At 39.9% G+C, this 64,278-nt stretch overlaps 3 protein-coding genes and 1 non-coding gene across 14 annotated transcripts; 3 read left to right on the top strand and 1 right to left on the bottom strand.

The window, feature by feature from the left end:
• Positions 1 to 2,681: 2,681 nt before the first annotated feature.
• On the top strand, positions 2,682 to 17,043 carry arfip2b (ADP-ribosylation factor interacting protein 2b). 5 transcript variants are annotated; one of them, XM_078265626.1, is made up of 10 exons: positions 2,682 to 2,970; positions 5,205 to 5,315; positions 7,796 to 7,828; positions 9,428 to 9,536; positions 10,922 to 10,978; positions 12,671 to 12,786; positions 12,952 to 13,173; positions 14,099 to 14,256; positions 15,308 to 15,482; positions 15,630 to 17,043. In XM_078265626.1, the coding sequence occupies exons 2-10, from the start codon at positions 5,217 to 5,219 to the stop codon at positions 15,783 to 15,785; spliced, it is 1,125 nt and encodes a 374-aa protein (XP_078121752.1). In that variant the 5' UTR covers positions 2,682 to 2,970; positions 5,205 to 5,216; the 3' UTR covers positions 15,786 to 17,043. The 5 variants fall into 5 exon arrangements, with proteins under 5 accessions (XP_078121752.1, XP_078121751.1, XP_078121754.1 ...); XM_078265625.1 differs by having other exon boundaries at positions 7,796 to 7,852; XM_078265628.1 differs by lacking the exon at positions 7,796 to 7,828.
• A 2,103-nt stretch (positions 17,044 to 19,146) lies between these two features.
• fhdc3 (FH2 domain containing 3) lies at positions 19,147 to 27,463 on the top strand. 2 transcript variants are annotated; one of them, XM_078266556.1, is made up of 12 exons: positions 19,147 to 19,268; positions 20,238 to 20,725; positions 21,071 to 21,132; positions 22,892 to 22,994; positions 23,405 to 23,490; positions 23,858 to 23,958; positions 24,051 to 24,121; positions 24,266 to 24,373; positions 24,533 to 24,600; positions 25,567 to 25,684; positions 25,826 to 25,990; positions 26,194 to 27,463. In XM_078266556.1, the coding sequence occupies exons 2-12, from the start codon at positions 20,300 to 20,302 to the stop codon at positions 27,256 to 27,258; spliced, it is 2,373 nt and encodes a 790-aa protein (XP_078122682.1). In that variant the 5' UTR covers positions 19,147 to 19,268; positions 20,238 to 20,299; the 3' UTR covers positions 27,259 to 27,463. The 2 variants fall into 2 exon arrangements, with proteins under 2 accessions (XP_078122682.1, XP_078122681.1); XM_078266555.1 differs by having other exon boundaries at positions 19,148 to 19,268; positions 24,530 to 24,600.
• A 2,030-nt stretch (positions 27,464 to 29,493) lies between these two features.
• Positions 29,494 to 29,565, bottom strand: trnaw-cca (transfer RNA tryptophan (anticodon CCA)). The gene has a single exon. It is a non-coding gene; the product is annotated as a tRNA-Trp (tRNA).
• A 4,676-nt stretch (positions 29,566 to 34,241) lies between these two features.
• trim3b (tripartite motif containing 3b) lies at positions 34,242 to 61,589 on the top strand. Of its 6 annotated transcripts, none has more exons than XM_078266025.1 (16): positions 34,242 to 34,467; positions 47,174 to 47,349; positions 49,381 to 49,510; positions 55,016 to 55,126; positions 55,293 to 55,444; positions 56,329 to 56,509; positions 56,754 to 56,855; positions 57,011 to 57,109; positions 57,521 to 57,673; positions 58,052 to 58,430; positions 58,768 to 58,871; positions 58,988 to 59,155; positions 59,312 to 59,480; positions 60,747 to 60,817; positions 60,911 to 61,051; positions 61,319 to 61,589. In XM_078266025.1, the coding sequence occupies exons 2-16, from the start codon at positions 47,204 to 47,206 to the stop codon at positions 61,469 to 61,471; spliced, it is 2,259 nt and encodes a 752-aa protein (XP_078122151.1). In that variant the 5' UTR covers positions 34,242 to 34,467; positions 47,174 to 47,203; the 3' UTR covers positions 61,472 to 61,589. The 6 variants fall into 6 exon arrangements, with proteins under 6 accessions (XP_078122151.1, XP_078122152.1, XP_078122148.1 ...); XM_078266026.1 differs by lacking the exon at positions 34,242 to 34,467 and adding an exon at positions 37,763 to 37,851; XM_078266022.1 differs by lacking the exon at positions 34,242 to 34,467 and adding an exon at positions 38,097 to 38,331.
• Positions 61,590 to 64,278: the final 2,689 nt, after the last annotated feature.

The following is a 64,278-nucleotide window of genomic DNA, read 5'->3' as shown; positions in this document are numbered from 1 at the left end:
AAGAATCATTCTGTCACCATCCTGTTTGAGGGATCAATTTCAAGTTTTTCTCTTAACACACAGGTCTGCAATTGCATGAGCATTTTGTGATTTTGGGGGGTAAAGATACAATATTTTCATCATGTGTCCCTGAGACCGAGTGCAAAAGAGGATAGGTGCCTTTTGTTTAGCCATCTCTTTTACCAAGGAATTCACTTTGCCATATTTGTCTCTCAAGTATTCATCTCCTCTCTCATGTGTACAACACATGGAACTAATGTAATTGTAGCATATAGAGGACAAGAGTCAATACATCCACTCAATCTAATCTCAAGATTCACTCACAAACTATAAAAGTGATACATTATCTTAATTAGAATAAATGAATGGTAACTGGCCAAACTGGGGTGAGAGTGTGACAGCTGTGGGCTATAATCTGGGTAGACAGCACTGCACACACACACACACACACACACACACACACACACACACACACACATATGCAGTAGCAGCAGCTGTGGCTAATTATGTTTCATGTGATTATATTGTTCACATGTCTGCAAGCTGTAAAACGTTTTTCTTGTTTTCAAGTTATTCGGGATAGAGAAGAAGAAGGAATTGCACAAAAACTCTAAGCCATGTTCATTGGAACAGGTAGTGACCCAAACTGGCACCAAAAAACACACCGAGAGCTGGAAATTTTGCACTGTGTTCAAGCATACTTCCATTACTAAAACATTCCCATATGGCATTTCACGCTCCTTCCAAAACATACCATGAGAGTTTCTTTTGGCTCCACGCTTCTTTCAGCATCCAATCTTTTTATTAATGAAACGTTCACTCTTTCCCTCGCTTTCACTTCCCACCTCCTTCCTCACACTCTGATTGACTGCAGAATCTGTTTGAATCCCCTCAGCCCTTCAGTGTTTATAGGATCTGATCCAGCACTGTTAACATTGTTCATAGAGGTTCATTCATATTTACAGACTTAAGGGTAAGAAGTTTATGGCCTTAAGTGTTACTGTATGCTTATGCATTCATTGTGGCATTGTTCTCTGGCATGAGATTTTTATTGTGACTAGGTCAAAGGTATGTGTGCTATATGTGTTGTCTCTTACCGCCCTGTTTTCAAACATGACAGATGTGCTTTAATTGTTTGTTTTTAATATATGAGACTCCCAGTGAAGCTGTATTGATAATGAGTGGATTATCCTTGTTAAATAAAGTAATCTTCACAAATGAAACAACTTACTTAAATACAAATTATTTTACAAATAACATAACAATTTGATTATATGTACATGTGGCAACAATGAGAGCAGTAATAAAGATCACACAGGATCTTTATGAAAATGGGTACACTGAAGAAAAAGCCACAAGAAAGTAGCAGCACTCTTGTTTTTTCTCCTCTGGAGTGAAGCAATGTTTTTTCTCCTCTGGAGATCACATAGTAACACTTTCCCACAGAGGGCAGTATTGCACCTACGTTGTGTTTGGTTTTCACACAAACTGATGAGGTTTGGAAGTAACCAGTAGGATTAGGAAGAGTACCACATGAGTGATGGAGATGACAAGTAAGCAACCTAAAAACTCACTGGAGACATGTATCAAGGAGAAGGGGAAAATAACAACAGAGAACAGATATTATAATGCAATACAATTAGAAGTACCCCTTGTTTCATTGAAGCCTCACTAATGTGTAAAATTACGATTACAGTGTTTTGTCAAACTCATACTGATTCATGCTGTGCAAGGCATTTCTTTTGCATACCTGTACTACATTGGCTGTCCCAAGTTACTATCACTGGCTGACTGTTTGGGGTGGGATGGGGCGTTTGTTTGTTCCCATACAATGGGTATTCTTTTTTTTTTCACACAACTAATTGTCCTTTATATGCAAAGATGAAACAGCTTAGCTCTTTCCTGTCAAAACAAAACATGCATTCATACCACACATAACAATTCTAAAATATGTATTTCAGACAAGCTGTAAGGTACAGTAGCTACAGGTCATTGTGCCCCAATTATAATATTTCATTTAATTGCAGGTTTTCTTTAAATACTGGAGTTTGCATGTAACCGTTGGATTCACAGCTGGTCTTAAGTCCTAGCGTTTCTTGGGGCACAATTAAAAGAACACGTACAACTTACACGTCCATGAGTTAATGTATAGCCATCAGCAGCTTGCTGAAACATGCACACATCACCTGCAGGATAATCGCAAAGATGGGTTATATGCGTGTGGAGGAAACATTAAGAACACTCACTCCGTTCTAATTTCCAGGTACAATTCCGAAGTCTGATGCGGAAAGGTGCTCAAAATTTGCCCTCAATACATTGTCAAAAGCATCAAACGATCATTAATATAAGCAGTGCAGTGCCCTCAACGTGAAACTACTCAAATTGTCATGCACACTTATCATTCATCACATTAAAGATGTGTGGAAATTAACCACTAGTTTAATGATGATAATATTTTGTACTTTCAGTTGAAACGTTTTATATTTAAGGCACATGGGCTTTATTATAAATATATGTAATATAAATACATTACTACGTGTATAAACACACTAAAAAATAACGTAGTGATGTTACAAGCTGCGTGGCTTGAAGGTTAGCACCAGATAACACTATGTTAGGTTTTGCGATTTTTTTAACGAGTGATCCATCTTCTCATAAATAGAGGTTCTTTGGATCGAAGCGCGTCTGTAAGATGCATTCCACGGTGTCGTCAGTTCCGTAAAGTGTTCCTCCTTGCTTCAATAAAAAAAGAAGATAGAGGATTATTTACTAAGAGTCAGAAGTTCATTCCTAAATTCGAGCATTGCATTGTTTCCCACGGGGCAGTTTTCTCCTTTGACTGTCAAAAGACACATCAGTCTCCACTCTCTAAGCCGCGCATGAACTGGGATGCACTGACGTTAGCCTGTTATTAGCTTACTCGCTAGCTTCCCCGAACAGCTCTGTTTTTACGACGGGACCAAGCACACCGTAAGTCAAACCGTTTAAAAAAGGAAGATATTACATTTTATCTAGGTTTGGGGTTTTACATTTCTACCACTGTTAACCAGCCAGCTTTGCACAGTGAACTCACTGTGTTGTTTTTAATAACCAACCTCCTCCTAACAGCTGCATGTGTGAACTAGAAGCAGGCCGTTTTCTAGAAAGCATATTCCTTTACAGCCGGAAAAAAACTGCTACAGTATGGTGCACGTTCTCAACAAATAGCGATTATTATGTTTTACTGCCTTAATAAACCTCCACTGTGTTAGGCAGGATGAACCCACCAGGGAGGCCTGCATCTAGCGTTACCTGCTGGAAACACAACTGTAACGTTACACCTGTGCTGGTGCACCTGTCATGGCTCTCAGGATTTTTTAATTGTGCAATTGATTTCAATTCAAACGTTCCAGTCTCTCACTTTAAAAGTAAACTATTACTCACGTTATCTTACCTTTAGTAATAATGATAATAAAGAGCAACATTTCTCTGTTGTAACGCATGTTCAAGTTATTTTGGAAGCTGCCCGTTCCTAATAATAGAATGTTAATGATTCATATTTAAGTCAATGTCCCAGCTCACCCTTTTGTCACTTCATATTGATTCAGCCTTGCCTACGTGACTTGACTGAGAAACAAAGCAAAGCGTAGTGGATTGAGGCACGTAATGAAGACTTAGCACTGAAGCTATTTCAGCTGTAGATGTTATGCAAAGCAGTCTATGTAGTCTATGAAGACCTTTAGTCTCTGATAAAAAGTTTAACGAGGGTCTCGTACTACAAGTGGAGAATCCAGCATATGCCACTACAGGTTAAATCAGTTTGTATTAATATGATCAATTAATATGGAAAACATTTCAAGCCAGTTTTTATGTGTTTTTTTTTTTGTTTTTTTTTATCCCAAAGCTCTGACACAGGTGCAGTGAGATGTCTAGGAGGAGTGCTTTTTTGTGTTGAGAATGTTGGGCAAGAGAAGCACAACTTCTAATGTCTTAAGTTAACAGAGATGTGTCATTCCTCAGGAAATGGATTTGGCATGACCCACAAAAGCCCACTTACTGTAGGCGAGGCCAAAGCAAATGTAAACACACACTACCGTACCTCCCTTCAAACAACATCTGTGATGTTGGTGATAGCCGCAATTGATCTAACTGCCATAAACCTGCCATATGCGTAGCCTAGTTATGTTCTTGCCAGCCACATGGTGACAAATCTCACAAGGACACCAAGCTTTGTTTTTACTTTTACTACTAAACGTTTTGCCTTAATTTACTTACATAATACACATTTACCATACACTTATTAACAGTATGCTGCTTAGTGCAAGCAAGCATGCAGTAGTACACTTAGCTGGACTTTAGTAGCAGATGATTGTTCTCCATCTGAAATTATTAGATAAGAAAATCAACATACATTACTTACAACTACAGTTTCCAGGCCTTTTCTATGGGCTCAAAGAACAAAAAGCCACAAAACACATGAGCTGCATAGAGCTACTGCACATGTTGGAGTTTATCGTGTGACGTTTACCTTTTTAACCGACACCCTGTGAAAACTACGTTAAGCATCTTCCACATCTGTAGGCCTTCAAATTTGCCTTATTTTGCACCATCATCTGTGCCCACGTCCCACACATACCTCTCCTTAGTGTTTGTGGGAGTGAATTCATTAAGCAGTGAATTCATTACAGCCGTCCGAGCCAAAAATAGGAACTATATTACTGCTTGTCCAGCATTTTATTTTTTTTAAATGTTATGCATATGTGATTGCACATCTTGAATGTGTGAGTATTCCTAGCACTGCAGGGCAAATCAGTTTGACCGATTACAATGACTTGACAATGTTGATGTAAACATTTTGCAATATCCTCTCTAGTCTGGGTTTTTAGGGAGTGGGTTCTGCTAACCTACGGTCCTGTAATGAGCTGTAGAGTAGAGTGGCCACTTCAACAAGACAGCTCATTGTAGTGGCGTGCACTTGGGGCTTTCATGTGGTTTAATGCCGAGTGGTAGCCTGGCTCTTTGAAAACCACCTCCTCGCTTATTTGTGGCATTTATATTCCCATCTGCCTAATGATTTTGCAGTTTTGACTATGCTCTTTGGTCTCTCCTCTTCAAAGCAGCATTTAGGCCTTGCTGTTTTTCCATCTCTGCCTTTTCACTTTATTTACATACAGTAGTTTGTTGTATTAACACTTTACCTCTCTTTCTCCCATTTTTTCACACAGTTCTAGTGCATTATGACAGACAGCATTATGAGTAAAGCTGCCACAATGGAGATTCCAATCAACAGTAATGGTGACACAGGGACACTAGCAGAAGATGACAGCCTTGAACAGGTGGGTCACAACTACTGTATCAGTTCACTGTCTGATGTCATTACGTGGTATTACGGTTTGTTTATTACAGTGTGAAGGATAAATGCGTACCTTCAGCTATTTGAGGTTGACATTGTGGTTGTGGGTATTGTTCTCAGCTATTTTGAGATGAGCTTAGTGAGCTGGCTCTTTTCATACTATTCACATTACCACAGTACACTATTACCCTGTGGTAATATGTACAGATGTGTACACATGTGCAGAAGCTGTATTCCAGTCTCTTGTTGTGAACTTAAATATTGTTCTCTGCCTGGGTTTAACTATTATTATAGTATGTGTGGCCTGTCATACACAATCAGAAGTCCTTGTGTCGCTTAGGTTGCTTAGCTACAACTGTGGAAAGAGAGCCTACTGGGAAATCAGGTGTTGGAGTCCAGCTGTCTCCTTGGGAACCAGTTGTTTCCATTAACGGCTCATGTGACCTCATGTTTCAGGGTTGCAGACAAATCTCTACAACACCAGGCGTTGAACTCTCAGATGTAGTTGTTGCTCTCCAGGTGGGGACCGTTCATTTACAGAACGAATAAGCACTTGTGGGCCTCATTTGAAAGGAAAACACCACATGCTCCAGCTCAGGGGTAGAGCCCCAACATTTTGTTTCCATCCCTTTCAGGAGTGTATTAGTCAGAGTCGGTTAGATTGGAATAACTGTGGAGTTGCAGAGTAAGTTAGGTGAAACAGGTTGTTCATTCTCCTGCGTCCCAAGGCACACCTTGTTGGACAAACAGACTGAAGATCCTGGAGGATCCTGTTGTTTGCTCACCAAACTATGTGTGGCTCCACTTAAGTTGTAAAAGAAAATCCGACAGCACATTCTCACCAAGACTGAATGGTGAAGCAAGCATTCAACCATTTGGTGTAACTACCCCAGTTTACCGTGTTCATGTATGAGAGGTGTTTAGCTGCACTGTTTAGTGCTGGAAATTAACCAGTTGTCATAGCAACAGTTGATCTAAAACTGGCAGTACTTTGTCCTTGGGTAAAAGCCCTCTGAAATCAGATTGAATCAGTAAAGCTGCAGCAGTCTGTATCGCTCATGCACATAGAGATGGAGATTGGCAGGTTAAGGAGAAGTCTGGGTTTAGATGTCGTAGCATTGCACTTCTGTAAGATCAGGGGCGGTGACTGGCAGCTTGACAGAGATAGGACTGACTGCCAGCAACATTCTGGCAAAAGCATCGGATGCATCACAGTGGCTCACTGGTGTCTACTCAGAAATTCAAAAGCATTTTAAGATGCTTCTGCCGTTGTACACAATTCCTAATAGGTGATTATTTGTGCTATTCATTTGGAGATATCCCAGTTGTATTGTTAGAATTGCAAAGCTGTGAAGTAATTTTAGGAAACAGCAGTTTGTTGCATTTTAAAACAGAGCCTCTGCTATCCAGCCTATATCTATCATGCCATTGCATTCTGTTTGTGGTAAAACATAAAAAAGCAAGCCATCTTCATACAAGCCTACAAACCTCACTGTTAAAATATGACAACAAGATTATTTTTATGATGACTTAAAGGTGTTGTAGCTTTCTTCATCTCAAGAACAGGCACTATGTCAACAAAGTGTCCAGGGAGTGATTAATGTGTGCGCCAGTTTTCTTCCACATTCAACAGACGCCACGACACGAGTCAGATCTCTAAAAGAAGAGATACACGGATTGAATGAAGGAGAAAATGTAGTTAAACAGGCTTTCTCTTTGTTTTTACCTTGTCATTGATCCAGTGACTGTGTGTTTAAAATATCAACACTGTGCGAGGTTAAATGGTGAAAACTGTCATTGTAGGCTACAGAAATGTCACTGTTGCTATGATGAAGGCCATTTGGCTAAAAGGTTACACTTTACTTCTGACACGAAACAAATTCATTGCTAAAATAGAGAGAGACACATTTTTTTTCTGGCAATCAAAGTGTGCTACCAGGAGTTTGGCCACTCACATGTTTGTGTCAATGTATGTGTGTGTACACAGTTCTTTCTTGATTCCCCCCCCCAATATAAATGTCAGCTTTTAATGTGTGTAAATGTAAATAATTATCTTAATTTCTGCGGTGTTGTACTCAAATCCGTATTTCTTTGTCCAAGCAGTGATGGAATAATATTATAGCAAAGCTATAGTGGTAACACATTATAGAGTGATGAGCATTAAACATATTCACCCAGTGGACAAGATGACCCACTTGTAAATTTAACATAATAAAATCTAAATGATGAATCCTGAGCTGCTGTGATATCAGTCATCACTGCTCTCCATCCTACATCCCTGCTGTCTGTGGACATTATGATGCTTTGTCTGGGATTTCTTTTAAATCATTCTATCTTGTTTCATGATTTCAGTCATGGATTTTTTCTTTTTGTCTCCTTTCTTTTTCTTTTTGTTTCTTTTTTGTTGTTGTTGTTGTTGTTGTTGTTGTGTTTGTCGATTCCCCCTCCTCCATCTCTGGGCAGGCTGCAAAACTGCAGTGGAGCTTAGATGAGAAGGTAGGGAGCTCCAGAGGCACCAGGGTGAGCAGGCCATTTGTGCATTTGTGTGTGTGTCTGTCTGCATTTAATGTTGGTGTGTGTAGTACTGCTCAGTGGTTTGACTTTCTGCAGCATTAAATTGCATCACACCACTTTGTTGGTTCATTTCACAAAATGTCAGATATGTCATTGTTATGTACTGTGCAGCTTGAATTGTGCTGCCTGTTAACTTGGCTCCTACTAACTCTAGATAGAAGGACTTGATGCCTCAAATTGAGTAGTATTAACAAAATAGCTGACAGCTAACACTTATGTCTCTACATTACAATCCGTTTCCATTTGATTATTAGAAATCATATGTGTGTGTGTGAAGCTAATATACAGTAGCCTAGATTATGTGTGCACTTGACTGATGTGTGGGTGTGATTTCTTAATTTTAGTGGGTGTTGGTTGACAAATCAAACATGGCGTCATAATAATCGTCGTCATGTCATTACGACTGCTGTAATATTGATGTGAGTTGGCTGTGCTTGTTCTGTTTGATGTTGTAGTCACAATGAGGATTGTAGTTGTGTTCTGGCAAGAGTAAGCTGACCATGACCACAAACATATACGGCCCTGAAGTAGAGCCTAGATACATTTTGCCTGTTTAACCTCCAACAGCAGAAAGCACAGCAGTTGTATTTGTACTTCCTGTTGGTAGTATCAAACATACTCTTCGTGTTTGCTTACAAAATGGAAACGGCCACCTCCCTTCCAGAACTTACTATCCTTATCACAATCTGACTTTAGGTTTCAGGAAGTGACCTATATATTATGCTCCTGTTCACATTTTAGGATGGACGATATGGGTCCTGGCCCTATAGCTCAGTGCAGTAACAAAAGATATAAGAGGCTTGCTTACGGCACAGGCAGGAGGTAAATTTCAACCTGTTTATTGTAGGAACCAATGCTCACATACGACGGTTGGCCAAACTGAGAAATCCATTCAGGCCAGATTTTCCTTTTCCATAAATTCCTCCCAAATGTTTTTTTCTTTACTAGATACTTGAGCAGGAAGGCAAACAAAAGAGAACAGTGAGTTGAATTAAGGAAAACCCACAAGATGGATCGTGACACAGTTACCCTCATGATCCAGAGCTTCACTGAAACCTGTGATTATTTTGGAAGGAGAAAATCGTTTGCTTGAGCCTTTCCTGCTGCATAGATCATTGGAGTCCCTGCTTGGGTTAGACTTGAAGGATATCACAGCTGTCGTATCGTAGTCCTCTTGCTTGATCCCTTCTCGACAGGAGATTCAGTTCAAGCAGTTAGGTTGATCATTGACTGGGCACTTTAGCGATGTGGTTTTTTTTTAGTCTTTGTAGTTTTTCCTGTTGGTAGACAGGGAGTGGTTGAAGTTAGCCACTGCCTGAAGATTGTGTGTGTACTGACTAACCTTCCTAACATAGTAGTATTTGTCCCCCTCTAGTGAATAAGCCTTTAACCTACATTATCTACACTGTCTGAATTTAACACTCAAGTCATAATCTCCTGTCTACATATCCCCACCCAAAACCCTCTATCCTTCCCTTGTTCTGGTTCTTTTTTGTTATTTCCCCCACTTAAACTTTGTAGGACCTACAGCAGGTGATGGTATCGGGGCCCAATCTCAACGAGACTAGCATTGTATCTGGGGGTTATGGAGGAACAGCAGAGGGTATCATCCCCACCAGCTCAATCAAAGGTAGAGTCCTACTTTTTTACTACGTTTTTTTCTTTGTCTCTCCCAATCATTTCTTACATCTTTCCAGTCTCTTCTCAGCTATACTTTCGTTGTCCCATTTGGACTTCTTCTGTTGACTCTGTGCTGTGCCTCTGACTCACTTATTCAGTGAGTCTAATGACAATGAAGTGTTTGGTTTCTGGGGCCTCCTCTTTTCATCCTTCCCATGAAATCATAAAGCAGTTAATTGGTGGTCAATTTGCGCTGATTTATCCCAAGCTTCCCTAGCCTCCACTGTATCTGAAAATGTGCCTCTGTGGTCTGTATTACTCAGTATGTTATGGGTTTATGTGCAGATATGGGAAGAAGGACTATTTCAAAAACCACATGGGAGCACCAACATGTTCTGTCTAATAGCAGTCTGACTCACAGAATGTAGATGTGCGTATAAGCCTGCCATTGGCCGCTTATTTCAGACAGAAATCTCTTCCCCTTCTGCAATCTGCGTGTTACCGTTTTCACCGGGCACCGTCGCTGCATCTTGGGTTTAGCGCCGCCCAAGACGAATGTGATTGGTTTAAAGAAATACAAACAACCCATAGTGTTTTTTTTCCCCTTAGTGCAGAATTATGCTGGGTTCACCCAGACCTTTCTCCAGGGCTGACACAGCGCTGTGGAGATAGGTCTGGCTATGCGAGACTTGTCTAATTGTAATGTATTTAATGGAATTAGTCACCAAACAGAATGTTTGGAAAAAGATAATAAAAAAGTGTAACTATAGCTACTACAGTAATCACCAGACTTAATGGAAATTCTTTGCTAATTAGAAAGAAAAAAAGAAGTAAAAGATACCTAAAACAGCTCTCCCCCCACCAACGCAGCCCCTTGCTTTGTTTTAGCAGTCTGAATGCAGGGTAATGCCTCAGAAATAGGCCACAATTCATGACTATCTCAAGTTTTTAGATATACTGTAACTGTACTATAACACTCCTGAAAGACAAGTTCATCATCAAATACTATATGTCAGTGTTTCTAAATGTTAAGCAATGGTTTAAATTCAAGAATGCCAAGAATTAGGTAGGTACCTTACGTCAAACCCTGGGACTTCCATTAATTATTGTCCTGTTTCTTCTAGCTCATAAGCAGCAAGATTTTGCTGTTAAACATACAAAAATAACTTTTACTAATAAATTATGATAACTAGATCCAATATACTGTGTCTTTGGAGTTTTTTCACATGTTGTGTGATACTGAAGTTCCACTAAGGGATTAATGCAATGTTCTAGTTCAAAACATTGACTTCAGCAGTGTAGCTGTATACACCATATTAAAGGGAAATGACACTCTCTTTACTACTTATTTGATACTAATATTTTTGTATATTTGTCCCACTCTCTCTCTCTCAGGCCCTGCTGTGCGCTACAATGCAGAGTTTAACAAAAGGATCCCAGTTACAGGATTAGGTGGCTCCTTAGATCAAATTATTATTAATAATGGAGAGCTTATTTCCAAAATGTGATAGAATAATTTGGGGGAGTGGGGATGTTTATAGGATCTACAACATAGATCAGTAAAAACTGTTAATTATTGATAAGCCAGAATGTTTTGTGTTGGCTGTAAAACACATAACTTGATTTTAATGGATATTTCTTATATGATTGCTATCTCATTTTGGAAAGACGCTTTTCATACGGAGTGTGAGTTTTTACATAGCTGGGAACCAGCTTCTCTGTCCCTTTTTATCTTCATCAAATGTTCTCTTTTTCAGTGGAGAGAAGGGCATTACAGTTCTTACTGCTTGCTCCTCTTCTTTTTGGACATATCGTGGCTTTTTTCTAACATGGCATTTCTTTTACATATTCTTCTTTTTGGTTGGTTTCTCTTGCTTTTTTAAGCTAATCTATTAAGGGGTCTGCGCTTTTTTTTGTTTGTCAGAATAACTCACAAATCTGATCTCTGAACTTCTCTGTAGCAAAATGGAAACCATCTTCATGTCTATCCCGGTGTATATTTGTATTAAGACTTTGAATATCGATGGCAAAAGTAAGATGTTATTGAGAGAACCTTCGTAAACTTTCAGTTTTTAGAGGCCCTCATTTTTCTCATGTTAATCTTTTCCATTCATTGTACTGCTGCAGTTGAAAATGCCCCCGTCTTTTCTCCATCACTCTTTTGTCTGCATTGTCATGCACTAAATGTTGTCTTTTCATCTTGTCTGTCTTTGTCCTCCACCTCCTTTTCACCATTCCCTCATACATGTTCCTCATCCTCCTCTTCTCCCTTTTGTCATCTTACTTTCTCCGTCTTTTCTGCATCTACCAGCTCCTCCCCACAATCTCCCTCCTACGTTATCATTCCATTCCTGGCACGCTTGTTCAACCTCAAAAATAAGTTCATGTTTAAACCCTAAATATCCAACAATCATTTTAAATCCTGATCCTGAAAAACCATTCCCATTATTTGAATAAAAATAATAATAAATCCCACTCTCACACCCTACCTTAATTCATACTCGCCCTGAACCATTCCTTCATCCATACCCGACCACCCACCCATTGTCACAGATCTGCGTATGAAGTCCAGGCAAAGTAGCGTTCCCCCAAGCAGGTCTGTCTTCTGCCACATAACAAGCCAATCAAATGAATACCAAGGTACTGGGGAGGGATAGAGGTGAAGTTAAATGCTACAGTCTCTACATTGAATAATCAGATTGCCATTTTAGTAGTGACCCAAAATATCCCTGCAGTACAGTATTTTTACCTTTTTTATTACAGCTCTAAAAAAAACTAATTTGGTGTCTACAATATTAACGTTTTCCTTAGTCCAATATTTCCTCCCAGTATACTTCTCTGCATTTTCTTGCTATTTACTCACTCATTAACTCTAGCTCTCTCCTACGCATGTTTTACAGTTGATTTTAAGGGATAGTGGTGGTGGACATGAGTTGGAAGATAGCAGACCAATTTCAGAAACCATGCTCAGTTTTGTCTTTATTGAAAGCAGCACAGTTTTAATGTACTTTAAGTAGTTTAGGATTCTTGGTCTAATCTTTGCTGGGCTTAATCTTGTTCTCTGCCTGAAAGGTTTAGTTTTCTTGTTGCTTGTTTGTTTTTTATCATGTTCCTGTGTTTCTACATTTGCATCTCATCCATCAGGTTCAAACATGCACCACAGCAGCAGCAGCTCGTCAATGACGGCAGAGGAAGTGACCCGCGGTGTGGCTGTGGAAAAACTAGAAACCATGAAGAAGTGGGGTTTCAACACTTACAAGGTATCTGAGGTCCTGGTGAGCTTCATGGTAAAGAGCTACTTGGTGATTTAGATTTTTGTGTGTGCCAGAGGATCCTCTGGAATTAGGAACCCCTCCGCCCATACATATCACAGAAGGGAGTTGCATTAAGGTTACTAATGTCTCTGTGTGTCTTCATTGTTTCAGTGTACAAAGCAAATGATCTCAGAGCGTTTTGGTCGGGGTTCCCGGACTGTGGACCTGGAGCTGGAGGCCCAGATTGAGGTGCTGAGAGACACTAAAAAGAAATATGAGAGTGTGCTGCGATTGGCCAGAGCGCTGACCAACCACTTCTACAACATGGTGCAGACGCAGCATGCGCTGGGTGACACCTTTGCTGACCTCAGTCAGAAATCTCCAGAGCTACGGGTAAGGCCTCAAAATCTGTTCATATAGCTTTTATGTCTTAAAGGAACATGCCGACTTATTGAGACTTTAGCTTATTCACCGTATTCCCCAGAGTTAGATAAGTCCATACATACCCTTCTCATCTCCGTGCGTGTCGTAACCCTGTCTGACGCACCCCCCGCTAGCCTGGTTTAGCACAGATCCTGGAGGTAACTGGCTCCAACTAGCCTACTGCTCCCAATAAGTGACAAAATAACGCCAACATTTTCCTATTTACATGTTGTGATTTGTATAGTCACAGTGTGTACAAATAACAAGGTCACATGAGACACCGCTATCTTCTAACCGTATATAAACTGGGAACTATTCTCCACAGAAGGCGAAGCACTGCTACTTCTGCTACTTGGGCGGAGTGATTAGCGCAACACCTGAAAAGCACCGTTGTTACTCTCTGCTCCTCACCACGGGGCTTCTCAGGTGCTCACTCCGCCCATGTAGCAGAAGTAGCAGCGCTTCACCTTCTGAGAATAGTTCCCAGTTTATATATGGTTAGAAGATGGCTGTGTCTCATGTGACCTTGTTATTTGTACACGCTGTGACTATACAAATCACAACACGTAATTAGGAAAATGTTGGCGTTATTTTGTCACTTATTGGGAGCAGTAGGCTAGTTGGAGCCAGTTACCTCCAGGATCTGTGCTAAACCAGGCTAGCGGGGGGTGCGTCAGACAGGGTTACGACACGCACGGAGATGAGAAGGGTATGTGTGGACTTATCTAACTCTGGGGGATACGGTGAATAAGCTAGAGTCTCAATAAGTCGGCCTGTTCCTTTAACTGTTCTATATAGATCTGCATCTTTTGAAGTTAAATATTATATAAACATCAAACATTAAAGCATAAACACCATTCATGTTTTATTGTGGGCATCAATGCCTTGTTTACAGGATGAGTTTGGCTACAATGCAGAGACTCAGAAGTTGCTGTGTAAGAACGGGGAGACTCTACTTGGTGCCATTAACTTCTTTGTGTCCAGCATCAACACACTGGTCAAGAAGACCATGGAGGACACCCTAATGACAATCAAGATGTATGAAAATGCCAGGTAAGGAAATGCAGCACATTAATTATTCTTTCGATCTAAGAGACTGGATGGAAACCCTTTTTTTTAAAGGAGGATTAGCAAAGGGATATAGACAACTTATACTATGTTTACACGTGGCCGGCTATTCATAAACGGACATTTCAACCTTTCTGTTTTCAAAAATAACATTGTGCACAGCTGTCAGTTTTCAGAAAAGTGTTTGTTTACACAAACATTATATGCCGTCAATGCCGTCAAGAGCATGCCAAACCTGTAGGTGGCAGTGTAACGAGAAGCTCAAGCCCACGTTAGCCAATCAGAATCCCGAAAATAGCAACAACAGCTTCCTCACTTCCTCGGCTGCCTAAACCTTCGTTTGTCTCAGTTTACATGCAAACGTGCAAACAAAGTTTTCCAAGATGTCCACTCTGGCCGGAGTTTTTAGAAAGAATGGTTTTCAGAGGCAAATTCTCCGTTTGCGTGTAAACGAAGGGCACAAACGGAGGGAAATGTCTCAGTTTTTCAAAATAACCATGTACGTGTAAACGGGGTATTAAATGCATAAATATTGATTTTGTCATGATATACCCGATAATACCATGAAATGAAATGCCTGTATTGTAACAAAATATTGCAACAAATCTTAATACATTAATTTGAGACTAAACCATAATTTATGAGAATAACTTGCATACATATAGAATTTCTTAAACAAATATTGTAAGAAACAGACAGATTGTGTTAAGGCAGTGTTGCCAATTGAACCCCACACTGACCCGGTAAATTCCTATATTCATTGAATGAAATGCAAGGCAGGGACATTGTTCTATCTCTATAAGCTAAGATGATGTTTGGATGCTCTTTGTGAATAGCTTTTATTATGACATTTAAAATCACCATTCATAATTCATAAAATATTGCCAAATCCTGATTGGTGCACAGAAACACAGCACACTAACAAACACAAATACAGTCATGTGATATAGGATATGTAGGATCCAATCTCTTAAAGTAAATAAAGTTTGTAGGGCCTTTTACAACTCTGTATTTCCTCTACCCCTTTTGTGAACAGACTGGAGTTTGATGCCTACCGGTCAGACCTGGAAGAACTGAGTCTGGGTCCGAGGGACGCTGTAGCCATGGCCCGCATAGATGCTGCTCAGCAACAGTACCAAGTCCAGAAGGACAAGTATGAACGCCTTCGCTCGGACGTCATCATTAAACTCAAGTTCCTGGAGGAGAATAAGGTTAGTGTGCAGAGCAGGCCTGCATCATCATCATCATCATCATCATCATCATCAGCCTTCAAAGTGAAAAGTCTTTCAGGTTTGACTCGGTGTGTTCGTTGTGACAATATGCACAAACCAATTACCTATACTCCCTTTCTCTCTCAGGTGAAGGTGATGCATAAGCAGCTCCTCCTCTTCCATAATGCCATCTCAGCATACTTTGCTGGCAACCAGCAGCAGCTGGAGCAGACGCTGAAGCAGTTCAACATTAAGTTGAGGCCTCCAGGGGCCGACAAGCCCTCCTGGTTAGAGGAGCAGTGAGCGGGTCTGCTGGACCTCCTGCAGCCTCCCTCTCGACCATCCCCACCTGTTACCAGTTGAAACCCCCAACTTACAGAGGACCACAACAGAGGGAAACGCATACAAATAATTGGATGGATATGAGATTAGCGTGTGGCTGGATGATTGGACAGATGGATTGCAGGGTATTATTGATGAGTGGGCTAAATGCAGCAGGAAACTAAGTGGCCAGTTTCATGAACAGTCAGGGGGCTTTTAGTGCCTCTTCTCAACGTCTTTATTTTCCAGTCTAACCTTTTCTTTGTGCTTTGTTCCCAGAGGACTTGTTCGTCTCTCCCTCCATTCCCTCTCCCATATTTTTCTTAACCCCCTTATATCTCAACACTATTTTGCTGTGTGAGCTTGTGTTAGTCATGTTCATGGCCATTATTGTACTCCTTAAGTGCTCCCAGTGCTCTTGCATTAAACTTCAACCCCACACCATCTTGGTAACAGAGACCGACGATAAAAGGAAAATGATAAAACACACTCAGATGTATCAAACACTACATCAAAAGACCTTATTACTCTTCTTGTGTGCCCCTGTATATATGAGCTAATGTATTTAATGAGCATGTGGCTTACAGGAAATAAGATAAGTTCAAAGATTTCAAACTACACATGAAGGGGATTTGTATGTTACACTGAAAAGGAATGTCCAGACATTTCAAATTAATGTATATTTCAAATTAAGTACTGTTTCACTTTTGAAATAAATAGTATATGATAATTTGTAGCTTATAAAAAAGCACAATGCTGTGTTTAGTTTAGTTTTTGCTGAGTTTGACTCATCTCTTTATTTTGTAATTATTTCAGTTCTAGTCAGCTTGTATGTCATGTGCTTCAGAATGAAGGACAGTATACAGTTGGGCAGTGTGTGCTGGTGATTTAGACTGCAGGTACTACAGTACTTAATCTTTAATTATCAGAAACGCTTCAGATTTCAACTGTAACCTGAAAGCTCAACTTGAATATGCAACAATCATTTAAGGAACACTGCCACAGCTTCCCAAAGTTATACTGGTTGGGGTCTTTACTAATTATATTTTTATTTTTCCAAAGAGAATTGAGAGAGACGTTTACTGGACCCTTGCTATGTTTTCATTGGTTGTTTGAGCAAAATTGATTGGTTCAGTCTCGATGTGGACTGAGGAGGCTTTGAGGGACAGTTGAACTCTGTTAGATGGTATTTCAGTCAGTTAAGATCCAACAAACTTGGAATGGATTCACTCCATTATGTTATTGACTGTACTTAAAAGGAATTGATTACATTTAGTTTGTTTTCACATTGATACATTGAAATGTGTTTTTGTCTTATGTATGTGTTTTAAAGTTAACAAGAACATGCCATTGACATCTAGGGTCATATATTTCAGCCCCTTAAAGCGTAATATATCGGTCTATGGTTACCTTTCTTCACACTGAAGATTACTGTAGCTGTCTAACATTACTAATCCAGAATCATGTAAATTGTAGTTGGGTAATGTGGTAACACTAATGATTCATCATTTGTTTCATCTCCTTTAACCGAAACACTGTCTTAGTATAATGGTAGTAAACAATCAGAGAATGTAATACCACAAAATATCGGCATGGTACTACATATGTAATGTTGAACTTTTTTTATTAGGTTCATTGTATGTGTTAATCTGTAAGAAACAACATATTTGTACCCTGAAACTTACTCAATTTATGAGTATGACGTTCATAGCGTTTTGCAGATGACACATGAAAACAGGCTAACCAAATATGTAATTGATATTCTTCAAAAAAATATTTCTAAACTAACTGATGGAAAGTGGTTTAGGTTCCCAGTGTCCAACCTCTGTGAAGTCAAATAAAGATAATCCAGTATAATGAATGTTTTACCATGCTGAATTGAACTCCTGATCAGTTAACAGGTCAGTTGTCCAGCTTCTTGTCTCCTCTGTATTTGCATGGCAGGCAGCGATCCCAAGTACAGGTGCAGATATGTGTGAATGCACTGATGCTCTACTCTTGGCCTTGCATGAACTAGCATAACACCATGCTTATGGTTGTTGGTTTAAATTTTGAAACTGGCTGAAGCAGAATTCAAAATGTTTCCTTTTAATGCTGCACTCTTGAGGAGAATTGTGAAAGGAAGTGGATTGGATTTTTGGATGAAAAGCAGGTATCAAAAATTGATTCTATGGTTTGTTTGACTTGTGTTTTCTGAAATCGTATGTGTCAGTGTGTCAAATGGGTGTATTTTATTCTGGCTGAGAAAGACCTTGGCCACACTTACGGCTAAAATCACAGTTTCACTGGCCAGCTCCTGGTCTGTTTGACCGTCACACAGCAATATTAACAAAATGTGACTCCTCTTTTCCAAACCTGCCCCTTTGTAATTCCTAACCACATCACCAAAATGAATGGCAATAGGATTTCTTTTGTTCCATAGTTGTGAAACCACCAGTAAATTGAAGAAAGTGTGACGTGCATTTAAAGTCAGTCTTACTAGCAGTCTTTAAGATCTTTGCCGAGAGAGAACCAAGATTTATTAAATAAGATATTTTATTTGTGTACAAATATTTTCTAGGCTGAGCTGGTGTATTGTACTGTATGAACAATTGCACATAATGATATTTAAGATGATAAATGAAGTTGTTTCATGGATTGGTGTGATACTCTGCCTTCATTCCTCATTCAGACCTGAAAAGTCCCACCCTACCCGAAGGGAACTAAATTAAAAGTACACATTTTCAAATCCTCTGGCTGTATTTTCTGTTTGCTCTTTAATAGTTTCATTTATATTTCACTGTGGCCCAGTGTTCTTTCTGTTGCATGCAAACAGAAGCAATTGTCTGGATTCAGTTAAAGGAAACTTTAATCTTGTGAATAAAATCATACACAGGTGGACTATTTATGAAGTTATATTGATCAATCATCATTTATCACTTTTCTATCATGTAATTAAATTATCCTGTGATTATTGATGCAACTGGAACCTTAAAAGTCCCCTTTTATTATAGTTTCAATTTTAGGGTAACACTATTTTGTTTATTGTGCAGGTGTGCTGTTAAATTTTACATCTATGACTACTTTTTACTCTGGCTTTTTTTTTTATAGCAAAAAAGTACTAGTATTAGGATACTCATACTTTAGTCAGTTAAAAAAAATGTATGTAGAGCATGTTATATACTACATTATATTAATTTGTATTAATGTAATATTTATATATAATTATATTTTGTTAATATTAGAAGCGGTTTGACCCTTGTTGATCACCAAGTGAAAGCGATTACCCATCATTTCACTTACCTCTCCCGAAAAGGGCGTTCCCGTACCTGGAAACGAACCTGAATGTGATTGGTGGAGGCGCGCGCTGCACCTGCGACTGCTGCTTGAGACTGAGACAGACTGACTGTAGGAGGCTACTCTCTGCATGAGCACGAGGCAAGATCAGAGTGAGGATTTATTTGACAGCTACGTTTTAAAAGCACGGTGAGTAAAAAAAACATCTCTAACGGTTCTTTGGTGGAAGTTCAAAGTTTCATTAAAGCGCCACCGTAGGTTTTATTGTTTATGGTGGATGATTTGTTAAGTTAGGAACGTGTTCTGTGAGGATGTGAGCCCTTCATTGTATGCAAAGAACCGACAGCGAAACTGTTAAGAAATTGTCAAATTAATGATGCCTTGTTTGTTGACAACACACAGACATGTTTTAACAACACTTTTGGAGTCGCTTGTGTCAACTTTTATATTCGGCATACAAATATCCCACCAAATAGGATCTGTTTCAGTATTATTTAATTCATTCTAGTTGGTTCGCCTCTTATTTTCAACAGCTTCCCTCCCTTTGACATAAGCAGCGGATATGGGCAGCAAACCCGGCGTAGAACCAAATGTAAAGTAAAGTTTATATGTGAACATATTGCTTAATGGATGGCATATGCCGAATCTGCTGTAGAAGTTATGTGAGGCGTTTACCTTTGCTGGGAAGAAGTAAGCATTCAAGTGAGATTTTCTCAATAATGTTTCATGTAATATTTGCATATTGAGAACCATAACTGAGGGAGAAAATATTCATGGACTAAATGTTATTGTATACTTCAAGGAAGATAAGTAGAAGGTAAACAATTAATGAAAATGTATTTTTGTGATTGAGGAGGTGATGGCACGATGTTGACAAACTACAGTGTCTTTGGATATAGGTTAACCATTTCACATTTCACTCCAAATAACTGAAAAAAAATACTCTTAACTAAATTAAATACTTAAATTGATGGATTTTTTAACATTTTGCTAAAATGTTATAGGCTTTGGGCAGCCTGTCAGCAAAGGAGCAGTTTCAGAAATATGATCTGTATCTTGTTACTTTAGTGTCACTTAGTTTTATGTTCCAAAGTAATCCAATTTTTTTTGTCTAAAATACTGCCATTCTTATGGATTTATATTTCTGTATGTCCTCAGATCTGAGTGGCTAACGGCAGGATAATTCCTCCTTCCATCATCTTTGGACTTGACTGATACAGATGGAGGGAGTGCTGATTTTAAAATCTGCCTCTACTCCCAACTTTTCCTCTCAAAACTCTCCTCTTTCAACGGATGCTCAGGAAGATTCAGATTACCAGTCATCTTCTCCTGTGCCTCCCCCCATGTGTGTTATGGCTGTACCACCACCACCACCACCTCCTCTTCCCCCTCCTCCCCCTCCTTTTGACTCTCGTACGGTCCAGCGACGTTCCATGAAAAAGTTGAACTGGGACACCATCCCCAGCCAGCGTGTCCTGGGAAAACAGAATGTCTGGACGTCTAAACGGCCTCAGAGGGACCTCGTGCTGGATATCCGGAGCATGGAGGAGTTGTTCAGTCATGGAGACAAACAGGCTTCGCTGCGCAACTCAAGGGTCATGGGTCTGACCAGTGATGGCATGGGCCTCTATTCACAGGAGCCTCAGGTAAATAGCTAGGGTTGCACTCAGACCATATTTGAAATTTTGTTAGACAAAACAAAGGTTGATTTTCAGTAAGTGATGCTAACCATCCTAAGTTTTTATAGGCACATAAATTCACACAGAATGCACAAACTAGGGAAGTAATGAACATACAAATAGGAACTACTTTTTAAAAGTTCAACACTAACCTTGTCAATGAGGAACTGCTGAGGTTAAACCATGTTTGGAAGTGTTTTTGCTTCCTCAAAGATAATGTGAAATATAATGTTAAGTATAGATTTGTCTTCTCATCTGAATACAGTGGCGAAGCCTTTTTAAATGAATGATTTATGTTTATTTTCTCTTTAGGTCACAATCCTTGACTCTAAAAAGAGTATGAATATTGGGATCTTCCTGAGACATTTCAAGAGGTAAGGATTGCTGAAGTACAATCTATAAAAGAATGATATGGGTGAGATTGAGTGTCTCAAAGAAGAACATTTTTATGATTTACTGAATGAACCCACGAAATGCAAACGCAACGAGAACCAAGCAGTGGTCAGAGCAGGGTGCTGTCATGCCAAACATAGAGTCAGAACAACCGCTCTTGACACACTAGTCACTTCCACTTTGCTAATCATTACCCAACCAGCTGGCTCTCTATCTGAGCGGACAATATTCAAATAAATGGAAATGCCTTTTTAAACATAATTTAAGAGCGTTCAGTACATAGAGAACAATTATGACTCACTATATTAATACTTAAATGAGAGGAAAACAAAGTGCTGACCCAGTGGGTGAGGCTGAACAGAGAGGACGGAAAGAGAGGATACACCCAGCATCCATGTTGAATTTCCAGTGTAATGTAGCTGCTTATGTAATTCTTTTCATGTAATTGTTTCCTTAAATACAGTTCCTAGTGAGGCAACAGGGACACGATTGCTTGTTGAGCCCCTGCTTACCTAATAACACGGTCAATTGTGTCAATTGCTCGTTGGGGCCCTCGGCTCAGTGATGGGCAAGTGTTTCCTTTACACCTCACTTTTGCCTCCTGAGTTTTGTCTCTTAGGTTATGGCTGGATCGTTTAAAATTAGGGGGTCAGGTACCCAGAGTCCAATGATTTTGAATGTGGTAAATACAGAGAGATTTTGTGAATTGTTGTAAACGAACTGTGACAAGTAAATTTGAGCAATACTATTGCTTGCACTATGTATTGTATGCAAGTATGAAGGATCGGTTTGAGAATTAATCCAGAGGTTCTTGAGTAGAAAATAAATTACAAATTGAATGCTATTTCTCGCATGTAAATGCATTTATATCAGCCTAGCAAATAATATAATATGATGACATTTTTTATCATGATTTTCATGATAATGGTCGTATACACATTTTTTAAATACTGTGTAAATTGCAGTTTTAGTCATGCATGCAATTTTAAAACCATATTTAGATCCCCTTGATAAATAATGTATGTATTACAATGTATGCATTTACCTCAAAAACCATTGTGCTTTTTTGATGTTCAAATTGTTTAAACCCACCCTGTTTTTGACATCAAAATTGTAATACTACAAAGTATAGTTAGCCTACATTACATTGCTTAAACATGTAAACAGTTGATGTAGTCTCTTCAGCACTGGAGCCAGTTTCTGTGTCTGAACCTCATCAATATGATGTCACTTTTAGTCCAAGGTTCACTCAGCTCTCACTGTGAATACCAAATGCACTCTCAATGTGTGTCAACAGCTAGGTACTGTAATCAGGTCGGCTTTAGCATGTTAGTCAAATTCAAATTCCATCTGCTTCCATTTGTTGGTGACAAGTGCACTTGATGATGCTGAAGGCATTTGCTACATCATTGTAAAAAATACCAGCGCAAACTTCTTTTGATGTAAAGTGTGACGTATTGACTGGTGCACTGGGGTTTCCCACCACTTCAATGTAACGCCTTGGGGGCTTACTCAAATCAGCCAGTAGTCTGCAACGGCAATGTCCACAAACAGCAACATAACATAGAAACAAATAAAGCAAGGCATAATGCTCATGTGATGGATAAACTGTCTCAAGTCATTTTTCATGTTTCTGTAATTTGTTTGATTAGCAGGACCAATCATGTTTGATAAGCCCTGTTGATTGTGGCAGGACACAAGCACCTTTTCATTACTGTTGTCTTTTGTCTCCCTCTGCAGGCCAATGACAGAGGTGGTGCAGGACATTTGTCAAGGGAACTGGCTCAGATTTGGAACAGGCAAACTAAAAGAGCTTTGTAAACTGCTGCCAGAAGAAAGTGAGGTAACAACAGCGTCACTCGTCTTTTCTCATCTTTCCACTTATATGCATAAAATAATCCTAATGAAGATTTAAGTGTCTTGACATAAAAACTACAGTAAGTCAAGGTATCCTCCTGAGTTATATTTAGATATTACAATTTTCTCTAACTGAAAGAGTACAAATATTGGCCTAAATGTGCTAATGTACCTTCATTATTAAAAAAAACAAACTGTTTGCGATCATTTTGGAAGTATGTATGTCCATTACTGCGAATTCTTTAGATTGGTCAACCTATCTGACCTGATAACTACATGATACTTGTGCACACCAATTCCCTTATTTTCTCCAATTTTAATCTTAATTTTTTTAAGAGCGAATGATAACAAAAATATCATCACCGTTTGTTGAATCCGTCTTGTTTGTGTGCTCAGGTGAAGCAGCTGCTGTCGTTCAGTGGGAACCTCTCTCTGTTACCTGAGGCTGACCTGTTTATGGTGCAGCTGGTCAAAGTGACGGGGTGAGTCTGGAGTCTTCCAAAAAGCTTTTAAAAAATGTTTTGGGGTAACTCAAACATTTATTAAATCTTTGTTTGCATGTCAGTTAAAGAAATGTTAAGCAAACTAATGAATGAATTTGCTTAAGAGAGAGAGAGAGAAAACAATCTTTGCTAAAATGCTTTTTATGCTTTTTATTTTTATTTTTTAATAATTCTATCACTTATGCACCACGACTTTACATACAACACATACAAATGTGTGTTCATTGAGGAAACCTATGCTATTATATTTGGTGATTTGTTGAAAACTTTGCCTCATCCATATATCTCTTGTAATAAAACTGATAATGCTGTAATTAGAAATTGTGTTGGTATGTCTTGCCTTTAGCTACGAGGAACGCCTGAAAACTATGGTGCTGAGGGAGGAATTTTTTCCTCTTATGGAGGAGGTGAAGAACTCTGTTGCTGTCATGACCAAAGCAGCTAATGGTAACATGTCACATGCATACACCAAAGCTGCTAACAATTCCAACTTCAATATGTGTTAAGATATTAAGATTATTTTTCTTCTCTCCCCTTAGAGCTGTTGGACTGTGATAACCTCCACTCGGTCATTCGGCTGGTATTAAAAGCCGGGAATTACATGAACGCTGTTGGTATTTTTCTTTTTAAGAATTATGTTTTTATTACTTATTGTTTAATATATTCTATCTGATGCATGTGAGCTGCCCTTTGTGCTGTTTACTCGGCATTTATTAGACTGATGAATGGACCATTCAAATAATTTATTATTCAGGGTGGTTACAGTGCCAATGCCATTGGCTTCAGGATGACCTCTCTACTCAAGCTGGCAGACACCAAAGCCAACAAGCCTGGCATGGACCTCATGCACTATGTTGCCAAGGTAAGGAGGAGCTCTGGGATGAGGGAGAGATGAAGAAAATGTCTGTGAAATCATTAAAAACCCTTCAATCATGATTTGTCCCTAAACGGTTATCTAACTGATTTATTCTCCTGCCCATCTCTTACTCACTATTGCTTTCCCTCCTTTACCTTTTAGCAGGCAGAGGACATCGATGCTGAGTTGCTGACTTTTCACACCCAGCTTGAACACATTGGGATGGGATCAAGGTGGCTATCTGACAATGTATTTGGTGATTTAAAGCAGTGGTTCCCGACCTTTTTTCCTTGGCGCCCCCCCTACTTATGTCTAAGAAAAGCTGATTTCTCCACCATGTTTCATTCATAAAATAGTGATGCCGTGGCGGCAAGAAAAACGAGGATGATAGCAGCTAGCAGCTGACCTGATGACAGCAAGGGTCACAGGTTAAGAGGTCCCGGAGGTTTGGCCTACTAAGTAGCCTGCCTACAATTTTAAGCGAGAACAAAAATATATAGTTTTTATACAGACTTTTGTATACATTATATATATTCTAGTGTATTATCATAATTTGTTTAACATGTGCAAATATTTTTTTTTACCTCAACCTCAAACCAGATAAAGACTTGCGCACCCCCTGTGATCTTTGCCGCCCCCCTGAGGGGTGCCCGGACCCCAGGTTGGGAACCACTGATTTAAAGGACCAGTGTGTAGGATTTAGTGACATCTAGCGGTGAGGGTGCAGATTGCAACCAACTGAATACCCCTTCCCTCACCCCTCCCTTTTAGAAGTGTACCGTGGCCTTCAGGAAATGTAAAAACACGAAAGGCCCTCTCTAGAGCCAGTGTTTAGTGTGTCTGTTCTGGGCTGCTGTAGAAACATGGCGGTGCAACACGGCGGGCTCTGTGGAAGAGGACTTGCTCCCTATGTAGATATGAAGGGCTCATTCTAAGCTAACAAAAACAGGATTCTTAGTTTCAGGTTATTATACACATACACTGAAAACAATTAGGAATATTATATTCCATTTCTGCCAATAGATCGCGCTAAATCCTACATACTGGTCTTTTAACTGAACGTGGTTTGTTCACCAACAGTAGTTTTAAATGTTGTTATATTGGTGTTAATCTGATATTGAATCTGGTTGGTTTGATGCACAATTTTGTATTACCTGGAATACGTCATGTCAATGTGTAAATGTTGCTTGCCAACACAGAATTTGCAAAGAGGAGGTCATCGCAGACTTTGAGAGGGAAGCCAAGAAGGTCAAGGAAGTGAAATTGTTCAGCAGCAAACAGCCTGGCCTCTTACAACAAATGGAGACATTTTTCCTGGTAATGTTTCCCCTCATTCTTTTACCTTTTTATCATGCAAAAGCACCAAGATGTATTAGCAAAATCACAAACTGAGCTTGTGTCAGTCTACAGACTGGATCCCTCTGCTTTATACCCGGCTTTTATGTTTTCATTTCTCAGAGGGCTGAGGCCAAGCTGGCTGATGTGGAGTCCTCTCTTCAGGTGCTAAAGGCTCTGAGCGATGCTGTCGCTGAGTACTTCTGTGAAGACCCAGCTACCTTTAAACTGGAGGAGTGCTGCTCCATCTTTCATTCGTTTTGCAAGCGGTTTGACACAGCTGTACAGGTAAAAATAGAAAGAATTTACAATAATACTTAAATGTGCTGTGTAATAAACTGCATCACAGGGGGAAAAGTATACTATTGCTTTGTATTTAGGGGCACTTTAAAGGAACATTTAATGGTCTAATGTTGAGCTGTCTCCTTGTGTCATTAGTTTGCACTGTGTTGTATCTTACTTGAATATATTCTACCTTGACACGGCTGTAGGAGAACCGAGAGCGAGAGGCAGCAGAGCAGAGGCACAAGCAGAAGGAGAGTGTGGCAGTCAAACGCCGCCCCACAGTGTCTTGCTCAGGACCGAAGTCTACTCGGGACTCCTCAAGCTTGGAGTCCGCTTTACACAGCATTCTCTCCACTGTTCCAGAAGGACTATCCAGATGCAGGAAGAACATACTGCCCCCTATCCAAGGATCCCCATCTGAGCGCAGCTCTCAGGCGGTTCCATCAGTAGAAAAAACTAAGGCTATGCCCCATACTAGACAAGAGAGGAAGAAACAACCCAAACTGCAGAAAGAGGATGGGGAAAAAGCAGAACTAGAAAACAAAGAAGCTGAGAAGATGCGTGACAGAACTCAAAAGGTGCTTCACTACCAAAACGACAAAAGCATCCTCGATCAGGACAGAGTTTCAGGCGCTTCTCGTCCGTTGGAGAGAGCACAAGACACACCAGCTACCCCAAGCTCCCCTCGGCCTAGAACCAGAGACTACTTCTTTGCCAACAATGGGGATGTGGGCTCCCCATGGACTATCCTGAGCCCTCTTACTTGCTCCCAAAGAAACAACTCCCACCGACACAGACAATCACACCAACGCAGGCTATCCTCAACGCCAGGTGACGATGACCTTGATGATGGAGTCTGGGAGAGTGACGAAGGCATTTTTCTCCCCAATTCCTCCAATCGGGACAGTCTAACATCTCCATCTGGGGGTTCTGCATCTCTTCCTGAGTGCCCCAGTCAGAGAGCTGTCTCACAGGGTCCAATCCTCAGGACCGTTTCCATGGATGAAACCAGGCGATCTCCAGCATCTGGCTTCCGGCTGGTAGACTTGTTTCAGAGAAGCATGTCTCATGCGTCATACTCCTATGGATCCAGGACAGAAAACATGAGAGAAGAAGGAACCGGAGTCTATTCATTGCTTGGCAGGAAGACACGGAATCATGTAGAGGGTCAAGTGAGCACCTCTGGGTTCATATCGTTTTTCAGACGCATTGGAGGCAGAAGTAAGCCTGGTGATGTGGAAGAACAACACTTCAGAGGATCTAATGCTTAATAATTTAATTTTATGACAAAGGCCAAGCTTTGTCTTTTTTATGTGTTTTAGATAAAAAAACTGTTTGTCTTTTTTATTGTTATGGTTTTACCCTTCAGTGGACCCAAGGCAAATGGGGACTTGCTTTGAACTGTGAAGGTTTTGATTTTGTGGCAGTCAAACCATCTTACTTTCTTTTTTGTACACAATAAAGGGTGTCATTCTACCTTTTCTAATTTACTTGTATATGGAATATACAATCAACAACATTTATTATTTACTGCTTTTTAGGTTGAAATGTCTCGTCTTCCACTCTTCTCATGAATTTCTTGTAAATCTGTCTGGTGCTTATGTCTCCTTAGTGACGCCTGCTCAGTTTCTAGTACTTGCCCTTCACTTCATCTATTATTTCTTCCCTCTGTCAGTCTGGTTGGAAAGCAGTTGTCCAGGTAACAAAAGGAGCCTTTGAACATTTTTTTTAGGCTTTTAACACGTGTAGGATATGAACACTAAGACAACCCCACACAGACAGACAGACAATTGAAAATTCAGACAATAGGTATATTTATTTAAATGTCAGACTCCTAGCTGATGCTGTCATCACAAGTGACAAAAAATATCTGAAAAGGACACATTGTTGCTGGTTAACCCACGCTGGTATCCAGATGATCTGTCCTACCACCACTGTGCCACCCTGGTGTGTCTGCTCAGCAGTAGCTGAGATTTTGGACAGAGAGACATTCACTTGTTACTTGGGCAACAGGGGTTTGTTTACAGCCATTTCATTTGAGCTCTCTCAGTGTAATAATACTCCCTTGAACAAACCGCTCAATACAGGCTCCTTTCTGACTGTGCTGTTGTCCTCCCACATCCATCCCTCCCACTAGTGAGCGCTCAATGAGGACATTTTCAGTCGCCTGGCATTTCGAATCAAGGGGTACAATGAATAGAATGAAACAGAATATATAGGCAGATTTTAAGGAATGTGACAATGAAAGTAGAAGTATTTTCTCTGACCCATAAGCATGCAAGCTCTCCTTTGAGGTCAGAAATCTTTGTTAGTCACAAGCAGAGTTAACAGTCTGGTAGTTGGTGTCAGCAGCGACTGACCTGTTTGGTGTAAAATGAGAGCTTCAGAGTACAATCAGGACATTGTTGTAAAAATGTTGGGTGCTTCTAAGGACCATCTTGTGTGAGTCAACTCCTGAGGACGTGTGTGTGTGTGTGTGTGTGTGTGTGTGTGTGTGTTGCGTTGCAGTGAAAGATGAGAAACAGCCAGGCATGAATAGAGAAGAGAAAAGAGGTGGGGGGGGGGACTTGGACTAAGTAATAGAGGGAGGGAGACTTGCAAGTTGTATTGTGAGGAAGCATTTAAGCAGAGAAGAGCATGTGAGGGGAGAGAGGAAGCCAATGTCTTAAAGACAGAAAACAAAAGGGAAAAGGAAAAGACCTAAGGTCGACTGGACTTACAGATGAAAGGATAAGCCTGTATAGTGACAATCCTGGATGTTTTTTTTAATGTGGGAACTGTCAGCTGGACCAAAAAGGTAGATTAATGCTGAACATTTTTCAAGAATGCATAGTTTTTTTTCAAGTAAAAGCATTGCTCTAAGTGAAATGTTTCCATGTTTCTAATTCTGGTGTAAGCCTAAAGCATTAAGCACTAAAGCATTTTTTTGTTAAAGAAATTAAATTTCCTGCTCTTTGGTAACATGACAGAAGATCGCACTGTGTGGAAACTTAATCCACCATAACAGCTATGGGTATTAGACTGTTTACAAGTGTTGTAATCAGATTTGAAGCTGGAAAGGAAAACCATGAAGAATCCACTCGCGATGCACTGAGATTTGTTTTCCTGAGTTGCATTTTAAATCATATTTGGGGTTGTAGATGACACTCTTTACTCCATTTGTAGTCCTACACTAATATATATATATAATGTGTGTATATATATATATATATACACACACACACACATATGTTTGATTGACAGTGATTCACAAACCTCTGTGCATTCCATACAGCAAATGTATTTTTAAATTATACTGCCAGCACTATTGATTTGAATTTACATTGATTGGGATTAATTAAGCATGGAAATATCTGAAACCTGTAATTGAAGCAATTGTAACTTGAAATAACTGTTGTATATCGATGCAATTATATTTTTGAAAGATCAAGCAGCAGACCGTACAATGAAACGCCTAATCGTACATCACTTGCTCAATATCCAATTCCATCAGGCGACCAAATAATTGACCTCGACGTGATTTGAACACGCAACCTTCTGATCTGGAGTCAGACACGCTACCGTTGCGCCACGAGGTCACATAGGTCACCTTGGGAAGAACTACTGTAATCGTGTGGTGTGATTCATTTATATCCACTCTGGTGCGTCGTTCTGAATATTTGCGCAAAATGTTTGTCTTCTCCATTGTAAGCTTTTACATGCACCAATTCTTTCTTTGTCTTAACATAAAAGAAAAGACACAACACATTGTGCATCTCAGATATGTAAAGTGTAATTTTAAATGTTTAATTAGTTAGATTTAGATCTTCGGCTCTCAGCCGTTATGTGATTTGGCTTATACGCGTGGCTTCATTGAGAATGTGTCCTAATTTTCAGAAGAAGAGCAAAAGGTGAGCTCACATAGATACATTGTCATTTTATTTTATACTATGAAAGTGTACGTGTTCCTATTGTTCCATCCAGTAAAATATTAGGATGTTTTAGGCGACTTAATCCCCAGTCAGTCACTAGATGGTGCAATTTAACAGAGGTTAGTTGGTTTCGGATTTGGTACAGCCACACAATCCAACACAGAGCCGCCATGAAGGTCCAGTCCAAAATAACAGTTGGTCCTTTAAAATATGTAAGCAGTAGATACGTGAAGTAGGCCTAACACGTTATTCAATTTGGACTAAAAGAATGCAACTTATAGCTTGAGTAATTTTAAATCGTATTACTATAGCAGTCACACTAGTGATTTCTTGGTCTTAAATATTTCATTTATTAGGGCAGAATTAGGCAAAACTGCATTTGAGTATTATGCTCCATATAAATGGAATAGCCTGGCGTTTCTAATGAAAGTGAACTGCCTGATTCCATTTAATCACTTTAAATGTCTTCTTTATGAAGCCATGAATTCTGAATGTACTTTTGTATGTGTGTACTGTGTATTGCAACTGTATATTGTACATTAATTACTATGTTCAGTAATTGTATGTATTGTAATTTTATATGGCATGTAATCAGGGCATCATTGGAAATGAGAGCTTAAAGGTGATATAGAAGTATGTATATGGCATAGTTGTTCATGTTCATGGTCCCACTACACAACCCAAGAAGAACTGGATGTACAGTAAATGAATCTGTAGTATGGAAAAACAAAACACAAAAATTCCAGAATTCTTGTTTTTTCCTTGCAGTGTCATAAATATGTGCTATTTTTCAGAATTAAGATGCTTTCAGGTCTGTCTGCTAATTCCAGCTGTTTTCTGCATAGGAAGGAAGAAGAGCATCTGGAGAATCTGGGACACTTACCAGCTCACCTTCATTAGTGACCAGCCTGTTGATAGCAGAATGGATGGGTAAGTGCACACAAAAGATGTAAAATATGCGTTGTCGTTTTTGTTCAGCATTATCTGTTGTTGACCATATATTGTAAAAAAGTAACATCGCCAAGCTGAGACTGCCTTCCATAACTTAAAATATTCTTTAGTTCTGTCACAGGGTTTGCTGTCATCAATAAATCTGTAATATTCATCAGTCACCGGTTGCTCAGTGCTGTTATTTATGTCTTTCCTGCTCTAGCTGTAGCTGCTCTGATTAGGATGCATGCTGTTTTCTGTCTACACTGATGAGATGGCCTTAAACATCAGGGAGTTGGAGCAGCGCAGGGCACATTGATTAGCTGAGTAAATGTCACATTGTTGTCAGCAAGGTGAATGAATGGCAATGCTGTCCATATTTTCTATGTATTTTCCATCCAATTGTTTTATATCGCTGATTTTATACACTCCAGATTTCCTTTCTCTCAATATAAGCTGATTTTATACACTCGGATTTCCTCTCTCTTTCAGTCTTAGTCTTGTCTCTTTCTCAGGAAGCACCTAGTGGGTTTATAGGGTTACAAGAGATGAAAGCATGGGATTCTGTCTGAATTCTGCATGTCTCTCTTAGTCTTAGTCTTGTCTCTTTCTCAGGAAGCACCTAATTGGGTTTAAAGGGGTTAGGGTGTAATGTTTGTGGTGTATCATCTGGGGTTGGTTTGGCTAAGTCAATTGATTAAGGTCATAGGAGCGTGGCAGTAACAGTTTAAGCAGGAAGATGTGTGTGCGTGTCAGTCTGCATTTGTTTTGTTACTGGATAACACGAGAAAGACCAGGTTTACCAAGCAAATGTGCAAATGTGTGCTGAAGTTTTTGTTGGGTTAGCAACTGCAATCTGTGTGTATTCAGTGTCTAATTTACTGAAGTTGCAGTTTATCATGCAAATGTTAAATGAGTCACAATTCTTATTCTTGCTTTCTGGAAACAGGATAAAAAGTCAAATACATCCAGCTTATACCGCCTCCCCCACATACCTCACTGCTGCAGCAGCCAAAGCTCCATTTCAGCCTGATTCTCCCACAACTAACACCAATCTGTCCACATTCACAGGGGTTTAGCCCAATTTTAAAATCCATCTAAGATGTGATCTACCACGTAGCTGAAAGTCAAATCATACAGCTAATGAAAAATTGTTGTGTGCAGATTTTGGGACAGAAAGCATACTGCCACTATATTTGTGTGGTGGCATTACGTTAAACCATTTTTGGTTTAACTCAAACCATATTTGAGCCAGTTACCTGCAAATTATCTACTGACCATTTTCCCAAAGCGTGCCAAAGTGACATTTTTACCAACCTTCCAGATTCACCGTTTTCCATTCATTTCAGTATGACAATCAACTCATGCAGTCTTCCTTGAAACAAATAAACCATCACATTTAACATGTACTCTATATGATTTTTTTTTCATAGTCATAGTATATTTAAAACATATGTGCAAAACTATTTTCACAAACATAGACATTTATGTCTATAGATCATAAAAATAGTTTGAAAGAAATGCTTAAAAGATTAGATTAGATTAGATTCAACTTTATTGTTATTGTGCAGTGTACAAATACAAAGACAGCGAAATGCAGTTTGCGTCAAACCAGAAGTGCAAAAAAAAAGCAGAAAAGTGCAATGCGATATTCAAGTATAGACAGGTGGTGAATAGGCAGGACAGAAATATATTGCAGTGTTATAAGGGCAGAATAAATATGGCTATATAATATGAACAATGTATGAACAACATGTACAGATATGTGCAATATAGTAGCAGTGACATTATACTAGTAGTAAGAATAATATAGATATAGATATACTCATATGCATATATTTCTATAAAAAGTCATCCTGAACTGACGTCAATGTGAACTGAAGGTAATGTGTTCCAGGAAGTTAATCTGAGAACCGTAGAAAATGGTCAACAGGACCACCAGTATAGAATACAAATAATGATTAAACCACACATCACCTTTACATTCCCTTTTCTGCTCTAGCCGTCACAAATAATATTGTCCACTCAGTCTGCATTCAAATGCAGACTATGTACACTTTATATGGGCTGTAATGAAGAAAGATGTGATGATTGGGCTGTACACCAATAGTTGAATGTGCCATTAAGAAACAGAGGTTTTTCATCTACTGCATATGTAATGACACAATTGGTGTGCTATATATATACACATTTAAATATATTAGATCTTAGTATTTGGCCTATTCTCTTCAGTCAACAAATAGATGTCTGCATGCTGAGTCAAAAGCTTGTCTATACCTGGAGGGTTTTCTAAACCTGTACAGAGACCAGCTTTTATGATTTGCTGGTCAGGAATGAGAAGCTAACTGAGAGAGAGAGAGAGAGAGAGAGAGAGAGAGAGAGAGAGAGAGAGAGAGAGAGAGAGAGAGAGAGAGAGAGAGAGAGAGAGAGAGAGAGAGAGAGAGAGAGAGAGAGAGAGAGGGAGGGAGGGAGAGAGAGAGAGAGGCCATCTGTGTGTTCTGCTGCACTGGATGCAGTCTCCATGGCAACATGGTGCTCCCGTGGTAAAATCCTGGGAAGTTGGTTTGGTCCCCACCCCCTTGCACATGCACACAGGCCCATTTGTAAGGAGGACGGTGATCATGCCTCCACTGTCCATAAACAAACAGAGATTTGAAACCCCACTATTACAATTTTTCTGTCCATACACTTGACTGTTACATCCCCTCTTTACCACTGTATTTTATCCACTGCCCCCAGATCTAAATATAGACACAAACTTAACAACATTGCGGGTTATCCTTGAGAGCGTGAACCCTGTGTCCCTAAACACCCATATACTTTCTCTATTTAATGCACTCACTTTCTTTCTGTCTCTCTTTTTTTTTTACACAACTCCATCAGCCATTGTGTCTCCCATTTAAGCTGCACATTTATCTTCTTAGCTGTCAATTATTCCAGTTCCCAGAAGGATTTTTGTAATTTATCTCTCTTGTTCCTCAGCTACCCTGCATCTACACTCTGTGTCTGTAAGAGAGAAAGAGTGATAGACTTGGTTGCCTTTTCTGTTTATCAGACTCCCATTCTCTCATATGAAGCATCACCCATTTCTGTTTGACAGTTTGGGCTTTTCTCATTCTCGTTACACACAACAACAAAAAAAAGAGATAGATAGACAGGATAGGTAAAGGAGAGTGAGGGCAGGCATTGAAAAAAAATGGATGTCTCTTTGTTGCCATCTCTCCTTCACTCTGCTCATCTCTTACACTATTGGTCTATCCAGCCCCCTCCCATTTTCACACCAGCCAGTCAGCTTGTACAATCTCTCTATATCTCTTGCCTCCCTAAGAGCCTCTCTCTCTCTCTCTCTCTCTCTCGCTCTCTCTCTCTCTCTCTTAGTCACTCTCCCTCACGCTAGCCCACACATACATGCGTTAAAGCCATATCCTGACCACACTCACACACACACACACACACACACACACACACACACACACACACACACACACATACACGACCCCTACTGCCTCCCTCCCTAGACTCTGTGTGAAGTGCTTTTTGCTTCAGCGATGTCAGGTTTTGTGGAAGGATACCATTCCCTGTGGAGGAGAGCGCGCTGAAACTTCCTTGTACCTCTCCTTCATCTGTCAGGAACCTGCTGTAAGTAAATCTTCTGTCTTTCATGCCATGCCCACTGTGTGCCATCACTCATTCTTTCATCCTCCACTATTTCCCTCTCACATCCTTCTTCCCTTGGCAGAGGGTGCAAGTCTCCCTCTCTCCTGTTGGACACATACACCCAATGTTGTCTGTATGCAAACTAATGCCGCAGGCCATTTGCTGGCCTATGAAGGGTTTGTACTGTGCAGCAATATTTGCTGCTTGTATATGAGACACTCTCTGTGAGGCTGACCTGACTGTAATTATAGGTGAGTGGGGAGATAGATAGGCTGCAGTTATCTGTGCTGAATAGGCGGTTTGGTGATATTCTGATGTGACTGCACACTGGGGGACACTCAAAGTAATGGTTTGTGGCTTGATACTGTATGTTTTTAAAAAGCTTTTACTGTTTGCATTGAGTATGTAATAACTGTGATGAGAGATGAAATGGATGAACACAATGCAATTTACACAACCTGTCAGTCCCAGAACAACCTTTTAAAACTCCTTGGATAGTATCAATAATGCATTGACATCAAGCTTAAAGCAAGACTGTTTTACTTAGTAAAGTTTGCCTTTAGTTCAGTAAAATGGGTTTTAGGAGGTTTAAACCTAATCTTTCAACAGCTTTAAACTTTGGTCTCATGCTGTAATCTGAAGATACAGTTGATGATGTTGTGAGCAGAAACCTTACTTTGTCCTCAAGCATATGATTTGAATAGAACTCAAACTAGATACGACACTGAGGGACTCAGTAGATGACGACAACAGAATATGCACTCTTGTAAATGTATGTGTAGAAGGGATGGGATATTAATCTAGGACATTTAAAAAAAAAAAAGGTCAAATAGTGATCCAGGGGCACCTCTGGTCGCTGTGGGGGGAAGTGGAGACTGGAATGTCCAGCTGGCATGGGAGGAATGTCACCGGAGCTGCATGGGAGGGATGAGAGTCAGGCAAAGAGAGATGTAAACTTCCACTGAATGATTAACTGAATGGTCGCCAATACTGTAACTACGGGATTTTATGCCCCATTTGTGTCAGAACTGCCATAGGTGTTAATGTTGTCATTGTCACTATGCATGGCTTATCAGCTTACTTGATGCACATGCCAAATTAGGTATCCACCAACAACCAGTGCAGCAATTGATAATAGGAGAGATGTGGAGCAAATCTTGTGTTTTAATAATGCCTTTATGCCTTTGTGCAATTATGTTTACTCTTGCATCCAAATGTTTTTTCTTGTTATGGCATTAACACTCACACACACAGTTATGTCTCCCTGACCACATCACAGGGACACATACCGCACACACACACACACACACACACACACACACACACACACACACACACACACACACACACACACACACACACTAAATATTACATATTTCTGTAAATCAATGAGAGATAAGAGATGCCCATCTAGCACCAAGACAAATGATGTGACTCCAGCAGTAACAAACCTGTTTGTCGTGACAGTTGTAATCTCTAAGTGTGTGTGTGTGTGTGTGTGTGTGTGTGTGTGTGTGTGTGTGTGTGTGTGTGTGTGTGTGTGTGTGTGTGTGTGTGTGTGTGAGAGTGTGTAAGTGACAGTGTGCTACTTAGGTGCTTAGGTGATTGTGTTGCCGTGGGTAACAGCAACAGAATTCCTCCTCCACTCTGAACTGTCAAGCAAATGTTTGTGCAAGTCTATGTTTATGCTTGATGACAAACTTTTACTTTGGTACAGTGTCAAACAAGTACAGCTCAAACTCATTAATTCTAAGTTTTAACTTTAACTAGAGTTCCTCTGAGAGATGCAACAGCAGAGAAATACAATGTTATTTCTATGTGCAACAGCTTCAGCTGAGGATTCTGTAAGAGCCTGATGAGGTTAATTGTTATTACCTTCTGCTGTAAAAACCTGTGGCCAAAGTGGCGTTAATGATGCTTTTATTTGACTATATTTCAGTTTTTAGTGATTTTTCCAAACTTCCACCTCTAACTTTTCCAACACTACGCTAGACTCAGCTATAACATTACTCAGTTTGTTAGTTTCTACAGATGCCAAACTCAGACTGCATCGTTAAAGTGGCCAATAAGATCATTATGTTTGGGTTAACAGCTTATTTATTCTATATTAGGTCTCACATTTGTCAATTTATATGCACATTGTATTTAATGTCTTATTTTACACACAGTTTTGTATTTTTTCATGTACATTTATGCTTCACTTGGAAGCAGAAACATTGTTTTTTCCCTCTGGGACAAAAAAACCCTGATGTTTAAGCTTCTTTGGCTGATAGATTCTGCAGGCACAGTTGTTTTCTGACAGCAACATCACTCGTGGAATCTTGTCCCTTGTTTGGTTGTAAAATAAGTGCTTAGATTTGCGCAAATGTACAGTATTTATGTGTGGAATACATATGAGTGCATGTGTGTGCTTTGGCTATGGGCATACAGGTTTTCCAAAGCATATTCAACCATATTTACTTTGTATTGTGATGGAGAGAGCCATGTGGTGAAGGCTTAGTGACTGAGCTGAGAGATGCAGTCATGTTGGATATATTTAGATAGATCCCTCAGGGAGGCTCAGTAATAGCACTGGCCATATTGTGCCATTTCTTGAGCATTTCATATAACTTCAGGAATAAAGAAAGTATTGTTTTACCCAGTTAAGTCCATTTATAAATTCAGTTAAACGTAAAAGAGAAATTGCTTTGGAGACCGTTTTTACAGTGAAAACTATCGCAATACACTAAAAAGGTCATGTATGTGGCATGTTTTCTTTCTTTTAAACCGTTTTTGCCACTGTGGCCCTCGTTTAGTCGTTTTCAAATTAGTGTTTCAGAGAAATTCTATGAAAGCATTTTTGGTAATTTGGAAACTGCCTTTTGACTGTTCTCCATCCATGTTTGCAATTCTGACCTTTATAGTAATACAGAGATTTGTGTATTGATGCTTCATTCTTTATAAGCTATGATCTAAAGGTCCAAAGAAGAAGATATTCAGCATACCAATTGGCATTATATAACACAAGCATTTGACTGTCTGTGACAGAGGAAATGTCAGGCTATTGTTCTAAATAAATACAACTAAAGGATAGATTAGTTACAATTGCTGATCTGTTAAAATGTAATGTACTATTGATGTTCACTGTCTTGATAGTAATCAGCGAAGCAGTCATGTGTTGGTTAACGTCTTCTTAAAGGACACACACCCGCCCTCTGAATGCATGTCAAGCAGGTCTGTTTAGATGTCAGAATTTGCACTGAATGTTTGTTTCTGTTTGTATGAAAACATAAACAGTGCTCCTGTATACCACTCTTTCCTAAGAATAGAAATGCAGTCACGCAAAAGAGAAAAGCAACAGATTTGATATGCCCTCTACCTAATTCTGTAAGTATCTGTTTGTGGGGAAATCCTGATTTTGTTGTCTGTGTTCATTATTTTCATCTGTTGACATGCCTCTGACGATGTGCAGCTAGAGTTGTGTACACCTGCATGTGTCTGTGTGTGTGTTCACGTGTGCTTGCGTGCTGGAGTTTGAGCCGTGTGTTAATGCTGCTGATACAGGCAGTTCCTATGACACATTCCTGCCCAGCTTGGCTCAGATCAGGCAAGCTGATAATTTTAGCAGTGCTTATGTCAGTCAGTCCCGCTGTGTGTGTGGACAGCAAAGAGTAGGTACCACTCCTCGACATTTGTCATCCACTACATCATCCTTGCCAGAGGACTATACAGGATAAATGTGTGTTGTAACGTGTTACAACACAACAGCAGACAGGCATCCCTGATTTTCTGCTCTGCCAGCAGCAATCTGGTCTTTCAAGCAGACTACAAGACAAGCAACGTTGAATTTGACATCACAAATGTGTGGTCAGTATGTGATTTTCTTTTTTTAGATAGAAGTAGCACTTGTACAATCCAGTCTCAAAAAGCACTACCTTTGTGAAGCTTTTAGTGTCCAGTTTGGGTCCAGATGGCATCAGAGAGGTGTCGATTCAACTCTACGGTCATTTTGAGGAGTTTCTGTTATTTAGTCCACCAGGAGTGTTGTTCAGGCCACACTACCTACAGTAGTTCTCCTGGTTCATGTGCAGAGGTTAATAGAAGTGTGTATCACAAATCCGCTAGTCTATATCCTTGACGATCCACTTCCGGGATTGCTCTGGTGCCGCAGGATGTATGTATTTCCGCCCATTTCCATTTCCTTCCGCTTTCTTTTTTGTTGGAATTTTAAACTCCGGTGGATTTATGAGGACTATGGTTAACTGCTCCTCAGATCTCTGCAGGGTAAATCCAGACAGCTAGCTAGAATATCTGTTCAATCAGAGTTTTCTCTCACACAACTATTTTGCAGCAGCTCCAGTAAACCAGAGCATGTTTTTCTCCCATCGTGTAATGCTGTGTGGTGGAGCCAGATCCTCCTCCACTCCACAGCGTGTACAGGGTCTGGCAAAGCGGGACTACAAATCTGCTGACCTGTGAACAAATGATGGAATTTCTAATCCCCTTAAGTAAATGAATTTCCACCCTGTTAGGAATCAAAGCCGTAATGCACATTTTTGTTTCAATGGTTTTACATGATGTCTTTTTTTATAATGAGCAGCATAAAAAGAAAAACCAAAACTCCACGTCATATGTGACATACATTTTTTTTAAATCTTTGACATCCTTCACCATGTTTGATTTTGGTGCATGTGTCTCCGTGATGTAAAGGACATGTGGGCGTCTATTTTGCCACGTGACATGGAACTAGCTGTTTATGTTAATATATGTTTAGCTCAGGGCGTCGATTCCCTCAGTTATTTAAAGAAACAAATTATTTCAGGATAAGCTCCTCTACCCTGTGGCACATGCTCCTCTTTCACTGAAATAATTCTCTCTGCTGGGCTTGGGAGAGGGTTTGGTAAGATAAGAAAGTGGCTGAAGAATCTGTGCATCATGTAATATTCCCTTTGAATGTTTTTAACTTCAAAACATTTGAATATACACTTTGAAATGTGGATTATATTCGGTTTATTTTCAATGTTTATACTGTTGCTTTACATGCTGATAACTGCCCATGCTAATTCTGTTGCTGTTCAGTGTAAAACACATGCAAGCATAATTAATATGAATGTCAATTGAGTTTATTTGATATTCAGTACAAAGGAGTGCGGGAAGACAACAGTACTCTAAGAGTTGTGAAGGTGCAGGTATTTTCCTATCTGCTGTTCGATGTCTGCCTTGATGTTATTCATGTCAAGAATCCCTTGATGAAGTTCTGTTTGCAACATAGTGAGTATGAGGGAAGATGAAATGGTTTAATGACTGCAGTGGTCAGAGATTGTGGTTTATTTCAGAGGTGTAGGGAATTTAAATATAAGCTTGATTCAATTATTTCTGTTTTGTGAGACACTTTTACTTCTTGCTTTGAACATCTTTCAACTACAAGATTTACTGTAAGGTTGTAGCTACTAATTACTTTGCAGGTTTTACATGCAAAACATGATGACTTCACAGATTATGGAGTGTTCAAATTGTGTGGTTGTGATTTCCTTTGCTCCTATACAAGGACCAGGTGTAAATGTCTGATGATAAAAAATAATGTAAACAAGAGTAGCATAAGGACCGTTTTAGGGAATGATTTGTTGATTTAAATTTGATACTTTTAACTTACTGTATTAAAGAATATGAGTGATTTTTTTTCCTCCGCTGGTCTGTTTTGTATGGATGTAAAGCAAAGGATATCATTTGTGTGAAGTGAAGCACTCGGCACACAATTCACGCTCACACACACCTGCTTTCCCTGAGGCCAGCTGTGGTGTAAAGACAGCTGTGTAGCTGCCACAGCATTTGAAAGGAAGCATTAGTATTTTCTTTTCAATCAGTGATTTGCATGCACGATAGACCTGTGTGTTTACTATGAGCTGCCAAAAACAAGCCTCTTTCTTAATAGTGTGTGCATAGTCTCAAATCTCCACATAGCCCTATACTGTGTATGATATATTTATGATGTATTTGCACATTTGTCAACTTTTATCTTCTTTTTTTCATTCTTAACTTTGCATATAATCACACATGCTGGCAACCATTAAAACCCCAGTACCCCTAAGGATATGATGGCAATGCTCAGTTTGAGATGTTAATGTATAGTAAACATACATGAAGGAGTGACATTGTGCACAAATACATCTTAGATACGTAATATGTGCATTACATGTATTGGACAGTTATGGGACAAGGCTCATGAAAATGCACGTGGATCCCTCTTGAGGGTTTCTGAATCATTGCTTTGCTGGTCATCTAAAAATCCCTGCTCTTTTTGCAGTGTGTGTGCAGCTCAGAGCACGTGCCTGCCAGTGGTGTGAAGGGGATGAGAACTGATAGCTCTATATATAGATGTATATGTATGTGGAGGCTTAAGACTGGATGGTGCAGGAGAATGGAGGCTTTCCGCGTATACTAGTGACGGTTACACAGGCTGGTCCATGCACGCCATCTATTATCTCTGTGTGTGTATTATTGTGATTCTGTGTTTGTGAGGACCCTCAGATTGAGGTGTGTGAGTGTGTGTGTGTGTGTGTGTGTGTGTGTGTGTGTGTGTGTGTGTGTGTGTGTGTGTGTGTGTGTGTTTTTGTATGTCATGTGTGTAACTTGAGCAGCAGGAAAGGAAGGCAAGTAAAAGGGGGAGGTGGGCTATAGTATGAGATTGAAACAGCTGACTGTGTGTGTGTGTGTGTGTGTGTGTGTGTGTGTGTGTGTGTGTGTGTGTGTGTGTGAGGGATGGTGTCAGGCCCGGAGCTGTCCGACTCTAACATATCAGGATTGTTCTCTGTTACACAAGAACCTTCTCGTTATTCAGTGTCTGTGTATGTGTGTGTGTGTGTGTGAATATACTGTGTATGCGGTATCTGTGTGTCTCCTCGTCTCTCATCACGTTTCCTTCTCATCTTGTTCTCAAGTCCTTTTCCCCTTCCTCCTCGTCCACATCTTTCCAGGTTAACTTTTTCTAAACATCAAGCAAAATATAACAAGGCAGTATTGGCTGCAAGCAAGCACTGCAGCACTCTTAAACCTTGTTACATGTATAACTCTCACTCTTACAGAACCTTTCTTGTCACATTATTTGTTCTGTGACTTCCACACGGCACTAATGTTACAATACAAAATGTAACCCCAGAGTCCCTCAAAAAATCACATACAACATGTGATTGTGTGAAAATATATTATGAAAATAATATAATATATTAATAATAAATATATTATTTATTATGTGTGCACTGCCTGAAGTGGGTGTGGAATTTTCCTGTTGGAAACATCACAACTGTTGTCACTATCACTATCATTACTGTTATTGTTCTGCCTCTTACCAACCCTGGGGCAGAACGGTTTCTTTTGGCTGTTGATATTGCACAAAGCACAGTTAACTGCTGCACTGGGTTTGTTTCTACCTTTTAGCTTATGCTAAAGTTCCTCTCAAAGCATTATCTGGACTTCCTGCTTATACTGTATAACCACATTTAGTTGGAGTCTTGAAGCCAAATTCTTTAAAAAAAACCACACATAAAATTACGTTTTATCTCATTTTATCTCTTCTATATCTATAGTCTTTTCATCCATGCAGTACTCCCATTATATTATGTGTGCTAGCTTCAGGAGACTCTTGTGGGTGCTGGGGGTTCTTCTTCCTCTCGTTTAATAACTGCAGGAGTTTATATTGTGATAAAACTGTCGTTTCAGCAGAAACCACAGCGGTAAACCAATAATGCTGTGGAGTGCTCACTGCAGGGTTGACAACGGTCTTTTCAAACGGCTGCCCACGCAGAAGTGCTGCATTGGGTACTGTATATTGGTTGTGTCAGATACTCTCTCTAATTACTTACTGTGGAGCGTGATAACCAGACATCCTATTAGATTGTTCTATCAAGTGGCAATATGTTTATGGGAGTTGTTTTGGTTTAAAAAGAAGCATCAGATCTTGTAAATACTATCAAGTAAAGCAAGTGTTGCAACAATATAAAAACATGTGAAACAGTGCCACAATAGTACTGTGTATATGTCATTTTCTGAGTGGTATTTTCATTCCTCTTAACCTCTACTTCCTGTTACACCGACCACAGCAGTCTGGCTTGTGAGTTTAGGATGATTGGATTTTGGAAAGGTGTGTGTGGGCGTGGAGGAAGCAGAGCCGGAAGCGAGGGAGAAGAGACGACTGGACTCAATCTGTACAGATTAACTGTAGATTGATGTTTGTGTCAGAGAATCGTCACCTCTTGCACCAGATTAAACTCTTACCACTTCACAAAGATGGGGCGTTTAAGGGATTGGTGTTATTATCCTGTGACAACATACAGTATATTATACTTGAATATGATTAAGGATCTTTTCTTAATCCCTGCATGTGTATTTTGATACTATAATGATAGGTGGAGAGGCATATGTCCCAAATTCGTATTTTGAAGAGTTTTTTTCAAATGTGACATCATGAATTATGTAACTATGTTTTGTCTGTGTGTGTGTGTGTGTGTGTGTGTGTGTGTGTGTGTGTGTGTGTGTGTGTGTGTGTGTGTGTGTGTGCATGTGTTTGTGGGCTAAGTAATGATTAATGTCTTCATAACTGTAACTGGAGGCCAGATGATTGTCACCAGTCCTGTCAGCTGCTGTTTCCATTCCTTATTACGATCAAGCTGCATTCACTGACCCTGCTTCTGAAACGTGCACATTCACAAATAAAATAATTACACAGCAGATTAAGACTTTATAGGCAATATATTCCTGGATTCCAGATTGCTGTGTTTCCAACCTTGACTGTTGGACTTTTCTTCTTCTTGTCTGTTTCAATCTTTGCTTCTCACTTTCTCTGGCCAGCACGAATTGCTGGTCTGTGATGCAATCCCTCCTCCCTGCTAGTTTAAGTTTCCCAGCCAATCAGAGCACGGCAGTAGGAGGTTATCCAGTCAGCTCATGCTTGTAAACAGCACTGACAGTAGGAGGGACTTTCAATTTACAGTCCCACCCTCTGTTGTGATCCGTGTTCAGCCTTTTTCAGTGCGTGTGTTGTGGTGGAAAAGGGAAAAGCGACAGAAGGAAAAGAGAAAAGGAAGAGTGGTCAGCAGGGCCAAGGGGAGAGAAGAGGGGGGAAGTGAGCGTGCATGTGTGAGTCAGGGCATGTGCTGATTCTTCAATGTTAACACAGAGCTGCCATGGAGTCTTCTAGACTGATCTACTCCACACTACTGATAGTAGGTATTGCTTTTGTCAACTCTATTTGTCCTCATCTACATGAATGTGTGCACTTTACCACTTTACCATCAGATCAGCTGCTACCAGAGAGGAGTGTGTGAATTTGTATGTTTGTCCAAGCTGTCAGTACATATTCATTGGTGCTGCACAGGTGCGTGACAGTGAGCAGAAGGGCTGACACTTTAACTATATTCTCTGTACTCCTTTCCTTCTAAACTGTCCGTCTCTCTGTCCCTTTTCCTGTCCTCTTGATGAACTTAAAAGAAGACCTTAAATTTCCTGTCTTGCCCTCCCCCCCCCCACTTCATTTACAAGTGTGTGTTATAAGAGATACACATTAGCTGTGTGAAGATCCTATTGTACAGTAAAGCAACAGCAGAGGTTTCAGTGCTGAACGAGAAAGAAAACTGTTACTTTTGTATTTGATAAATCCAGCAGTGAATAGACAAACTGTGTTAACTCAGCTTGTTGTCACACACACACACACACACACACACACACACACACACACACACACACACACACACACAAACACTTAGTTACACATGTAAATACTGTAATCCTGAGAATTTGAGGAATTAGTCAGGCTAAGGCCACCAGCAACATTACTGCTGTTTTAACTGCGCATATAACGGCCAGGAGAATTATCTCTCTGCAGGATGTGTCAACTCATGCATCATTTTTTAAGCTTCCTGCAGTCCTGCCTGGACTTGGCTTTATCCAGCCCTGCTGCCAGTAACTGCAAAGCCTTGAATATGCATGTCTTCACTCAGTTTTTTTTAACTTCCCAGACCTGTCAGTTAACTGGTTATGGTTGCTTTAGAGCATCAAATCAAAGCATCATGGCCTACTTAGGAGTTTAAGTGCCTCGATGTTGTTTTAAGCCCCCAACGTCGACTTCAAGGCAGTGCTGCGACCGTTGACTTCAAGGCACCTAACCCTGACCTAACCATTGCCTAATCCTAGTGCCTTCCCTGCCTGGAAGGCGATGTTGGGGGCTTAAAACACCAAACACCGTTTAAGTGGGCATGAATGAAATTGGGACCATGTCAAAACAGTCTGTTGAATGCATATAACTATAAACATGCACACATCCACTCATGTACAAGCATACATGACCATCACATGTGTCTGTTGTTGCACCATATGTGCATTTTACAGTAAAACTGGGACATACAAGAGCTTTGTTAAAGGACCATGCCTTTTTAATGCATTTGCTAAACTGTAAATTGAAAGGAAACTAAGGTTTTACATTCTCTGTGACTGACTCTGAACAGATTTAGCATTTAGCTTTTTTCATCCAAATGTTTTGAGACAGAATTATCATTTGGGATTTATTGGACTCCAGATTACTTTTTTGCTTTGGTCTACCCACTAAAACTGTGTTATATATACAATATAACCAACAATAAACAAACACCAGCCACTTCACTCTCCAGCAGTCCTAAGACCCCTGGTTTTATTTTAGTTTCACCGTCATTGCTTTCTCGCCAATCTACTAATACATGTATCTAAATTTAGACAGTCGTCATTAAATTACTATCAGTATGTTCTAGCACAGAAAGAGAATGACAGAGAAGTGTGAGAACTGCACCGAAGTATACAGTATGTCCTGTGGTTGATCCCTCTTTAATTCTACGTTCTATTGATATACTTCTTTTCATTAGAATCCAACTGAGGCAACTGGATACTCTTGAAGTGCCAGTTTAAAGCAAAGGGTTTATAGAGAACAATGCAGATTTAGATTTAGACAAAACATAAGCTACTTAGCAATAATAATTTCCGTCCAACACCCTGCCTGTACCTAACTAGAGTTTGGATGTGACATGTTCTCATGATTGATGGCTTAAGAAGTGACCTTTACCCTCCCAGTCTACAAACTGTCTGTTGTTGGATCCTTTGTGTGTGTGTGTGTGTGTGTGTGTGTGTGTGTGTGTGTGTGTGTGTGTGTGTGTGTGTGTGTGTGTGCGCGCGCAACAACTGACAATGGGACAGAGTGGTACATAGGGGATTGAGTGCTGTGTTAGATCCAGCAGTGACAGATGTGCAGATAGGGAAGAGTCTGATGGGGAGATGATGATTACCTGTGTGTTTGTCTGTATTTCTTTATGTGTGTGTGTGTGTGTGTGTGTGTGTGTGTGTGTGTGTGTGTGTGTGTGTCCTTGTCATTGACTGTGTTATGTCCATAACTACTGTATATCTTAAGGCCAGGGATAATGTTTATTTAAGACACATGCTGAGACACTGTGTCTGATACATTAACAATACACATGCTGACCCACTGAGAAAATGTGGCAGGACGACATTGCTGGAGCCAGTTAGCAACATAGGGAGAAAATGGCATGCAGAGTCAAAGGTGGCAATTTTAAGTCAAAGGTCAAGTCAGGTGAAGCTTTTTTCTAAGAAATATATGTTGTCGTGGCCTCCTATATTGCAAAAGGCTTGTGTACTTTTTATCATTCAGACTGGATATTTTTTTCCATAGGTAACACCTGATCTTCCCACTTAATTTACAATATAGGTGCATATCAATGAGAACATGCTGCAGTAGCACCTTTAACATACCACTATAATTATTATGCCATATGTGTTTGGGCTTGCACAAGTTGGATACAGCACCAGTTTGTGTTGCTAGGCAGAATATCCAAACATTGCAGCTGTATTTCTATAATGGATGAGATTATGTAAAGCATGGGGCTCCTCTGTTCCGGTCACCTCACAGAGTTTTCCTACTGTTTCAAATTGTACATGTAAAATGTACACTGTGTTCTAGATGTAGTTGCAGCAGTGCCAGCATCACATGTTTTACATCATTTAATATCATATAAAAATGTTTTACACTGACAGAATTCTGTGTATAAAGGCAACATGATCTCTTTTTCAAATTTAAGCAAAATGGTGCCTAGCCACCAAAAACTACAGGATTATAAAAAAATAAAAAAATAAACATTTTAAAGCTGTACCGTGAAACTGTGATATTTTTGCTAAAGGTTATCATACCGTCAGAATCTTATACCGGCCCATGCCTACTCAGCACATTCTGTTTTCAGTCGTGTGTGTGTGTGTGTGTGTGTGTGTGTGTGTGTGTGTGTGTGTGTGTGTGTGTGTGTAAATGTCACAACAGGTCAGGAGTGTGTATTGTTACTGTTATTTTCCTGCTTTGGTGTTATCTGATATGTTAATCAAAAGCTAGGTACATCATGGCCATACTGGTTTGTCTACATCTGCTGCTGTCTGTACACTCAGGACTGGTGCATGCTTCACACAGTTCTCTTTCAGCTGGCTTTTGTCTGGTATTAACCTAGAAATAACACCATAACAATGGAAATTGTAGTGTAGTGTTTCTACTACTCAAGGAATTAAGCAGCTTTGTTAACTTTGGTTCCTGGTACCTCCTGTGGTAAGTTTGCTGAGCATTAGTGGCCCTGAAAGTGGCACTGTCTAGAAAATATATGCAAATATTCATGCATTTATCTTTGTCTTTCTGCAGGTTAACTGCTGTCATTGTCCGTGGCTTTAAATGTCCTCTGCCATGGCAAAGCGTGAGGCTGGGAGCACCAGCCCTGTGGTGCGTCAGATAGACAAGCAGTTTCTGGTCTGCAGCATCTGTCTGGATCACTACCGGAACCCCAAGGTCCTGCCCTGTCTGCACACCTTCTGTGAAAGGTAACTAACATTTGTGCTCTCTGTTTCAATGACAACTGGCAAAAGTCCTAATTACCTACACTTCCCTCAAGCTAAACCTGACACAAACCCAGTCTCTGCTCACACTGTTTGCTACATGTAGCTTTTGCTGGCCATGCAAAAAAGATGGTCCCCTACCAGTACTTATCCTCCCAATTTATAACTGAAGAATTCTTGTCATATTTACATGTCTCCTAATAGTGGTACCTCATCTATTGCAAATACTTTAATTAAACAGCTCACAGCACTCACTGACTCCACTGGGATAAGTGCTGGGATATTTCTTTTAGAAAAGCCTGTTTTGGGTCAGGGTGGGAGGATGGAGTAAGGGGTATTATGTTATTTACACAGGATAACTGTGATTATGTTTCAATATCTAAACCTATGATCAAAACAAATATTTATGTAATAGTCTTGAATAGCCACACAGAGTACGGCAATAATCCGTTTTCCAGGCAGTGTGAGGGGCATTTGCCCACCACAGGGCAAGTTTAATCCACGGTTTAACTGGATGGCATGTGATCTGGAGCCCTGCTGAGGTGAACAGACTTTTTGTCTGGAGCTATACATGATGTTACCAGACAGATGTTTTAATACTGGATGGGTTGATGTTGTTTTAGGGGTTTTAGGGTTAAGCTGGCAAACCCATGCTGGGCCTAGTCTGTTTGGTATAATTCTGCTCCCCTTTTACTCTTTCTGTGATTATCTGAGTTGTGTGCTCATTATTCAGAGATCATGGATCATGACTTTGCCATAGGATGTGCAACTGTTTCAAATAATGCCAAAATAAATGACATCATTCTACAATTGAGGCACGTGGCTACTTGTACTCATACTTATGATTGCAACAGGATTTTAATTAACAGAGATGAGTGTGGCACGTGCTAAAACAGTTGACAGAAAATGAATCAACATTTAATTAATCGTTTATTCAGTTTGATTGGCTGCTTTTCTGTTCTGTTTTTCATTTTATAAACCAAAAAGCAGTTAAGTAATCACAAATTGGCATTTTAATCCACAATGAAAGGTATCATTAGTTGTGACCCCATCACAGACATTTTCATCCCATAACTGTTGTGGTCCCAGCTGGTTATATGTCTTACAAAGCAACCGTCATCTATCCAGGCTTCAGAGCGTTACAGTGGTGTTGACAGAGCGGTAGATAGACTTTTGTTAAAGCTCTCCGTTGTTCTCAAAAGCTAACAACTGCAGTTAACCAAGGCTTGGTTAATACGAACCAGTCTGGTGTAAACAGAATGGTTTTAGCATGCAGCCCAAGCAGCTGCCAGACATCCTGGTGTACAGAGACTTATCCTCGATACTGATCTCAGGTTTCTTACAGCATCAACTGCCAATTAGGTGATAACAGAAGCTGAAGAAAAACAAGCGTACATCACATGCTGGATGACAGCCGGGCTGTAGGCCAGGAGTGTGGTTTAATCTGCATGTTGCAGCTGAACATTGCTGGCTGAGGGTTTGGTTTTGGCTCAAAGGTTGTCTAATGTTAAATAGATTGCCTCCTAAGGGCAATTCAACCTGCACAACATCCTTATCCTTCAGGGGCCGGTGGAATAGGTGTGTGGCTGCTGCCAGGATGAGGCCAGAATCCAAAACACACGCACACACAAACATGCCAAAGCAGAAACGAAAACACAAAAATCTGTTCTCCCTAAAATCTTTTGTCTCTTTGTGTCTCTGTTAGGCGGATTGATTTGCCAGAGATTCACTTACTAAAAGAGGAAGTGTGTCTCTTCTCTTGAAGCTGTGGGTTCTGTGAATTGACTCAGATTCACACGTATCCCCTATTTGTTGTGACAGCAGCACTATTTAAGCACTGTCTCTCAATTATTTATAAAGTGACTGCTCTCTCTCTAGTGTCTTCCTCCTCTCTCTGCTGTATTGGTAAATTAATTTTGACTAATAATTATATTCCGAATGATTGCGAAGAATTGATCAGTTAGATGTTATATTCTAATTCTTGCTTTTCTTTATTTGTTGACTCCCTCCCTCCAGTTGTCTCCACAACTACATTCCCCCAGAGTCTCTGACGCTCTCTTGTCCAGTGTGTCGGCAGACGTCCATCTTGCCAGAGAAAGGAGTGTGTGCTCTACAGAACAACTTCTTCATCACTAATCTCATGGAGGTTTGACTCTTGACCGCTTTTCAAATTCAAGTCATACGCATATGGGTTAGCCAAACAGGATTTTCAAGTGTGTTACATGCATAGAACAAAAGACAAAACGCAGATGATATGAGTTAAACAACAAACCAAAGATTATTTAAAAACCAAAAAATGCATATGCATGCAAAAGAAAATCCTAAAAAGTCACAGTATATTTTGTTAAAAAAAATCATGGTATAGTATGCCAAAAAAGTGATGAAGTCATAATATAGTATGTCGAAAATTGTCATAGTATAGTATGTTGAAAAGTCATAAAAAGTCATAATATATGTTGAAAAAAGTCATAGAAAAGTCATAGTATTGAATGTCGAAAAAAACTTCATGAAAAGAGCCTGCCCAGACTGAGAACCTGGGTCAGAGTCTGCAGTGACTGTTTGCTGTTTGCCTGTTGGAGCAGTGCTAACCATAGAGCCACTGTCCCTCCAAAGAAATTATTTTCAACAATCATAGTATAGTATGTCAAAAAAGTGATAAATCATAGTATAGCATGTCAAATAATATGTGGCCAGAGGAGCCTGAAATTAATCCGCCGACCTCGTGGTCATGGGACGACCAGTCTACCTCTCAGCCACAAGCCACCCAGTATGGTATGAGGAAAAAAGTAATCAGAATCAGATATATTGGCCAAGTATACTTAAATACACAAGGAATTTCACTTTGTGTTAACTCTCTATACATTCAACAAATAGACATGTAGTAGTAAACATTCAGTAGACAGAATATAGACACATACTGTACAATAGAGACAACAATATACATATAGGCACATAACATAATATACAAATAAGACCTAATATTAAGACAAGTACACATGGAGTGGGATGTAAAGTGCAAAAGGTAATAGTGCAAAGTAGTGTGCAAGATGCATATTGGAATAAGTATGTAATGTGTAGAGAAGTGGGTGAGTGGCCAAAGTGGGGATGACCCCACTTATCCGCAGTTCAGTAGAGTGATGGCAGTGGGAAAGAAGCTGTTCTTGTGTCTGGTTGTTTTTGTGCGCAGGGATCTGTAACGCCTGCCAGAGGGGAGGAGGTTAAAGAGAGTGTGTGCAGGATGTGTGGGGTCTTTGGTGATGTTCTCTGCCCGCTTCCTGGTCCTACCAGTGTACAAGTCCTGGAGCGAGGGCAGGGGGGCACCAATGATTTTTTCAGCAGTCCGAATTGTGTGTTGTAATCTGCGTTTGTCCTGTTTTGTGGCTGCCCCAAACCATACGGTGATGGATGTGCAGAGCATGGATTCAATGGCAGCAATGTAGAAGATGTCCAACAGCTCTTGTGGTAGGCCATGTTTCCGCAGTTGCCGTAAGAAGTACATCCTCTGCTGAGCCTTTTTAAGGATGTTGTTGATGTTGGACTCCCACTTCAGGTCCTGGGAAATGATCATAGACAGTAAAATAAATGGACCAACAGATCCTGTTGCTCTGGACGGAGACCAGTGAATGCTATTAGAAGCACTTTTCCGGTGAGTGCTGAGCGTTACTGCGCAGGCTCCAACTGAGCTTGAAGACGTAGATGTGACGTGAGCAACCTGTCTGAAAGTTGTAAGTCTTCTGGTAGCTGTGCCAAGAGAAATCTCAATCATTCCGAATCTTGCAGAGATGGAGAGCGTAGGTATATGTAAGGAGATAGCAATAATTAGCCTGTGCCTATGCTAACTAAAATGCTAGTTAACATTAGTAATTAAACTTAAACAGCTAATGTAAGTCGAAACTGCCCGCGAGCTCCTCCTGTACTATACGGTAATTCCTCTACTATGCAACAGTAAGTCGCGTGGTTATGACAATCGTTAGCCTATTTTTACAAAAACGTCTGCTACGGAGCCACACGTGAGATACAAGGTAATGGAGCCTTTTATACATTGTTGTGTTTCTTTAGAAATAAACAATGGACAAAGAGTCTTTAAATGCTTCAGATGTAAAGTTATTCACTGTCAAAGTGGCGCCAAAATGAATGGCAATGGGATGCTAATGGCGGGTGATGGCTTGATAGCAACAAAATGGCTCCATAGGAGCTACACTTTGTGGACGCTCGCTTACCCCCTTGGAAATGATGGAGCCCAGAAACTTGAATGAGTCCACATTTGACACTGGGCTGTTGGATAGTGTGAGGGGGGGGCAGCACTATGGGGTGCTCCCTAAAGTCCACCACCATCTCCACAGTCTAGTATAGTATGTTGAAAAAGTGGTTAAAAAAAGCCATAGTATAGTATGTTGAATAAGCCATAGTATTAGTCAGGTACACTTTGACATGTGGCCGATGGAGCTTGGGATTGATCCACCAACCTTGTGGTTATGTTGAATAAAGTGGTTAAAAAAGCCATAGTATGTTGAAAAAAGTGATTAAAAACCATAGTATAGTATGTCGAATAAAAGTTATAGTATAGTATGTCAAAAAAAGTAATTGTATAGTATGTCAAAAAAAGTGATGAATAAAGCCATAGTATAGTACAGTGGTTCCCAACCTGGGGTCCGGGGACCCCTCAGGGGGGTGGCAAAGATCACAGGGGGTGCGCAAGTCTTTATCTGGTTTGAGGTAAAAAAAAAAAAATATTTGCACGTTAAACAAATTATGATAATACACTAGAATATATAATGTATACAAAAGTCTGTATAAAAACTATATATTTTTGTTCTCGCTTAAAATTGTAGGCAGGCTACTTAGTAGGCCAAACCTCTGGGACCTCTTAACCTGTGACCCTTGCTGTCATCAGGTCAGCTGCTAGCTGACCTAGCTGCTAGCTGCCACCACGGCATCACTATTTTATGAATAAAACGTGGCGGAGAAACGTAAAAGTGCTGATAACTCCTCTGTATGAAAAAAGAAAGTAAGGCTGTATCTTGAGAGTTACCTCAACTTCGGTTTCGGAGGGGGGGGGTTCAGCTTTTCTTAGACATAAGTAGGGTGGGGCGCCAATGAAAAAAGGTTGAGAACCACTGGTATAGTATGTCGAAAAAATACATAATTAGGGACACTTTGACATGTGGCTGGAAGAGCCTGGGATTGATCCTCCTCTGACCTTTTGGTTACAGGACAACCATTCTACCTCTCATCCATAAGCCACACAGTATGATATGCGGAAAAAAAGTCATAGTATAGTCGATAGAAGTGGTTAAAAAAAATAATAAAAAATAGTATAGTAAAATAAAAAGACAGTTGAATATTGAAGCCTGGAATTTATCCGCCGACCTTGTGGTTATGGGACAACCATTATATATATATATATAGCATGTCAAAAAAAATTAAGAAAAAAGCCATAGTATAGTATGTTGAAAAAAGTGGTAAGAAAAGCCATAGTATAGTATGTAAAAAAAAAGTAATCGTATAGCATGTCGAAAAAATTTCTTGAATAAGACATAGTAAGGGACACTTTGACATGTGGCCAGAAGAGCCTAGGATTGATCCTCTGACCTTGAGGTTATGGGACAACCATTCCACCTTCCAGCCACCCAGTATGATATGTGGTAAAAAGTCATAGTATAGTAGTCAAAAAATAAATTAAAAAAAAAGTTATAGTATAGTGTGTCGAAAAGTGATGAAAAAAGCCATAGTATAGTATGTTGAAAAAAGTGATGAAAAAATCCATAGTAAAGTATAGACAATTTGATTGGTCCGAACAGCCCTGGTTCGAGCATAGTTGCTCCACAACGGATCAAGTCCAGACCGAACTTCCCGACCTCAAATGTTGTGGGCGGAGCTAAGTTTGGCTGGCATCCAGGCTAATAGTATAGTATGTCGAAAAAAGTAATACAAAAAAGCCATAGTGTAGTATGTCGAAAAAAGTCATAGTATAGTATGTTGAATAAGACAGTCAGGGACACTTTTACATGTGGCTGGAAGAACCCAGGATTGATCATCTGACCTTGAGGTTATGGGGCATCCATTCTACCACCCAGCATGATATGTGGGAAAAAGTCATAGTATGTCAAAAAAAAGTGATGAAAAAAGCTATAGTGTAATATGTCGAAAAAACCCATAGTATGTCTACAAAAAAGTGATAAAAAGCCATAGTATACCATGTTGAAAAAAGTTATAGTATAGTATGTCGACAAAAGTAATAAAAAAGTCATAGTATGTCGAAAAAAGTGATAAAAAAGTCATAGTATAGTATGTCGAAAAAAAGTGATTAGTTATAGTGTAGTATTTTGAAAAACGTGATGAAAAAGCCATAGTATAGTATGTCGAAAAAAGCTATAGTATAGTTCGAAAAAAGCTATAGTATAGTATGTCAAAAACGTGATAAAAAAGTCATAGTATGTGGAAAAAAGTAGTAGTATAGACATAATCAGGGATACTTTGACATGTGGCCGGAGGAGTCTGGGATTGATCCGCCAACCTCCTTGTTATGGGACAGCCATTCTACCTCCCAGACCTCACTGAGAACACCACAAAGCATTTGTGATCATATTAATATATAATCTGTGTGGATAAAGTAAAACAAAAAAAGTGGGCATATCTTTGGAGGCTTACTGAGCTAAATGTACTGTATAAGTCCTATTTCTTAAATGAGTTTTGACTCATAAATGGGGTATTAGATGTAAGAATTGTTACTGTGAGAGCAAGAGAAAGTTTTAAGATGTTCTCTCTCCTCTGCACTGTAGCTGTGACATCACCCACACTGAGCAGCCCTTAAAAACGCAGAAAAAGCCTTAAGAAGCACTAAACTTAAATAGTGTTAACACAAAAACTGTAAAATATATCAAAAAGCTGAATTTAAAAAAAAATAAGATTGCTCCATTGACTTTCAATGTAAAAAGAAAAAAGCTTAATATTTTAAAAAGTGGAGAAACGTTGAATACAAGCACAAATGCCCTTAAAGAGCTGAACATTGTCATATTGAAACGGTCTTTGTAGCTGAAAGAATGAAGTAGTAGTAGGCGACCGAAAATCGTACAGAAGAATCAGATAACAATACTGCGTGTGTTCCTGCTTCTGTTTTTGTGAGAACCACTCTTTTTTTTTTTTTTTTTTAAACAGAGAACATTTTTGCAGACTGAGGTCATTCTGGACAGTCCTTTTTTTTCAAGGGGCTCTTTTTAGAGTTTTTTTAATGTAAGGTTTCTATTGGGCATGTAGAGGTGATGATTAAGGTTACCAGATGGGTATGGATGTTTTGAATGGATGGTACTTAAAAGGATAGAAATACAATAATGTGTGTTTGTGTCCTGAAGAGAACAGCAACAGACTACAAGGAAAGTCAGACAAAGAGAAAAGCATCTGGGGGCTATAGGTTATATACATACCTATATACTGTTACGTCCCCAGATTGATTTATTCTGGCCAGGGACCTTTGTTTAATGTCATTTCCCCTCTCTTTCTCCTTTTGTTTCCTGTCACCTCTCAATTGACCATTGCCAAATAAGGGGAACAAAATACTGCTTACTTACTAAAAAAACAGTTCATAAAAATAAAATAATTATTTCTAAAAGTGTTTTGAAATGATTGAAAAGCTGCTGATGTTTTCTTCCAGGTCCTTCAACGAGACCCTGAGTGCTCACGGCCGGAGTCCTGCAGTGTCCTGGAGTCAGTTAGCGCTGCAGCTGCAGGGAAGCCTCTCTGCTGCCCAAACCATGAGGGAAAGGTGGGAAGCCCTTTTGTGATCATCTCATCAAAATTGCTCAACCTCGTTTGTTTTAGCAATAATTAATTCAAAATAAACTTAATCTTAAATGATTTACTTACTTACTGCAAAGCCCAGCAATAGTGAAGGAGTTTTCTTTTTTTACTTAGTTTGTCTCCCTCTGTAGGTGATGGAGTTCTACTGCGAGTCATGTGAGACAGCCATGTGTCTGGACTGTACAGAGGGTGAGCACCAGGAGCATGTGACTGTTCCTCTGCAGGACGTCGTGGAACAGCACAAGGCTGCGCTGAAAACACAGCTGGATGCCATACTGAGCAGGTGGGGACTTGATACCTTGATAAAGCTTTCAGAATATTTCCTTCACTTCAGGTGCTTTAAGCATTTGACTTAGAGCGGTAGTGTGCACATCCCCACCGGTGAGGTGCAGGGCAAAAAGGGGCTGGATACGACTGAAAAGAATGAGATGCCCGCACTCTGCTAATACTCCCATACGTTTATTGTGCTGCAACGTTTCGACCCTGCCGGGTCTTCCTCAGGCAAATGGCATTCAACAGTGGCTCAAGCATATACATAGGGCACATACATGGTCAGCTGATCATGCATCAGCTGAGCTCATTCAAACTAATTACCAAGGCCTTGATCAGCTGAGCTCATTTAAACTGATTACCAAGGCCTTTATGGGCCTAAGTGCCACCTTTACCATAGTTACCACATAAAACCATTAGTGATAAAATTACATATACACAATATGCACAGAGACAATGAAAAAATTGGCCAAAACCCTAACTTACAAAACAACATTATGTGCTACACTATCCCACATTGACACTGTTTTTCACATTAGACCAATCCCACACACAATATCACAAGAAAAGACATTACAGAAAAGGCTTCATATCAAGTTCTTCATTTAAGCCATTTGGAGACATTGTGTTGAGGTAATAAATCCAAAAAGTTTCTCTCTGACGAAGCCTTCTACCATGATCACCCCCTCTTGGAGGGTTCTTAGCAGAGTGCGGGCATCTCAGTATTTTCAGCTTTAAGCATTTGGCCCAGGTTTGGCATCTGCCATCAAAGATCACCTATACTATGCTGTGCTTGGCATGTCAAAACATGGTATTTTTTTTAGCTTTATAGCTAGTTCTTCTTCAGATATTTTTTTATTTATTTTTTTTTCAAAATCACATTGTGACATCTTGCAGGCTCCCACAGCTAACAATATCCATCGAGCTGGTGAGTGAGATCTCCCGCCAGCTGAATGAAGGGAAGAACAAGGCGGTGGCAGAGATTACCAGTACGTTTGAAGAGCTGGAACGGGCGCTGCATCAGCGCAAGATGGCCCTCATCACAGACCTGGAGAACATCTGCAGCACTAAGCAGAAGGTTAGTTAGGTTTCAGACATTCACATATATAGTCCATGCACTCAACCAGGTGCACTTGCATCTTTGCATGTTCATTGTCAGATGCACAAACACACACAGGCATTTTACAAACAAGTAGTTGAGCATGATCTGCCACATCTCTCACATTCCTGTCAACATACTTTCTTTTCACGCTTCTTCTCTCCTCTTTTTTTTTATTCTTTTGTGCCCCTTTTTTCCTTATCTTCCATGTACCTGAGTGCAGGTCCTGCAGGCCCAGCTTTCATCTCTCCTCCAGGGGAAGGAACACATCCAGAGCAGTTGCAGCTTTACTGAGCAGGCTCTTAGCCATGGGAGTGCTACTGAGGTGAGCTGGCAGATTGTAATTTGTACAAGTAGGCTAACAAACTGGTTACAACTCAGATGGGAATTAATTGTGTTTCAGTCGTGTAGCAGGATGTGAGTTTTGTATTAAGATACACAAAAAAGACTGAATACAATATGTGTCTCTTGCAAGTATAGGTGCTGCTAGTTCAGAAGCAGATGAGTGAGCGGGTAACAGCGCTGGCAAGACACGACTTCCCAGAGAGACCACATGAAAATGCACACCTGGATTGTCAGGTATTGTTTATTCTGATTTAAACTGTTTTTGTGCTCTTGATTTTCATCACGGTGGTCTGACTGACATTCCCACATTGTCACAAAATGAGGCCTTTATGGCAACTGTTTTCTCTACCTATTTACTTTTTCCAGCGAAAAAAAGGTTGTGGGAGGTTTTTGCATGTTGACACTTACAATATCAAGTTAAAATGTGAGGTTTGTTTTTCATATGTATATATTTAAACCCTTTTTCACTTTAGCTGGGATTGATCTCTGTAAGGAAAAGATTACTTCAAAACAAACTATTTTGACAACTTCTATTCCACAAGAAACTCACAAAGCCTTAATGTTCTATTAGCTTGTGGCATTTGGCCACCAACCATGGATTCTTCAGTGGAAAGTATTGAAAATCGTGTGTGCTGTTTGCTTCAGGTAGAGACTGAAGGTCTGCGGCGCTCCATCCAGAACCTGGGAGTTCTCCTCACCACAGCCGCTGTGGCCCACACCTCCGTCGCCACAGGAGAGGGCCTCCGCCACGCAGCAACTGGGCAGATCCAAACAATTACTGTGACAACAAAAGACAAAGTACTGTCTTTATTTTTTAGCCTCACTGCCATTTTCTACACGTGCAGAGTGAACCCTGGATAAAGCATAGCAGCTTTTACATTTAGTTTTTACTTGAATCTGTTGACCAACATATTTATTTGCTTTAGTCACATATTTCAATTTAGTTTTTCATTTGAATTCCAAATGTCATGATTTTTCTCTTGTTCTCTTGCAAGAAGTCATTTATTTTATGATGGCCAGTTAACAGGGATTATTATTATCAAAAACAAATCTGTTAGGAGCTTGTGATGTGTCTGTAGAAAGTGCTGCCTTGGTGGCTGCAACCATGTGCGTATTGCTTGAACAATAATAGATTTTCTTTTGTTCTGAAATTGAATCAATGACCTCTCTCTGCAGGATGGGGAGTTGGTGCGGACAGGAAATGCTGTTTTAAAAGCAGAGATAACGTCTGCTGACAGGAGCCATGTTGCAGAGGTGGAGATAACAGACAATAAGAATGGGACATATGAGGTGGGCTACACGTTACGCTCTGAGGGAGAGTACACTTTCTCTCTGTTGCTGTATGGCCAACCGTTACGTGGCAGCCCGTTCCGCCTGCGGGCGATCAAGCCCTCAGATGTGCCACAATCTCCAGATGACGTGAAGAGGAGGGTGAAGTCTCCCAGCGGGACAGGGGGCCACATACGGCAGAAAGCAGTGCGACGGCCCTCCAGCATGTACAGCACCACCAAGAAAAAGGAGAACCCCATCGAGGATGAGCTCATCTACAGAGTGGGTAAGACCCATCCAGGAGAGAAAGTCGCACACTGACGTGCCAAACCAAACACCATGTAGACATTAGACTTATCATCACTGCAAACTCATTTCTAAGCCATACAAGTTTTTAGGTTGACATCCTCCCCTCTAGGCAGCTTCTGTTTTCACGTAATGCCAGAAGACCACAGAATGAGAATCAACTTGCTGTGACTTGATAGAAGAGATGACATCCAAAAAAAAAAACACTGCATACATTATGTTGTCAGAAGAGGAAACATAGAAAACAAATATGGTTGTTGTGAAAAAGGTAAATGGGAGAATTTGGTTTACTGAGTGTGTTGTTATTTATTTGTCAGGTTCCCGAGGCAGAGAAAAAGGGGAGTTCACAAATCTGCAGGGAATCTCAGCCTCTTGTAGCGGCAGAGTGGTGGTGGCTGACAGCAACAACCAGTGTATACAGGTGAGACTGACTCAGAGAGGAAAATGCATGTAAGTGCAACCATGTATGCCTTTACTATTGTAGTACTGTGATCATGTGATCTGTGACACAATTCACTCAAAAGGGGCTGATTACAGGTATTCTCCAATGATGGTCAGTTCAAGATGCGCTTCGGGGTCAGAGGTCGGTCTCCGGGGCAACTGCAGAGACCGACTGGTGTCACTGTGGACATGAACGGGGACATTGTCGTGGCCGACTATGACAATCGATGGGTCAGCATCTTCTCCTCTGATGGGAAGTTTAAGGTGAGATCGCATAGCTTATTTGCTCAGTTCAGACAACAGTACTGAAGATACAGTATGCCTAACTTAACTTCAATGGTTCATTCTTTTCCCTATTGAAAAATAATTTCAAAGTTTTTCTTTCCCTCCTAAAATCCTTTTTGTCTTCCTCTCTCACAGAATAAAATCGGTGCAGGCCGGCTCATGGGTCCTAAGGGTGTTGCTGTTGATAAGAATGGACACATCATCACTGTGGACAACAAGGCCTGCTGTGTCTTCATCTTTCAATCCAATGGGAAGTTGGTGACTAAATTTGGAGGCAGGGGGACCTCTGACAGACAGTTTGCAGGTGAGATGTAGGCCTCAATGTGTAACAAAAGACCACTTTTTAACTCAGCTCCCAAACAATGACGCCATCTGTCAGTGAGGCAGTGGTGTCTACATGCTTTTAAAGGAAATCCATCATAAAATGTATCATAATTTAGAATATATGACAACACAAAATACCACATTGATACTATCTGTATTATTTTGAAAGAGATAAATACAGTAAATAAAGCTAGCGAGGAATAAAACAATAATCAATATATATAGTTTTGTTGACACCTTCACTGCCAGTTTGAACAAAACAATAATGTACCTCTCAATAATGTGCTCTCATTCTATGTCTGAATATAGACCAATACATACATTCTGTTTCAAAATGTAAGCCTGTACATATACTAAGTCCCAGGCGGTGCAGTGGCCCCCTGCTTCCCCTACAAACTGCTCCTGTGTGGACCACCCTACTCTTTTTTTCTTCTTTGCTTATGCTTTATCTCTGACTACCTATTTTCCTTTCTTTCTGTTCTTCTTCCTGTTTTTCAATCCAGAAAAACTTGGCCCAAACTTTAATAAATCTGGCTCAGTTTTCAGTAAGTACTAAGTGGCCTTGCTGCAACCTTAATCCCACAGTGCAGTGCCCTCTGTCTAACCCAACTCCCTGATCATGTGTCCGCCCCTCTGAGAACTCAGATTGTTGACAAATGGAAGCTGTGCCTGTACAATATTAACCCAGAAACGAGTACATGCCATTGTAATAATCCCTTACTATTACAATAATGAACATTTTGTCATGTGCATTGTGTTTTTTTGTGTGAATGGATATAAAAAGATTAGTCTGAATGATTTGCACTGCTCTGCCTCCATTGCCATTAAACTAACCGGTCTTCCCTGTTTGCTACAAGACAATCAGTGTTGGGGGCTACAGAGCTCATTAGTGGGTAACTCAGCCAATAGGTTTCGCTTCACATAGCTACCCATGATACATTAGCCTTAAGCCTTTCTATATAATCTAATTTAGAGTTTCAGTACTGTTGTGACATTCTGAAAAATACAGGACAACTATTTTAACTCACGTTAAAGCATTTAATGCATGAAAAGAATGCCATCAAATCAGAAAAAAATCAGATTAAACTAGGTTTTGTAATTGCAGCTTTAGGCACAACTAGCTGAAATTTGGGTTTAAACGGGCTTCTAACAGTAAAGGGAATGGTGCAACCTACAGGGATCAGTTTATATTCCAAGTACAGCAAATTCCACATTAACCTGCCTCTCTCTCTCTCTCCTTATCCAGGTCCACACTTTGTTGCAGTGAACAACAAGAATGAGATTATTGTGACCGATTTTCACAATCACTCTGTAAAGGTAAAGGCATAGTATGTCCTTCATACAGATATGTATCAAAGTCCACACTCGTATGTAGACAAAATGTGTGTTTTTACTGACTTCCTGCCCCAGGTGTACAGTGCAGATGGAGAGTTCTTGTTCAAATTTGGCTCTCATGGTGAAGGCAATGGCCAGTTCAATGCTCCCACTGGTGTGGCTGTGGACGCCAACGGAAACATCATCGTAGCTGACTGGGGTAACAGCAGAATACAGGTGAGACTATTCAGACTGCTATCAACTTCACAACTTTGAGATTTGTGTATATTGCAAAATATTGTGATAGTGTTTTTCAGCAAATGAAAAATGGTCGTGTTTAAGTTACAAAGAAAAAGTTACATTAGGTCATAAAATGCTATGGGAAAGGATAACTTTTGAAAATAAAAAGTCAAACTAAGATCTTGAGTATTTTGTTAATGCTAACACTGCAGTATGTTGCAACATAAACACTGAAACTGAAACTTTTGTGTTTTTCTATTTCAGGTGTTTGACAGCACAGGCTCCTTCTTATCTTACATTAACACCTCAGCAGACCCGCTGTACGGCCCTCAGGGCCTCGCCCTCACCTCAGATGGACATGTTGCTGTTGCCGACTCTGGGAACCACTGCTTTAAGGTTTACAGATATCTGCAGTAGGCTGAGGGAAGGCATCGCCGACACAACCCCTGCTTAAACACGTACTGCTTGCGGACATAGAGCTGCAACGTGCCTGCACACTTTACAGTGGCCCCAGGTTCCACAAATGAATTTCATTTTCATTTTGTTTGTACATACTTTAGAATATCTACTATTCAGAGCTAAACACGTAGACATTTTTTGCATGAAAAACAACCAAAATACCCAAATTCAAGTCTAATTAGAATGTGTTATAACAGTGATCTTCAACAGGGGGTCCGGGACCCCTAGGGGGGCCTCCAAATTCTTGTTAATTTTTGAAAGATTTAAAAAAAATTTAAACTTCTTAACATGAATCCAACATATTAGCATATATAAATCTCCACTGCTTACTGGCCTATAGGTAAGGTAGTCACTAAGGCCATCCACATATACAGTTAATCCTAATGATTCACTGTGCCACATGTATGTTTAACATTAAAACATGATTTATAAAATCATGCAACAATTATTAGGCTATTTGAATAGTTTAGTTTTCTATGCCCTACAGGTTATTGTTGGCCCAATTTAATATGCAACTTGATTTTATACAGTATCTGTAGTAGGGGGTCCCTGCTCCATCTCTCATTCAGTTAAGGGGTCCTTGGCTTAAAAAACGATGAAGATCCCTGTGTTATAAAGACAAAATAAGCTAGTTATCCCAAAACTTATTCCAAGAAGTGATATTAATTTCCTCTCTGAGAATTTTTTTTTTCAAGAGACTATTCTGGTGAAATAAAGGTTAAAAAAGAAATAAAATGTCACATGCAACTAAGGAATAAAACAATTACACTATATGATCTCTCATGGTCATGGTCTGGAAAAATGATCTTGAAAGTAACTAGGTGGAACAAGGGAACAGGGTGTTGCAGCTGTATGTCTCACAAGTGTGACCTAACCAGTAGATAGGCTGCCAGAATGAAGTTGGTGATACACTGCAATTTTTTTTGGGCAATGCAGATGGGCAACACTACCCGCAACCAGGAAAAAAAAGCGAGACACAGAAGCAAAAGTTTACTACCGGTTTCCTGATGTTGCTTTGTGATTGAAATAACAATGCTCAAGCCTTTCCTTGAACGGTTTCATGCCTGTGTGCTCCAAAAAATGTCCCTGTCGTCACTGCCTTCAATTCCTCATCAGTAAACACAACAGAACACATGCAGACAGGAATGTGTTGTTTAAAAGAAATTGTTTCGTATTCTCATTTTGCACCTTATCACTCTGACAAGATCCTTTCACACGTGCACAGACATAGATTTTGGTTTTCTTTTAAGTCATAAGATGGGTTGACCTATATGCACGTTTTTTTTTTTTGGTAGCCAAAGACGAGCAGCAAGAAGCACAACAGTTCATAAAATAAGGTCTTTGAACACAACATCTAGCTAGTCTTCTTTAAACCAAAACAGACTTCTTACTGTATATCTGACCCCAATAGTTCTTGCACTTTTGTCTACCTAATGTAGTTGTACATGCGGTATGCATATTTAGGTGTACATATGGATTTGGTGTCCATGTTCTTTCACTATATAGCCTACTTATTACAGCACTTAATGAATCAACACTGAAGCATAATTATACTAATACAGTAGAAGGTCATGCCAAGTAGTAGCCAAATGAATAACTTGCAAACATCATTGGATCAAAGTTGTATACACACATTATTTGCTGTACTTTTCTTTTTTCCAAAGGACTTTTTTTTTCCTTTTCTACATAATTTGTTCTACAAATTATTTTTCTAATTGGTGCATTTGAACTGGCTCCTCTTTGCCAAACATATTCGTACATAGGCCTTGTAACTTGTAACTGAAAGCCGGTCCCTCTTTTGCCTCTACCCAGAGCTCACATCCATTAAACATCCTTTTGCCAAAACATCATTGTAAGTTGTTGAACATTGCACAAAATACAAATATAAGAGTTATATAGTTTGTAAGAGTAATATATGCCTCTGTGTATAGTTATCATTTAACATAATCCAAAAGTGTACTGTATATTACAATTACATTCTTGTTGTCGCCGAGAAGCACCTTTATCATGGGTTTTTCCAGTATTTGTATTAATTTACTTGGTTGTTCAGTGTTTTGAAGGTTTTCTGTGTGGTTTCTCGAGGAACAACACCAGCTAACACCAGGTTTTTCACCTGTATTTTATGGATAAACTGTCTGATAATTGATCTGTAATCCATTATCTTTCCAACTGCATTTCCCATTTAATGGAAAACTTAGTTGACTTTCCATAAATCAGACCCATGTGTTCCTGTTTTTTTGTCTGTCTTTCACCTGTGTCTGTCCCACTTAACGTCCGTGTGAAATAAAGGAAGCACATATGAAACAGTACATCAACCATCTTGTGTAGCCACTAGCCTACAGCATACTACATGAGGCCAGTCTTGCAAGAAGTAATCACTACATTTATGTAATCATGGCAAAAGGTATGGTTGTAAATAAAGAATTACACTATGAACTATTGTGCTATTGCTCAGTTTTGTTAACAAGACTTAATGCAGTATTTTTTTGTACAAGGGTTATAATGATATATTGTTTTTGAAATGAGGTGGATGTTTATATGCTGCTTTTTGGCATAATTTAGAAACCAGCGAATCCACGTTTTGTTCTTGCTGAAAATAAGAGTCTAAATATTCAGCTGCCTCATGAAGTAGATTAGTCACATCCTGACAGGCCATTTTTGTTGAATGCCCTTACTCTAGTGGCTATTTGAAAGAAATTTCAAACATGATCAGTTTCATGCTGTAGAAATTGGATAATGACAACTTGACTGAATCAGTTACTCCT

Source organism: Sander vitreus, chromosome 13 (assembly GCF_031162955.1).
Source record: "Sander vitreus isolate 19-12246 chromosome 13, sanVit1, whole genome shotgun sequence".
Lineage (NCBI taxonomy): Eukaryota > Metazoa > Chordata > Actinopteri > Perciformes > Percidae > Sander > Sander vitreus.
The sequence above is the reverse complement of the archived record's forward strand: the minus strand, read 5'-3'. Positions and strand labels throughout refer to the sequence as shown.

Excerpts from the sequence above, each read along its gene's own strand:
- arfip2b (XM_078265625.1), top strand. The coding sequence starts at position 5,217 with ATGACAGACAGCATTATGAGTAAAGCTGCCACAATGGAGATTCCAATC. Across the intron at positions 10,979-12,670 it reads GATCCCAGTTACAGGATTAG|GTTCAAACATGCACCACAGC; the intron begins GTGGCTCCTTAG and ends CTCATCCATCAG. Across the intron at positions 12,787-12,951 it reads GGGGTTTCAACACTTACAAG|TGTACAAAGCAAATGATCTC; the intron begins GTATCTGAGGTC and ends TCATTGTTTCAG.
- fhdc3 (XM_078266555.1), top strand. The coding sequence starts at position 20,300 with ATGGAGGGAGTGCTGATTTTAAAATCTGCCTCTACTCCCAACTTTTCC. Across the intron at positions 20,726-21,070 it reads TCTATTCACAGGAGCCTCAG|GTCACAATCCTTGACTCTAA; the intron begins GTAAATAGCTAG and ends TTTTCTCTTTAG. Across the intron at positions 22,995-23,404 it reads TGCTGCCAGAAGAAAGTGAG|GTGAAGCAGCTGCTGTCGTT; the intron begins GTAACAACAGCG and ends TTGTGTGCTCAG.
- trim3b (XM_078266025.1), top strand. The coding sequence starts at position 47,204 with ATGTCCTCTGCCATGGCAAAGCGTGAGGCTGGGAGCACCAGCCCTGTG. Across the intron at positions 47,350-49,380 it reads CTGCACACCTTCTGTGAAAG|TTGTCTCCACAACTACATTC; the intron begins GTAACTAACATT and ends CCCTCCCTCCAG. Across the intron at positions 59,156-59,311 it reads CCTCTGATGGGAAGTTTAAG|AATAAAATCGGTGCAGGCCG; the intron begins GTGAGATCGCAT and ends CCTCTCTCACAG.